Source organism: Rana temporaria, chromosome 4 (genome assembly GCF_905171775.1).
Source record: "Rana temporaria chromosome 4, aRanTem1.1, whole genome shotgun sequence".
Taxonomy (NCBI): Eukaryota; Metazoa; Chordata; class Amphibia; order Anura; family Ranidae; genus Rana; species Rana temporaria.
In genome coordinates this window covers 8,191,252-8,263,340 of record NC_053492.1, presented here as the reverse complement: position 1 = coordinate 8,263,340, position 72,089 = coordinate 8,191,252, and the positions used below count along the sequence as shown (strand labels likewise).

At 46.6% G+C, this 72,089-nt stretch overlaps 1 protein-coding gene across 1 annotated transcript; it reads left to right on the top strand.

The window, feature by feature from the left end:
* Window positions 1-20,559: 20,559 nt before the first annotated feature.
* On the top strand, window positions 20,560-37,735 carry LOC120935484 (zinc finger protein 84-like). Its single transcript, XM_040347535.1, has 3 exons — window positions 20,560-20,622; window positions 21,617-21,769; window positions 36,464-37,735. Exons 1-3 carry the CDS (start codon window positions 20,560-20,562, stop codon window positions 37,568-37,570), a joined length of 1,323 nt encoding a protein of 440 aa, XP_040203469.1. The 3' UTR covers window positions 37,571-37,735.
* Window positions 37,736-72,089: the final 34,354 nt, after the last annotated feature.

Below are 72,089 nucleotides of genomic sequence, written 5' to 3'. Positions count from 1 at the left end.
ATGAAAAAGTGTTGATTATAGTTCTAATTTAACCACTTAAGGACCGGACCAATATGCTGCCCAAAGACCCAAGGTGTTTTTACAGTTCGGGACTGCGTCGCTTTAACAGACAATTGCGCGGTCGTGCGACGTGGCTCCCAAACAAAATTGGCGTCCTTTTTTCCCCACAAATAGAGCTTTCTTTTGGTGGTATTTGATCACATCTGCGGTTTTTAGTTTTTGCGCTATAAACAAAAATAGAGCGTCAATTTTGAAAAAAATGCAATATTTTTTACTTTTTGCTATAATAAATATCCCCCAAAAACATATCTAAAACATTTTTTACCTCAGTTTAGGCCGATACGTATTCTTCTACCTATTTTTGGTAAAAAAAAATCGCAATAATCGTTTATCGGTTGGTTTGCGCAAAATTTATAGCGTTTACAAAATAGGGGATAGTTTTATTGCATTTTTATTTTTTTTATTTTGTTAACTACTAATGGCGGCGATCAGCGATTTTTTTCGTGACTGCGACATTATGGCGGACACTTTGGACAATTTTGACACATTTTTGGGACCATTTTCATTTTCACAGCAAAAAATGCATTTAAATTGCATTCTTTATTGTGAAAATGACAGTTGCAGTTTGGGAGTTAACCACAGGGGGCGCTGTAGGAGTTAGGGTTCACCTAGTGTGTGTTTACAACTGTAGGGGGTGTGGCTGTAGGACTGACATCATTGATCGAGTCTTCCTAATAAAAGGGATCACTCGATCGATGCGCCGCCACAGTGAAGCACGGGGAAGCCGTTCTTCAGCTCCGGGGAGCGATCGCGACGGGGCAGCTATAAACGAATAGCCGCGCCGTCGTCCCGGATCGCTCCCCGAGGGAACCCGACCGCCGCATGTACCGGGGGGGTCCCGATCGGACCCCCGACCCACGTCAAGCAGAGCACGTACAGGTACGTACATGTGCCTGTCCGTGCCATTCTGCTGACGTATATGTACATGAGGAGGTCGGCAAGTGGTTAAGCACAAATTTCTGATAATTTTATGGGGAGGACTAAGAAGATATAACCATGCCAATGGTGCAGCAGAAAACATATAGCACAGTGAGGAAGGTTTATGGTCCAGCATGATAGAACAGTCAAAATTAGAAGCAGCGCCCCCCACCCCCAACAGTTGTGGAATGCCGGCCTCCCACATACGGGAAGCAGTGCGGCCGCTTTATGGGGGCACTAGACTAATTTGCCTCTCAGCCCAGTCCGCCGCATTAGACTGGCACTACACAAACAGTGTAGCGCAAGCCGTCATGGACCCCGTGCTGCTCCCCTGCAAAGTGCTGCCCTAGGCCTGGGCCTTGTTGCCCAGGCCAGGATACAGCGTTGGAGGAATGTATTTAGTGTTAATGACCCACCTGTGCTGATCTCTGTAGGAGTGTCCTCCTCTATAAATGTCCCCGTTATTCCATCCTCCTCCATAGACTGCTGATCATCCCTCACATATCTCTCTTCTTCTTCTGCTTCAACCTCAAATTTTATATCTATCTGACCTTCATCCTAATCCAAGAAAAATAAATAAAACGTCATTAATAAAATATAAGCTCAGCATCCACACATTATTTCCATAAGTCCATGTCTAGATGCTCTGTCCCACCGACCTTGTAATGGTGAGGGATGGTGTGACCTTCCTGTGTGGAATCCCGGGAATACAGAGGACAGGGACATCTCTCTGGGGGGTTCCTGGTATTAGGTGGCTCCATCATGTCCTTGTGTCCTTCTGAAAACTCCTCCATCACTCCATACTCCTCATCCTCTTCTTTATACTCTTCTTTAACAACAATAATATAATCCCCAAGGTTTCCACTCTGAAAGATATGAAAAAAATTACATCAATTATAATAATGCAGATAATGTACAGATCCTAATAATACTATCAGTGATTGTTCCTCATCTACCTGATGATGGTGGGGGATGGTGTGACCTTCCTGTGTGGAATCCCGGGAATACAGAGGACGGGGACACCTCTCTGGTGGGTTTCTGTAGCTGGATGACTCCACCATGGTGTCCTGATACAGATCTTTGTGTTCTTTTAGAAACTCTGACTCCTCCATCACCCCATCCTCATCATTCTCCTCTTTTATCTCTTCTTTAACCTCAACTTTAGAATCTCTCAGGTTTCCACTCTGAATATAGAATAAAAATGACATCAATGGTAACAATGCAGATAATGTACAGATCCTAATGATACTATCGGTGATTATTCCTCATCTACCTGATGATGGTGGGGGATGGTGTGACCTTCCTGTGTGGAATCCCGGGAATACAGAGGACGGGGACATCTCTCTGGTGGGTTCCCATTACTGGATCCATCTGTAGGAAACACACACACTGACTGAATACATTGTTTCTATGTGTTTATCAGATGATGGGGGATCTAGGTGGATCCTCCGTACTGCTCTCTCCTTTACAATAAAGTCTCCTCTTACCCGGTGATGTGAGGGGCGGCTGATTGTCCATCATGACGTCCTTGTAGAGATCCTTGTGTCCTTCTAAATACTCCCACTCCTCCATGGAGAAATAGACAGTGACATCCTGACACCTTATAGGAACCTGACACACACAATGATACAGTCACCATCCAGACACACCCCTTGTCTGTTACTGGATAATGTCCCAGAATTCCCGGCACCGCTCACCTCTCCTCCATCATCTCTCTGGTGACTTCTATGATCTTCTTTGTATTTCTCTATTCTATCAGGGAGGGAGGTGGAGGAAATGTGATGGTCATATGATCTCCAGTAAATGTGTATATAGACTGCGCTGCCAAAAAATGAAAATTAAGATTATTAAACAGTTTGCCACACAAATGTAAAACAAAGAAATTAATGACAGCAGAAAATACAACGAATGTCCAATGTATCAAATATTAGTTGCTTGAAAAACAAGAGGTAGGTGAACAGGTTCTGGTGCCATTAGTAACAGATAAACACGTGACCACTTCCAGGTGACCCGACATGGATGACACTCACCACAATGGATGGATCTTCTATTACTAGATAGGTCTCACTGTGCATTTTTTGGTTGGAACCGCTGTGTATCTTGTCACCAACGTGACCATTCACATGTACCTGGCTGTAATATCTTCCAATGCCAAACGTAATATCTTCCAATGCCAAACACTGCCACACCCCCCGCTAATAAAAGTGGTATAATCTGTTTGTATAGACCAGCGGTCTCCAAACTGTGGCCCGGGGGCCGATGCGACCCTTTGTTTGCCTTTATCTGGCCCTTGGGGCACTATTCCATCCATTTACACTAACAATGGGGTATTATTTATCCCACTGACACCAACGATGGGGAATTATTCATCCCACTGACACCAACGATAGGACACCATACCTTTCAATGGGGCACTATTCATTTCATTCATACGAACTATGGGGCACAGTTAATTCCACTGACACCAATGATGGGGCACAGTTCCGCTTACTGACACCAACAATGGGGCATTGTTTACTTCCACTCAACATTTTCTACTCCCACTGGCCCGACTAAAGTCTAAACTGGCCCTTTGTTTAGAAAGATTGGAGACCCCTGATATAGACTGATGAGGTGAGAAGGTGATTGATGGGAAAAAAAATTTGGGCTGGAGCACCCCTCCCCCCTCCTCATTACCTCCTTATTAGTGGCCACCAGTGCATAGGAGGAATCCCTTCAGTTCTCCCACATAGAGGAATTTGGCTCGAGACGCAGGATCTTTGATTCTATTACTAGGGTAGGAACCACTACATTTGGAGTACTTTGTCGCAGTAAGCGGGCTTAGCACTATATGACCACATAGTGTGACCAAACTCCCTTTTTTTTTTTTTATATGTTCAGGTGTTTTTAACTAGCCTTGCAGGATAAATGTCATTCTTGAATGTGTGCGCTATAATCTGTTTTGTACTGGTGCGAAAGGTGACATCTCCAAAATGTTGAGCGTTCCGGCCACGTAAGTGGGGAAATGTTCTGGGTAGTGGCTAGATCCTATCCTGTAGATTGCTCTGTGATGTCACAGGAAACATGTGATCAGGAAGCAGGAAATAGAGGGCGGGAAAGTGAAATGAATGGGAGCTGCAAGCAGATCACATGTTATTATCCTGTAGAGATCTTTCCCGCCCTCTGTCCATCTTTTTTTATATTAAATCCTCTCTGTATATCTCCCTGTATACCTCTCCTCCTCTCTGTATATCTCCCTGTATACCTCTCTGTATACCTCTCCACCTCTCTGTATATCTCCCTGTTAAGGTTGTCCCGATACCACGTTTTTGAGACCGAGTACAAGTACTGATACTTTTTTTCAAGTACTCGCCGGTACCGATTACCGATTCTTTTTTTTAATGTCATGTGACAGTGGCAGTTTTTTTACAATTTTTTTTTTTTTTTTTTAAACTTTTACAGTGATTTTCTTTTTCTTTTTTAGGGGGGGGGGGGATTGTTAGTGTGTATTTGTTTTTTTGTTTACATTTAATTTTATTTATTGCAATTTTTTAAAAAAAATTTAATCAGCCCTGTTGGGGTCTTTGGAGAGATATCAGGGTTCTTAACAGACATCTCCCCTTTAAGACAGAGAAAGGGACTAAGGACACAAATTCCCCAGTCCCTTTCTTAGCAGCCTCAGCTAAAATGAATGGAGAGAAGCTTCTCTCCATTCATAAACTGAAGTATCGTAAACACAGTTTACGATGCTCAGTGATCACTGAGACTGTTCATTCGGAAAAGGTAGGAGCCGGGTTTAGCTCTCCATCCTGACAAATTAAGGGGGGAGAGCGGCACGGAGGAGAAGGCGGCAGGGAGCACGGGGGAGAAGGCGGCAGGGAGCACGGAGGAGAAGGCGGCAGGGAGCACGGGGGAGAAGGCGGCAGGGAGCACGGGGGAGAAGGCGGCAGGGAGCACGGGGGAGAAGGCGGCAGGGAGCACGGGGGAGAAGGCGGCAGGGAGCACGGGGGAGAAGGCGGCAGTATCCCTGTATATAAAAAACTAGCTCCCTCATAGTAAACCGTCTAGTTCCCATCCTTCTATATAACCTGTAAGGTGATAATGAATGGTGTTGAGCGGAATACGCCATATTTGATTTTGCGATATATCACGAATATATAGCCGAATATTCGTGAAATATTCGCTAAAATCGAATATTCGTGATATTTTATCTAAAAAAATTTTTGCGAAATTTCGCTAATGCGAATGCGAAACTGATTGCGAAATTTCGCTAATGCGAAATTGATTGCGAAATTTTGAAACATTCAATTTCACCTGCCCTTTGGAAAAAGTGTGTTTTTACGTAATGGACCCTGCAACTAACAAGGTATTAATAAAATAAATACATTAATATATAGATTTGAGGGTTTACTTTGACCAATTTGTATATTGATTAGTTTAATAAATATTGAATAACCATAGATTTGGAAAATACAAGTAAACCGTTTACGTTGACATCTCTTAAATGTCTTTATGTTAAACTCATTAAAGAGGTGAAATGCAAATGATGATGACACGGGACAAAAGATGGAAAATTCTTTGAAGATGTGATACACTGGAAAAACGCACAGAAACACTCCACTCTCTCCTATGACAACTGTGGTAGGAGAACTCTGATTGGCTCTGATGCAAAAGAAGGGCAGAGAAAGTATTCGCGAATATTCGGAAATCGAATATTCGCGATTGCGAATATTCGGCAACATAAAAGGATCGCCTCAGCTTAGCTACTCGGCCCAGGGTCTCTAATCATACCAGCAATGCTTTTAGACGTCGATGGAGATCACTAGGATGTGATCTGTTTTAAAAATAAAATTGAAAAAATACGAATATTCGGAATAGCGAATATTGGCCGCGAAATTCGAGTTATTCGCGAATATTCGAATATGCCATATTCGTAACGAATATTCGCAATGCGAATATTCGTGAGCAACACTAATAATGAAGAAAGGTCATTTAGCAGGATGGGATCTAGCCAGTTCATATTGAGCAAGCTAGATCCCATCCACAGAATTGACTAGGTGAATCTGCAGGATGTGATGTAGCCGCAACCGTTATTCTGCCCCTGAAGGGGTTAATCTAGGTTTCCACATTATGTAGCACTATCCCCGCAGGAGTTGCTGGTTATATTTTGGGTGGCACGTTACATCTATATTCTCACTGTCCAGGGTGAAAGGAGAGTCCAAAAAATGTCAATGTCCACACACAATGTACCTCTTTTTCTTTGGGTTTATTTTCTTGGAGAATTTTAGTAGAAAAGAGGGGTGAGGGGTGGACGGATAGGTAGGTTCAGATGCACAGTCACAAAGTAAGGAAACACTACTGTTTCCAGCAAACAGTTCTCATCGTCACTCTAGCCAGAGTGCGTATTGCTCACCCTGATAGGTCCCTCTCACTGGCCTAGCAGCCGGGATGGCGCACAAAATAGAGTACAGTTTCTGCCACAGACCTTCCTTTATTGATGAGATACTTTGGTCCGGAATCCTCTGCCACAGGAGTCAGCACCCCGCATAGTTTTTCTTAGTAGAACTTTTAGACCCAACAGGCGACACTGTGAGGCCTCTCGGTGTACGGTGCATCCTTAGATTAAGTTTCCAGGCCTTCTCCTAAGGTACCAGCCTCTTGCATGGTCCTCCCCTGGTCTCCTTCATCAAGTGGCTTCTTTCCGCAGGACAGACAGCACAGGATAATTTCTGCGGTACAGGCCCCAGTCAGACAACTGGTCCCACCTGACGAAGCCGCAGCCCCGGGCCAACGTGGTCCCGGAGCTAGGAATCACAACACGCACCTCCCTCCGGCCAGGAGACGCGAACGGACCCCGAAACCAATGGCGTCTGTCCGTTAAAGTGGAGGTTCACCCTAAAAAAAATTTCTAACAATACGTTCAGAAGACTGATTAGTGTAATCAGTCTTCTGAACGTATTGTTAGAAATTTTTTCTCCGGGTATGCTGGGTTTTTTTTTCCCGTACATACCTCGTTATCGCCGTTTTATCCCTCGGCTTCCGGGTATGATTCTTGCTGGACTGGGTGTTCCTAGTTGATTGACGTTCCTCCAACCGGCGCATACTGCGCGTCACAACTTTCCGACAGAAGCCGAATGTCATTGCAGCGACCGGTCGGAGCAACGTCAATCAACGAGGTATGTACGAAAAACAAAAAAACAGCATACCCGCAGTGTAATCAGTCTTCTCAATGTATTAGTAGAATTTTTTTTAGGGTGAACCTCCACTTTAAGTACCCCTCCCCAGCATGCACAGCGGGGTAACCACTCCCATTGATTTGTTGCTGAGAGGGACACTCAATGTACCATGACCCAACTGCTGCCACTCTTGGCCTGGGGTGGTAATAACACCCCCAGGCGATCAATGGTGGATCACTCCCAGTCCAGCCATGGCTAGAACAGAGGCTAAATTGCCTGTAATCACTCTGGTCTGAGCAAAATAACAGCTCAGACCCCCATTAAATTTTGAAGCAGCGCCTGTTCATCAGGAGCACGGCGCTACATAATATATGTGTGTATCATCATCTGCTGGAGATAAAAGACGTCACAGAGACTATGGAGGAAGAGGACGGACATGACGGGGTTACTGGGTGTAAATAGAAAATAAGATCTTATTACCTCCTCTGCTGCCACTTCAAGCAACGTCTTCTCTCTACTTCCTCCCGACTCACCTCTCACCCAGAACTTCCTGTCTGTACCTGATATAACTTCCTTTCTGTAGCTGACATCACTTCCTGTCTGTCTCCTTTCTGGGTAGAAGTGAGATCACCATCTTGTGGAGCTCAGTGGAACTGCAGCCCTGAAACACATCTCGTAGTGTGAACACGGCCTTGTGCTGTGTGTGTATGTACTGTATATCCTTATAGATGGGTCATCTCCACTCCTACCAAGAGGGATAGAAATATATTACTGCCTAGTCCAACATTTCTCAGCAAGGGTTCCTCCAAAGGATTCTAGGGGTTTCCCTCAGAATTGATAAATTTCTGTCTCTCAGTAACAACAATTTCATGATAATGTAAAAATGTCCTTCTTTCACTGATATAAGGGGATCCTTCTCCCATCAGTCACCAATAAGGGACCAATAAACAGATCACTTGTTTGGTTTTGTTTTGACTGAATTTCCCTTGTTTGGGGTGAGATAACGGCTGCACTGAATGGGTATTCAGCCAAGAAGAACCTTCAGTTGCAGTATGACTACCAATGCTAAATGTGGCAGCAGCGTGTATGAAGAGGCGGAGCTCCTGAGTGTGTATGAAGAGGCGGAGCCCTGAGTGTGTATGAAGAGGCGGAGCTCCTAAGTGTGTATGAAGAGGCGAGTCCTGAGTGTGTATGAAGAGGCGAAGTCCTGAGTGTGTATGAAGAGGCGAAGTCCTGAGTGTGTATGAAGAGGTGGAGCTCCTAAGTGTGTATGAAGAGGCGGAGCTCCTGAGTGTGTATGAAGAGACGGAGCTCCTGAGTGTATGAAGAGGCGGAGCTCCTGAGTGTGTATGACGAGGCGGAGCCCTGAGTGTGTATGAAGAGGCGGAGCCCTGAGTGTGTATGAAGAGGCGGAGCTCCTGAGTGTGTATGAAGAGGCGGAGCCCTGAGTGTGTATGAAGAGGCGGAGCTCCTAAGTGTGTATGAAGAGGCGAGTCCTGAGTGTGTATGAAGAGGCGAAGTCCTGAGTGTGTATGAAGAGGCGAAGTCCTGAGTGTGTATGAAGAGGTGGAGCTCCTAAGTGTGTATGAAGAGGCGGAGCTCCTGAGTGTGTATGAAGAGACGGAGCTCCTGAGTGTATGAAGAGGCGGAGCTCCTGAGTGTGTATGACGAGGCGGAGCCCTGAGTGTGTATGAAGAGGCGGAGCCCTGAGTGTGTATGAAGAGGCGGAGCTCCTGAGTGTGTATGAAGAAGTGGAGCTCCTGAGTGTGTATGAAGAGGCGGAGCCCTGAGTGTGTATGAAGAGACGGAGCTCCTGAGTGTGTATGAAGAGGCGGAGCTTCTGAGTGTGTATGAAGAGAAGGAGCTCCTGAGTGTATGAAGAGGCGGAGCTCCTGAGTGAGTATGAAGAGGCGGAGCTTCTGAGCATGTATGAAGAGATAGAGCACCTGAGTGTGTATGAAGAGGCAGAGCCCTGAGTGTGTATGAAGAGGCGGAGCTCTAAGTGTGTATGAAGAGGCGGAGCCCTGAGTGTGTATGAAGAGGCGGAGCCCTGAGTGTGTATGAAGAGGCGGAGCTCCTGAGTGTGTATGAAGAGGCGGCCCTCCTGTGTGTGTATGAAGAGGCGGAGCTCCTGTGTGTGTATGAAGAGGCGGAGCTCCTGAGTGTGTATGAAAAGGCGGAGCTCCTGAGTGAGTGAGTGAGTGAATAACTTGTATAGCACTACAAATGCAAACTAAATCGCCTCAAGGCGCTTATTTCCATCCTTCAGATAACGGCTGCACTGAATGGGTATTCAGCCAAGAAGAACCTTCAGTTGCAGTATGACTACCAATGCTAAATGTGGCAGCAGCGTGTATGAAGAGGCGGAGCTCCTGAGTGTGTTTGAAGAGGCGGAGCTCCTGAGTGTGTATGAAGAGGCGGAGCTTCTGAGCGTGTATGAAGAGATAGAGCACCTGAGTGTGTATGAATAGGCGGAGCCCTGAGTGTGTATGAAGAGACGGAGCCCTGAGTGTGTATGAAGAGGCGGAGCTCCTGTGTGTGTATGAAGAGGCGGAGCTCCTGTGTGTGTATATGAAGAGGCGGAGCTCTGAGTGTGTATGAAGAGGCGAAGCTCCTGAGTGTGTATGAAAAGGCGGAGCTCCTGAGTGAGTGAGTGAATAACTTGTATAGCGCTACAAATGCAAACCTAATCGCCTCAAGGCGCTTATTTCCATCCGGTGTCGTCCTTATCCTTCAGAAGAGGTGGGTCTTATGTTTTTTCCTGAAGGCCCGATGGTTTTCTTCCATGCGGATGTTTGTGGGAAGGGCGCTCCATAGCCGCGGTCTATGGAGTGCAAATTTTCGCTCTCCCTTAGATTTGTAGTGGGGTTTGGGGATGTGGAGAAGGTTTTGGTTAGTGACATGATTCTCTGTCTTCTGCTGCTTCGAGAGCGTCATCCCATATTTTGAGAAGTGCAGTTTCTGTCCCGTGGCCTGGGCTGAAGCCTGATTGTAGTGGGTCCAGTGGTTTTGAAAAGTTTACAATGTAGTTTCTTCTGTGATCTTGAGCAGTGCGTTGTTATTGAGTTTTTTGGTTTTGGTGTTATTTTAAATTTAATAGCGCGGTGGTCCGTCCATGGTAACGGCATGTTATCCAGTGTGTTGATGTCCAAATTTTGTTTGAAGAGAAGGTTGAGAATGTGCCCTGAAACATGCGTGGGAGTCTCTATTAGTTGCTGCAGACCAAGTTCTTTCAGTTGGTCAATGCAGGAGGTGGCAATGGGATCCTGGGTGGAGTTGTCCCAGAGGTTGAAGTCCCCGGGTAGCAGAAGATTTTTGATTTTTAAGGTGTATGTGGACGGTTTCCTCGGGTGTTGTTTGAAGTTGCAGTGTGAGAGTTTCCATGGAAGGCAGTTCGTTTTGTAGTGTTGGTTTGATGATAGAGAGGTGGGATTTGTAGATCACTACTAGGCCTCCTCCTCTTTGTCCTATTCTATGCTTGGTTAGGATGCAGTAGTTCTCAGGCACCAATTCTGTTAGGATGGTGTTACAGTCGGGTGTTAGCCAGCTTTCCGTGATAAAGAGACAGACTGTGTTGTTATGAATGATGAAGTCGTGGATTTCCTGTCTGTGCTTGACTGCAGATCTGGTGTTGATCAGGGCGCATGATAAGTGTTGTAGTTGAAGCAGTGCCTTCTTATTTTTGGTGGTCTATTGTCGATTGATTCTTAGAAGTTGTTCTTTCCATAGTATTTCTTGGGTGGAGGTTTGTAGTGTTGAGGCACCAATCCTTAGGCTGTGGAGGGTGTCCGCTGAATATTTAAAGTTGCACATGATTGAATAAAATACGCTGATGGTGCTGGGATTGATGCAATGATGATACCGATGAAAATGATGATGAAGATAATAAAGGTGGCGAGATGACGATGGTCCCAGAAATATGGCTGACGGTAGGATGGTGAGGCCAATTTGGTGGCCAATTTGCTACTGCAGGGAAAAAAATTCCTTCCTGATCCCCAGAGAGGCGATCTGTGAATCCCTCATCTGAACTTGCAACCAGTCTGTGGCAGAGACTGAGATTATTCTTGTCCATGCATCATCCCGGCTGCTAGGCCAGGTGAGAGGGGCCTAACCGGGTGATAGGGTGACCACATGTCCCGGATTGCCCGGGACAGTCCCGCATTTTGCAGGTCTGTCCCAGGTCCCAGGCACCTTCATTCCAGGACAATACATTGTCCCTGGTTGAAGCTGACACAGCCACTCCCCCTCCCCATTATCTTTTGCCCCCAAAAAAGGCCACTACATTGCCACTTTACTCACTGACAGCACTTGTCCTGGCCAGGAATGTCAGGAGAGGCACAATCCCCGCCCCCTGCTTGTGATTGGAGAAATCATAATTCCCACCTCTTGTGTCTAATTACAGCAGGGCAGTGTAAAGCCAGCATTGGAACACGGTAAAACAGGCTTGGACCATTCAGGACAAGTGCTGTCAGTGAGTAAAGTGGCAATGCCTCTTTTGGGGGTGTAATCAGTTCTTCTGGGTAGCGCCTGCATCCGCTGCCCCAGCTGTGCTGTGATTCATTACAGCACAAGCTGATTTTTGGGAAGGGGGTCCCTGAATGGTCGTTTGGAAATGTGGTCACCCTACCGGGTGAGCAATACCCACTCAGAGGAAAGTGGTGAGTGTGACTTTGAAGTTTAACAATTTTCCAGTGATCTGCTTTATGCGCCTGAACCTTCCCCTGATCCTTCATCCCTCTATCTCTACACGTTGTTTGGAAAATAAAAGCTAAAGAAAAAGGATCTATGACTTGTGTGGACATTGATCTTTCTGCAGACTCTCATCCCCTAGACAACGAAGAACGAGGTAACGTTCAAGGCCCAAAATTAAACCTGCAGCTCCTACGGGGGTAGTGCTACACATGAGGGCTTGAGTCCGGGATTTGCCATTTCCTCTCGCAACTGGACTGATGGATTTTTGTTTTATTTGAAAAGAGTCTACATTTAAGAGGGTGCTGGACTGTGTTTTTGAAAGGGGTTAAGTGTTCAGATCACCTCGGCAACTGCGTAGGCCGTGGGCGGAGCCAGGAAAAGCCAGCGAGCTATGCGCCAAAAAGAGACCAAGGGGAGGAGTTCCCGCCTGCTGCGTGAGACACTTGAGTGTGTCTGGCGCCAAAGACCAGAAGCTGATAGATCAAGCAAGAGGACATCGGAGAGCAGCCATGTCGCTATACTCGTGGGCACCATCCATGTCGGGGCCTAGAATGCCATCCATGCCCACCACTGTGGGTGCCACGCCTTCCGGAGCCCTGCTGACAGATACAGGGATCTGACTGAAGCCATGCGGATGCAACATAGACTGAGATTATTCTTGTCCTAACCGGGTGAGCAAAGTGGTGAGTGTGACTTTGAAGTTTAGCAATTCCCCAGTGATCTGCCTTATGCGCCTGAACCTTCCCCTGATCCTTCATCCCTTTACCTCTAAAAGTTGTTAGGAAAATAAAAGCAAAAGAAAAAGGATCTATAACTTGTGTGGACATTGAACTTTCTACAGACCCTCATCCCCTAGACAACGAAGTAATGTGCAAGGCCCAAAATCAAAGGAGTTGTAAAGACATTTTTTTTCCACCTTAATGCAATCTATGCATTAAGGTGAAAAAACATCTGATGCTACCGGCCCCCCCCCCCCCCTGAGCCTCCGTTATACTTACCTGACCCCTCGAAAGTCCCGCACGTGGTCCCGAGATCCTCTTCACCGCTCAGCCTGGCCGCTGATTGGCTAGAGCATGTTAGTTAGTAAAGGAAAAAAAATTCATTTAAAATAACACTTTAAACCAGCAGCTTCTACGTGGGTAGTGCTACACATGTAAGAGGTAGAAGAAGGCCGTGGCTACACTACAGCTGGCACAGTTTGGAGCGCAGAGAACTTTCACACCTTATCAACTTTTCATTGATTTGTGAATTTATTTTTTTATTTTTTTATTGTAGATGCAAAGTGGAAGCAGTGGACTTGCAGAGAACACTATATTGACCACTTAAGACCCGGACCAAAATGCTGCTAAAGGACCTTGCCCCTTTTTGCGATTCGGAACTGTGTCGCTTTAACAGACAATTGCGCGGTTGTGCGACGTGGCTCCCAAACAAAATTGGCGTCCTTTTTTTCCCACAAATAGAGCTTTCTTTCGGTGGTATTTGATCACCTCTGCGGTTTTTATTTTTTGCGCTATAAACAAAAATAGAGCGACAATTTTGAAAAAAATTCAATATTTTTTACTTTTTGCTATAATAAATATCCCCCAAAAATATATAAAAAAACGTTTTTTTCCCTCAGTTTAGGCCAATACGTATTCTTCTACCTATTTTTGGTAAAAAAAAAATCGCAATTAGCGTTTATCGGTTGGTTTGCGCAAAATTTATAGCGTTTACAAAATAGGGGATAGTTTTATTGCATTTTTATAATTTTTTTTTTTTTACTACTTATGGCGGCGATCAGCGATTTTTTTCATGACTGCGACATTGTGGCGGACACTTTGGACAATTTTTACACATTTTTGGGACCATTGTCATTTTCACAGCAAAAAATGCATTTAAAATGCATTGTTGTGAAAATGACAGTTGCAGTTTGGGAGTTAACCACAGGGGGCGCTGAAGGAGTTTCGTTTCACCTAGTGTGTGTTTACAACTGTAGGGGGGTGTGGCTGTAGGTCTGACGTCATCGATCGTGTCTCCCTATAAAAGCGATCACTCGATCGATAAGCCGCCACTGTGAAGAACGGGGAAGCCGTGTTTACTCACGGCTCTCCCCGTTCTTCAGCTCCGGGGAGCGATCGCCGGAGCTGTACGTACATGTGCCCAGCCATGCCATTCTGCCGACGTATATGTGCAGGAGGCGGTCCTTAAGTGGTTAAGCACAAAATATTGTATGATTACATGAATTTGCATAGATTTTTAGTTTATCTAATATAGCAGCAAATATTATAAGATTAAAGAAATAGGTGCAAAGTGGAAGCAGTGGATCTGCAGGGAACAGCATATTGAGTACCAAGCACTTTATGTTGTATATGAATCATAAGATCAATGAAGTAGGTGTAAAGTAGAAGCAGTAGATCTGCAGAGAATATTATTGGAGCCCCTAGCACTTTATATATGAATGTCTCCACATATTTTAGTGTATGTGTGATAATTGATGGGCGGCACACACAATAGGACAGCGCTGTGACACATAACGCTCTTCTAGGTGATAAAGGGAAGACTTACCTTTGTTACAGCAGCAGTCCGGTAGAAGTTATTTTTGTAGCTATTTGAGTTGTTACACATAGCGCAGGTTTTTATTCAATCTATATTGGTAAGGTGACCAGATTTTTTAAATGAAATCCGGGGACATATTTTTTTTTTTTACTAGTAATGCTAGTTGCAATCAGCGACTCTCTGCCCGTCGCCCACCTCACAGCCTGTCAAGTCTTAGTCTCCGGGCCCCAGCTACTACTGGATGGGGAGCGGAGGAAGATCACTCCGCCAGGGAAGGCAAGGAGATAAGCAGGCAGGCGGCTGGCCGGGACTTGAGCCAAGGCAGAAGAACATGCGAGCGGAGCTGAATGGGCATGCACCTGGAAACTGAAGAAATATTCCCTTCGCTCCGACCAGCACATGATCATCAGAAAGGGGCACAGATAATGGAAAAAAATACACCCCCTAAACTAGTAGGAGCGGCGCACCGGGAGTGTGTAATTCAGATTTGTTTTTTTTATTCTGCACTGACTGTCTTTGAAATTGCCCCAGCCCCTGTTCAAATCCAATCCGGGGACAAAACCGGGGACAGACTTGGTCCGGGGACAGTGTCCTGAATCTGGGGACTGTCCCCTGAAACTGGGGATGTCTGGTCACCCTATATATTGGTGTATATACAGTACATACACACTCAGCACAAGCCCGTGGTCACACTACGAGACGTTTCTTGGGGCTGCAGTTCCTCTGAGCTCCACAAGATGGTGATCTCACATCCACCCAGACTGGAGGTCTCTATGGAATACAGGCAGGAAGTGATGTCACGTACAGACAGGAAGTTGTGGGTGAGAGGTGAGTCGGGAGGAAGTAGTGAGGAGACATTGCTGGAAGTGGCAGCAGAGGAGGTAATAAGATCTTATTTTCTATTTACACCCAGTAACCCCGTCATGTCCGTCCTCTTCCTCCATAGTCACTGTGACGTCTTTTATCTCCAGCAGATGAGAATACACACATATATAGTGTGGAAACCTAAATTAACCCCTTCGGGATCACAACATTTCCCCATTTATGGGGCCAGAACATTCTCTTCATTTTGGAGATAAATTCTGGTAATAAACAGCACTGACAATAACCATATTTTGCCTACAATGGGCAATCATTACAATATGCAGCCAACACAATGATGGAGTGCAGGGGTCAGGAGTATGGAGCATAGAGACCCTTACATTGCTGGTCAGGAAGAAGAAAACATTCCCCAGCCTGCCACGAAGAATATTCCATCATTGGTGTCTGAGGGAGGAAAATACTAAAGGTTCTGGTGTACTAGAGGAGCTGAGGGGCTGTGAGGGTTTAATAATGATTTTAGGGGCCTCTGAAGGGTTAATGTAGTTGAATAGGGGCCTGGAGGGCTCGGGGGACTCGAGGGGAGTGGTCTCTGGGTCTGTAATGGCCCTTCCACCCCACCTCTACTTAGTGTAGTGGCCCTTCCACCCCACCTCTACAGACCTTACAGAACTGGCAACGTTAACCATCTTATTGTCTCAGTGATCACGTGATTTGTAGGTGTATTGCCCCCTTTACTTTCAGAAAGGGCACTACGCTAAAGTTTGTGGGAGAATGAGAGAGATAAGTTGCTCTCATTCTTAATTTTGTTAAATTTGTCTGTCGCCAAATCTGGATTGTTCTGTGGGTCAGTCTGCGTTGCAGGGATACAGTTTCATCCCTGGGCGGCAGGTGGCGCCAGAGAGGTCCAGGCAGAGCCGCTTCTTCCCAGCAGCCAATTGGAGGAGTTTTCCCTCGCGGGGCATGCTGGGGAGGAGTATTTCTGTGGCAGAGGCCGTTGTTCTGGGTTCTTCTCGGGTTCCAGGTGCGGCACCCACCTTTAGGGTGTGCGCACATCGCGGGCCCCACCACTATGGCCTACCTGGCCTGGGGTCACGCGCTGCGTGGAGTTCCTGACTCTGGGCCCTCCTGGCCTGGAGCAACTGATGCTACCAAGGGGCCCCAGTGACTTACTGGGTCCCCACTTCTAGTGAGAAGATCCCAAGCTGTGTGCTGTTCGATGGGGGATCGGCTTGAGGAGAACCCGGAGGCAGGTTATCCAAAAGGGCTTGAACGAACCATCGGGGATCTGGTGACCGGAACATTGACAGGTACACTTGCACTGTCATCCGGTGACCCTAGCTCAATTTACTGGGAGGATTCTTTCTGCTGCTCAACTTAAATCTTGCACTAGGCCTGTTGCAGAGGTCTCAACATTCAATCAGAGCCAAGTCTGTGGCAGAGACTTGTTCCTCCCAGCAACCTTAAAGGAGTTCTCCAAGCTAAAACTTTTAACCCGGGCTGTAAAACTATACAAAATAAACTTTCACTTACCTGCCTACGATCCCCCGTTGTTCCGATATCGCCATCCCGTTCTCCGGTCCCGGTCTCTTCCACTTCCTGCGGGTCGGTGACTCACAGTGCGCTCAGCCTATCAGCGGCCGCAGCAATGTCCCGCCGCGGCCGCTGATAGGCTGAGCGCAGTGTGAGTCACCGACCCGCAGGAAGTGGAAGAGACCGGGACCTGAGAACGGGACGGCGATATCGGAACAACGGGGGATCGTAGGCAGGTAAGTGAAAGTTTATTTTGTATAGTTTTACAGCCCGGGCACAGCGGGGGTTAAAAGTTTTAGCTTGGAGAACTCCTTTAAGTGGCACTCCGGCTGACAGGCCTGTGGCAGAGGTCTGTCCGGGGGCACTTCACCCACTCTGGCTGGAGTGGCGACGCATTGATACAACTACAGAATAGCAGGATTGCTATTCTTTATCCAAGCCTGATACTGCAAAGTTCCTTTATTTCATCAACTTTTCCTGTCTACCTCAAGTTGATGTTGGGCCAAGGAAATAAAGCATTCAGAAAACTTCATCTACCGACTGGACATTCAATTACTGCTCTACTCACTACCTTCACCCCTAGACATCACATAGGGGTAACTTAATACGCCGATCCTAAAACAAACAGCGGCTCTTGAGGGGGTAGCGCTACACAGGGAATTCCTTCTCCCGTTGGTGAGCACTTGTTCTTAGAGGAATTCTGTTTCAGCTGAAAGTCCGTTCAGAAAGAAAACAAGCCCAACAGGGAAAAGAGGATATCTGATCTGGCAGGCCAAGAGGGTCCCGGGTCCTTCAAGATGTAATAAACACTAAATAGCCTTTTCCCATGGGGGCAGAAATTCTTACATGTACAGCAACCCTCTTATTACCCCCTCACATCCACATCCCATTACTGTGTAATCAATACAATCCAAATATTTTTTAATTTCATTTCCCAAAGTTATCCGTCTACAAGGAGACCTGTATAGATCTAATGACGGCACCAATGAGGATGGAGGAGGACCGGAGTCACATGACTGAGAAGATACTAAACCTCACCCTGGAGATCATCTACCTGCTGACCAGAGAGGTGAGGAGGATTCTGGAAGGTCACATGACATCACTCTTATCTCTATTAACAAAACACAGACCAATGAGGTGAGGAGGATTCTGGGAATCTAACATGATATTCCTATTGGTTCCTCAATACAGAGAATACAGTCAGGTGATCATATGACCATCACAGTGCCTCCATGTGACTCCCTAAAACCTGAGAGACACAACATGGAGAAGATTCTAGAAGTCACCAAGAAGATGATGGAGCTGCTGACAGGAGAGGTGAGCGGTGCCGGGAATTCTGGGACATTATCCAGTAACAGACAAGGGATGTGTCTGGATGGTGACTGTATCATTGTGTGTGTCAGGTTCCTATAAGGTGTCAGGATGTCACTGTCTATTTCTCCATGGAGGAGTGGGAGTATTTAGAAGGACACAAGGATCTCTACAAGGACGTCATGATGGACAATCAGCCGCCCCTCACATCACCAGGTAAGAGGAGACTTTATTGTAAAGGAGAGAGCAGTACGGAGGCTCCACCTAGATCCCCCATCATCTGATAAACACATAGAAACAATGTATTCAGTCAGTGTGTGTGTTTCCTACAGATGGATCCGGTAATGGGAACCCACCAGAGAGATGTCCCCGTCCTCTGTATTCCCGGGATTCCACACAAGAAGGTCACACCATCCCTTTAATTTACAAGGTTGGTGGCATCTAGAACATGGACTCATCAAGGTGATGTGTCAATTTTTTTTAAATGTGATATCACAATATTGAAGGATATGTTTTACAGATTATCTCTTTTAATATTTTCCTGGTTTAGGGTGAAGATCTGATAGGTATAAAAATTAAGGTTAAAGCAGAAGAAGAAGAGACGTATGTGAGGGATGATGAGCAGTCTATGGAGGAGGATGGAATAACGGGGACATTTATAGAGGAGGACACTCCTACAGAGATCAGCACAGGTGGGTCATTAACACTAAATCCATTCCTCCACCCATACTGCTCACTGATTGGTCCAGAGTAGGGCGGGGACTGGGTGATATCAACCTGTAATCCCCTGGTCACTTTCCTGAGCTGTGTTCCCCGTCCTGTATTTCTCTGTAGTTCCTTCTCTTTGCTGCAGACACAATAAAAATATATATGTAGAGGTGTGGGACCTCTGCAACCTCTGAATACCAATATTATGACTCCTGACCCCTGCACTATATACTCTGTTGTACATTACATCATTCTGATACTATATAGTCCTATCTGTTGTATCTTATACAATATCTTGTACATGACCTAGTCCTTACTTTTGCTCTACCCACTGCTATATATACACATAATATGTATTCTCTTTTGTTACACCCATTTTCTACCAACTGGACATTTTATATCTGATGATGTGATTGGAGCACAGACTTTTACATGTTGATAACATCCTCAAACTTTGGAACCTTTTCCAGAAAGTGATAATGAGGGGGAGTAGTCAATAATCCAATGATGGTGGTCTTCAGGATCAGTCCAATCTTCATCTTGGTTGTTCTCCCCCCATCCTCACTCTCTGACCTCTGGTGAGGCTCAGCCCCGCTGTTATTCATGACTAAATCATGGACTAAATAAGGAAGTGCAGGACTGTTTGTGTTGGGAAGATGGCAATGAGTGATAGAGGGGGAGGGTACACTCATCCTATAATCCCCTCATCACTGTCACTCCTATAAAAGACCGTTCTCGTTGTTTCCTCACTCTCTAAACCTGTCAAGCCTCAATGCTCACTCCTCCTCACATCAAACAGTACAAAAATAGTTTATAATAGAAAGGGGAAAAGCATTCGTGGGACTTTAAATGAGGCGGGAATCACAGGGATAACCGCCTCCATCCCTATAATTCATTAAAAAGGAAGGAGCACATAGTGGAACTTTAATTGAAACACACAGCAGCAAAGGAGACATCAAGTGACCAAGATATAGTATTTATTCATATAAAAACTATTTATGGGCATATAACCTCCAAAATATTGTGGGCACTGTCATCGATTGTCCGGTCTGTCCGCAACTCTTTCTGACCCTGAAGCCGTGGTGTGTAGTGTGCCCATCCCCCCACTCCGCTGTCCCCCTGGTTTGCATGATGGGAGGACGTGCGTGCTGATGCTATGCCGCACGTCTGGGCGCTAAGCGTTCGTTTGGCATGCTGCCGCCAGTGGAGCCCTCCGCATCGGCTGACTAAGGGGAGAGCGGGTGTGGCGCTAATCGCCGGACGGCTGAGCCACCCAGGTAAAAGCGTTCCGCTTCTCCCGGATGTCTGCCCGTGTGATGAGGGGGGTGTGGCCGTGGCAATACTTTTATGGGCATCTCCCTGACCGTTCATCACACACATCACTTCCCCATTACATGGATCACTTCCACGCTCTTGGACTACTTTTCACCTCCAGTTATTGACTCACCTTTTTGTTTTTCAATCCCTCTATCCTTTTCTGGCCATCTTTTTTCCCTTCCTTGGTTTTCTTTGTTTCACGGCCCCTAAGTGGTCACTCTTTTTTGTATTCTCATCCACACTTTTCCTTTTATCCTTTTCTCCTTACTTAGTCCCTTTGCCTTCACCAAACTCCCACACCTCTCCTCATTATTCTACCATTACCTGCCCACTATTTCTTTGTCCAATCCCACACACACATACTCATAATCACCCCTTTAAACATTTTCCTTTTCTCACCCAGGTCCCCCGCTTTTGGGGGTCATTAACCTCACTTCCCATCAGGGTCATTATCTTACACCCACGATCCGGGATTTGCCTATATCTGCCTTCATCGCCCCTGCATGTCACCATGGCTTCTGACAATGATGTTTTGTGGTTTACCGGTGATGTTCGCTGCTGTGCTGGCGCAGAGGTAATCTGAACACAACATGTTGCCTAAATTATCCTTATACAACTATATATTTGTTTTCTTTAATTATTCTTTACAGTACTCTATTTCATTCTTATTTAATTTATTCTTAAATGTAATATTTTTCTCATTTTTTGTTCAGTTTTGCAATTTCTGCTTTGAACTTTTTAATCTTACCTCTGAGACTATCTGGAACTTATATTTTTGTTTGCAGATAAGTTACCTTAGGGGGGAATTGTAAGATCCTCAGAGACAAAGCTGCCTGATGTGGGCAGAGTCCTGGTTTAGGGGAACCAATCTACTCATGTCTAGTAATAATCTTTTTATTTATTTTTTAGTAGATGGACGGGAGATGGGGAAAACCTCAGAGGATTGTCTCACTTTGTCTCCAGACTGTAAAGTAGAAGAAGAGGACATCACACAGTATAGTCCAGGAAAAAACCAGACTACCTCAAATGTCCATCCGGCACCACACAGTGTAGATGGACCATCGTATTCCTCTTATCCTGAGGAACCTCAGACTGTGCGGGACGGTGCCGGACCATCGTATTCCTCTTATCCTGAGGAACCTCAGACTGTGAGGGACGGTGCCGGACCATCGTATTCCTATTATCCTGAGGAACCTCAGACTGTGAGGAATGGTGCCGGACCATCGTATTCCTCTTATCCTGAGGAACCTCAGACTGTGAGGGATGGTGCCGGACCATCGTATTCCTCTTATCCTCAGGAACCTCAGACTGTGAGGGACGGTGCCGGACCATCGTATTCCTCTTATCCTGAGGAACCTCAGACTGTGAGGGATGGTGCCATCCTTCCAACAGATGAGAGGTTTTACTGTATTGAGTGTGGGAAGTGTTTCCCTTTTAAATCCAATCTTAATGTGCATAAAAGATCCCACACAGGTGAGAAGCCGTATTCTTGTCCTGTGTGTGGGAAATGTTTTTCAATGAAGTCCAATCTTTACACACATCAGAGATTACACACGGGGGCGAAGCCGTATTCCTGTCCTGAGTGCAGGAGATGTTTTTCACAGAAGTCTAATCTTTACACACATCAGAGATCTCACACGGGGGAGAAGCCGTATTCCTGTCCTGAGTGCGGGAAATGTTTTTCACAGAAGTCCCATCTTTACACACATCAGAAATTGCACATGAGGGAAAAGCCCCTTTCATGTCCTGATTGAGGGAAGTGTTCCTCACTGAAGTCCTGTCTTCCTGTACATCAGGGATCTCACACAACCCTCGAGGTGTATAGTGTGTTGAGTGTGGGAAATGTCTTGTATATGAATGTTGCTGGACATCACAGCTCTCATGTGGGGAAGAAGCACACCCTGATATACACCTCAGATATACTCCATGGCTGATCTTCATCATGTAAGAAACCCTTCATAAGGAGATCAGAGATCACCAAAGACATGGATGAAGTGTTGTACCGTGTTGGCCATTGATAGCAGTATAAAAATAAAAATGGAGTCATTACCTTTCATTGGCTGAGTACATTTTGTGGTGCAAGTTTTCACAAACACTTAGAGGTCTATATTAAATTATTTCAACAATGAATGTTACCAGAATTTGCCCATCTGTGATGAATGTTGGTCGTATTAGTTTCATATAGTGATTCCCTATGATTATCAGCTCATCTAACATCCATAATGTGGTGTTCCACTTTTTTTGACTAATAGCGATATCTCAGGAAAAATACACAAATACCTGTGTTAATATGGGGCCATATTTTTGTAATGTCTGAAGAAATGCTTATTGCAGGGGAGGACTGACCATTTGGGCTCTCGGGCACTGCCCAAGGGCTCGGTGTAAGTAGGGGGCTCCATAAAAGGCTCCATACGTCATACAGGGGCAGTATATTTAGGTCCATCTAAATAATGTGTCTGCCTGACACATTTTCTAGAAAGTAATGTGACTCGTGTGGGGCCTGTTAGGAAGGTAAGTGGAGCCTGAGATGGGAGCGGATGAGGAGGCAGAATGAGCTGAGGAATGTCGAGGGGAGCAAAGGAGGACCTGAACTACTGCTGGAAGTAGCTCACTTGTAAAGTAGTGGCGAAGCGGGTCAGAGTCCCATTCTGTCGTGCCTTGCCATTGCAGCTGTTGATGAAGCCAGTGGGCAGCAGGACAGTAAGATGAGTCAGTGATATTAAATGATATGACAAGACATTGACTCTTTCACCACAGCTAATGTATTTATCAGGGAACCCTGTTAAAAGGATTTTATTACATTACAGGCATTCCTAAAGCTGCAGAACGTTGCACAGGTGTAATTTCTTTGTTGGAGGGAACAGTCTTCTGGTGTAGTATGGGACGATAGGGGAGTCCCCCTCTCTGTCTGACTCCTCTCTCACCCCATGTTTTTCTCACCCCTTCTCTCTCTCTCCCCCTTTCTCCTCTCTCTCTCCCCCTCTTACCCCCTCTCTCTCATTCCCCTCACTCTCTCACCCACCCCTCTCTTTTTCACTCGCCTCTCTCACCCTCTTTTTCTCTCTCTCACTCCCCTCTCTTCTCTTACCCCCTCTGTCTTTTATTTCCTCTCTCACTGCCCCTCTCTCTCTCTTCCTATCACCCCCTTCTCACTCCCTCCCTCTTTCTCACCCCTTTCTCTCTCTCACCCCCTTTCTTTTTTGCCCTCCTTCCTCACTCTCACTCACTCCCCTCTCTCGCAATTAACCTCTCAGTCATCGGGCACCTTTACTGGACTATGTAACCAGCAGGCGCTGCCTACTGCCCCCAAAAACCACACCCAATGTTTGACAAGGCACGCTTGGCGGCTTCATTAAACCTGGAAGTGCCCAGTGGCTTTTATGGAAAGAAGCTGGAACTTCCATGCAGGCTATGCTGCTTTAGACATTTAAATGCTCCCTCTATGCAGCTGAGCTGCAATTTGTTGGTGTGGGTGTGGATTGAGTGTGGACACAGGAGGCTTCATGATCTCCGATTGCCCAGGGGCCCCATGAGTTGTCAGTCTGTCCCTGGCTTGTGATGATAATGTGAACTGGGCATCCCAAAAACTCTGTGAAAAGAACCAGGGCAGCCACGTTTTTCAGAATTTAGAGGTGATGTGTGTGACAGACTCACCCAGGCTTTTGGAGAGGACTGGGAGCAAGGCTCTTGCCCACTGACTATGGGCCCTGGCATTTAAGGCAACACTACTCTTTGGAGGGTGTATGCCTGGGGGTCCGTGGAGTGGTCTTGTTTCTGATTCAAATTCATGTCTCTACCTAGAACACACAGACTCTAAGAGACTAGGCTGGGATCCATGTTAAAGGCCTAGATGGTACATTACCAGCCATGACTGCTCAACACTGCAAAACTCATCATCAGATCAAGCTACCAGTCTGTAAATTAAATTTGTAAATTTTGTATATAATTGTGTTCTATTTTGTATGTATTGTACACTGCACTTACTGTGCACACGGCACTAATAATTTTTTCATGTTTGCATTCTTTTGAGTCCTGATTAGAATTGGCCTGCCTATGTTACGTCCCTTGTTACCATAAATGTAAAATTGTAATATTAATGGGATACCTATGTAATTTTGTATAAAAACCTTTAATTGCATCAAAATAAAGCAGCACAGTTATATGGAAAGATGCTGAGTGTATCTTTTGTGTCTGTTCCCTACTGCAGTAGTTATTATTAATTTGGAACCACTAGTCAATATGAGGAGAGGAGTTGCCTATCCATAAAATATCCAGGACAGGAGGGCCCTATACCCCCCATGACTCCCTGACCGGCACTTCCTGGTTACGATGTGATTAGCTTTGATTGGACACAGCTGATCACATGGTAAAGAGCCTACATCATAGACTCAAGATTGGAGATGTGGGGTGTCAAAGCGACACACCGCACCACCGGTCACCATGTGCCCAAGCGGGTTATTCTTCTGGATGTCATATGACATCCATTGCGTAAAGGAGCTGAGAGCTTTTCTCTGATATGTTGAGACCATGTGCATTCAAGGAGATGAGTTTTAAGAAGAGCTTGTTATCTCTAGATCAAGGTGGTGCCATTTTACAGAAAAAGCGGTCTGCTTATCTAAACGCCAGAAAGTTTATTAGTTGTGCACTTTAGGGAAGACAGAGGATAAGGGGAAGGGGAGAAGGAATGAGAGAGCGGAAAAGATTGGGAGAGAAGAAAAAACAAAGGGGTGGTTATGTGAAAACCTTGTGGGTGCAGTTTTTCAGAGCAGAGGAGGATGTCCGGAGACTCACGAGATCCTGCTCACTTGTCTCAATGACCGATAAGCCTATTGTAAGGCGTAGCCGGGGTGGGTCAGTGGTGTTAGTGAAGGATCAGGGTATGAGAGGAGAGTGGACACCACTGTGTGGGGGACGTTCAGCTAGAGTTGAGAGGAGAGAATACTGATTCGGTGGTCCCACCTGACAGAGGCTTAATTAGGTTAGATTGTGGAGGTAAGTGGTTGTAAATGGGGGATCTATGTGTAGTGAGGGTCTATGAAGCCTAAACATTAGCAGAGGAGTATGGCAAAAAGTTCCTATAGAGAAGTAAGGGCGGTTATGTTACATTGCCCTGTAACAAAACATGGTAAACTGTCAAGATTATTGAAAGAAGCGAACGATCAACTGGGCCGTAAAGCGAATGTGTGGACATCATCTTAGCGCGATAGAGATGTCTAGAATAGAAGTTATGCCGCGTACACATGGTCGGAATTTCCGACAACAAATGTTTGAGAGCTGGTTCTCAATTTTTCTGACAACAAAAGTTTTTTTCGGAAATTCTGACCGCGCACAAAAATCCTATGCATGCTCGGAATCATTGAACTTCATTTTTCTCGGCTTGTCGTACGTGTTGTACGTCAACGTGTTCTTGACGTTTGGAATTTCCAACAACATTTGTGTGACGGTGTGTATGCAAGACAAGTTTGAGCGAACATCCGTCGGAAAAAAAAAATCCACGGTTTTGTTGTCAGAATGTCCAATCGTGTGTATGCGGCATTAGTGTTTGTGCCGTTTAGGTCGGTTAGCTTTCTGGGTATAATGAGCAGGCGAGAGGCAGGTCAAGGAGGGGAGTGAAATGAAATCTAGACATCAGCTCGCCCGTGAACTGGCTAAGGGGCTTTCAAAATTAATTTTAAGAGTGTAGGTGTTCTTTGAGTGACATAAAGCAGTGATTTTACAAGAAACTTCTTCTCCTCACCTCAGCTTCTCCCCTAGAAGACCAGGGGTCTACCCATGAGTCTTTAAGTGTATATAGGCTCTGATATCATACTCAGGCAGTGTGCATCCTGTTTGGGTATGCACAACACCGAGGGTTGGGGCATCAAACTCGTAAGGCATGGAGGTAGGAGTGAAATTAGGAGTGGGAGCGGTACAATAAAAATCTAGCAGGGATCTTCATTTCCGAAATGATTCCCTGTTCCAGGGTGTATATCAAGCTCAGACCAGCGAGTAGAGGAGTTACTGTAGGACTGTTGCATGTGCGTCAGATTCCTAGAGCATTTATATTGTCAGGATTTTGCAGTCATTTGATTTTTGAGCCATGTAGTGTAAGGTGACCAGATTTTTAAAATGAAATCCGGGGACATATTTTTTCTTTACTAGTAATGGCAACAATCAGCGACCCTCTGCCCATCATCGCCCACCTCACAGCCTCTCAAGTCTTACTCTCCGGGCCCCCGGCTACTACTGGATGGGGAGCGGAGGAAGATCACTCCACCAGGGAAGGCAAGGAGATAGGCAGGTGGCTGGCCAGGATTTGAGCCAAGGCAGAAGAACATGCGAGCGGAGCTGAATGGGCATGCGCCCGAAACTGAAGAGGTGCAGGGTGCTGTGTGATGTAAAGGGGACCAGAGGTGCAGGGTGCTGTGTAATGTAAAGGGGTCCAGAGGTGCAGGGTGCTGTGTAATGTAAAGAGGTGCAGGGTGCTGTGTGATGTAAAGAGGTACAGGGTGCTGTGTGATGTAAAGAGGTGCAGGGTGCTGTGTGATGTAAAGAGGTACAGGGTGCTGTGTGATGTAAAGAGGTGCAGGGTGCTGTGTGATGTAAAGGGGAGCAGAGGTGCAGGGTGCTGTATAATGTAATGTAAAGGGCGCCGGCGCCCCCCCCCCCCCCTGCTCAGTCTAAAATGCCCCCGGGCCTATTTTTTTGGCCCAGTCCGGGCCTGTACCTATCTATAAGGATATACAGTACATACATATTTGTGGGTAACTGCTAATGTGAAATGGAGCTGCTAACACGGTTCATTGGAAAAAAAGCAAATAAATATAAATTGGCGTAAGTGTAGCGCTTAGATGTATGAAGTGTATAAAAAAACATACATAAATAAAGTGATATAAACTTATATATATATATATATATATATATATATATATATATATATATATATATATATATATATATATCATACAATATTTCAAGTAAAGAATCACAAAGATCATAACGATTCTTTACTTGAAATATTGTATGATATATATATATATATATATATATATATATATATGAGTTTATATCACTTTATTTATGTATGTTTTTTTATACACTTCATACATCTAAGAGCTACACTTACGCCAATTTATACAGTACATACACACACGGGACAAGTCCTTGTTCACACTATGAGACGTTTCCCAGGGCTGCAGTTCCTCTGAGCTCCACAAGGTGGAAATCTCACTTCTGCACAGGAAGTCTCTATGGAAGTGATGTCAGGTACAGATAGGAAGTTCTGGGTGAGAGGTGAGTCGGGAGGAAGTAGAGAGAAGACGTTGCTGGACGTGGCAGCACATGAGGTAATAAGATCTTATTTTCTATTTACACCCAGTAACCCCGTCATGTCCGTCCTCTTCCTCCATAGTCACTGTGACGTCTTTTATCTCCAGCAGATGATGATACACATATATAGTGTGGAAACCTAGATTAACCCCTTCAGGGTCAGAACATTCGCTTCAATTTGGAGATGTGTCACCTTCACACCTCCTCACCTCATCAGTCTATACTAACAGTTATATGATTTTTATGGGTGATTGGGGGGGGGGGGGGGTTATTTAGGGAGGATTGGAATATGTATGTCATTATTTGATAAGATTCAAATAGGAAGAAGGAGGGAAAAATATAATTTGTAGTGGAGTACACGGAGATCACAGGAATATGACACAACGTTCATCTTTTATTTAGGAGATGTGTGACGCACCCGGAAGCAATGACTCTGTGTGTACAGATACCTCACAGAGAGCCTCTCACAGCTTCTTCTACCTATGTCCCTCCAATCCAAGTCAGAGAATCCTATCCTATGGCCTCACAGCTCTTTCTCACAATGTCCCTCCACCCAGAGTCAGAGAATCCTATGACATCACAGTGACCTCACAGCTCCTCCTCCCAATGTCCCTCCATCCAGAGTCAGAGAATCCTATGACATCACACTGACCTCACAGCTCTTTCTCCCAATGTCCCTCCACCCAGAGTCAGAGAATCCTATGACATCACACTGACCTCACAGCTCTTTCTCCCAATGTCCCTCCACCCAGAGTCAGAGAATCCTATGACATCACACTGACCTCACAGCTCTTTCTCCCAATGTCCCTCCACCCAGAGTCAGAGAATCCTATGACATCACACTGACCTCACAGCTCTTTCTCCCAATGTCCCTCCACCCAGAGTCAGAGAATCCTATGACATCATACTGACCTCACAGCTCTTTCTCCCAATGTCCCTCCACCCAGAGTCAGAGAATCCTATGACATCACATTGACCTCACAGCTGCTCTCAATGTTCCTCCACCCAGAGTCAGAGAATTCCATGACATCACACTGACCTCACAGCTCCTCCTCCCAATGTCCCTCTCACAAGAAAAGCAAGAATGTTGGTCCCAGAATTCCTTGCAACAAGCTTTTAACCTACAGAGGGGGGGGGGGGGCCTGTCTGGGTAAATTATATCCCAGTGGGGTTTTGATAAAAATGGAGACCCGATTGGTGAGGTGAGGAGGATTCTGGGAATGTCATTTGATTTTACTATATGTGTTCAAATCTAGAGTTTTCCTCCTGTGAAGTCTGGAGATCCTATGATAATCACATTGTCTCCACCTCCCTCCCTGATAGAATAGAGAAATAAGAACATATGAGGTGTCACCAGAGAGATCATCGAGCTGCTGACAGAAGACGTGAGCAGTGCTGGAAAGGACGTCATGATGGACAATCAGCCGCCCCTCACATCACCGGGTAAGAGGAGACTTTATTGTAAAGGAGAGAGCAGTACGGAGGATCCACCTAGATCCCCCATCATCTGATAAACACATAGAAACAATGTATTCAGTCAGTGTGTGTGTTTCCTACAGATGGATCCAGTAATGGGAACCCACCAGAGAGATGTCCCCGTCCTCTGTATTCCCGGGTATCTACACAGGAAGGTCACACCATCCCTCACCACCATCAGGTAGATGAGTGACAATCACTGATAGTATCATTAGGATCTGTACGTTCTCTGCATTATTACTATTTTTATTATATATTCAGCAAGGAAACCTGAAAGATTCTAAAGTTAAAGAAGAGATAAAAGAGGAGGATGATGAGGATGGGGTGATGGAGGAGTCAGAGTTTCTAAAAGAACACAAAGATCTGTACCAGGACACCATGGTGGAGTCATCCCGCTACAGAAACCCACCAGAGAGATGTCCCCGTCCTTTGTATTCCCGGGATTCCACACAGGAAGGTCACACCATCCCCCACCATCATCAGGTAGATGATTGACAATTATTGGTAGTTATGATTTATACACAGCATGTTTGTTGCAATTAATGTTTTATTATATATTCAGAGTGGAAATCTCGGGGATTATAATATTGTTGTTAAAGAAGAGTATAAAGAGGAGGAGTATGGAGTGATGGAGGGGTTTTCAGAAGGACACAAGGATATGATGGAGCCACCTAATACCAGGAACCCACCAGAGAGATGTCCCCGTCCTCTGTATTCCCGGGATTCCACACAGGAAGATCACACCATCCCCCACTGTTACAAGGTTGGTGGGACAGAGGTTCCATTTCTTTTTATAGAGACAATGGCCCGGATTCAGATACATTGGCGCATTTTTAGGCAGGCGTAGCATATCTCATTTACGCTACGCCGACGCAAGTCAGAGAGGCAAGCATGGTATTCAGTAGGGTTGTCTTGATACCGATTCCGAGTTTTTTCGGCGGTACTCAGACGCCGATACCCCGCCCCGATACACAAATAGAATACTTGCCGCCGACCGCCGCCACCGAAGCCGCGATCCGCCGCCATTCGCCGCATCCCCGCTGCCGCCGACTGTGTAATACGGGCGGGAACATTACAGCTTTGAATAGCTGTAATGATTCGCACCACGCATAGACACTCCCCCTCGCTCGGGTGAACTGTCCAATCCCGAGCGAGGGGGAGTGTCTATACGCAGCGCGGCGCCAATCATTACAGCGATTCAAAGTTGTAATGTTCCCGCCCGTATTACACAGTCGGCGGCAGCAGGGATGCAGGTAAGCGTGACATGGCTGGATGGGGGGTGACGCTGGCTGGATGGGGGGTGACGCTGGCTGGATGGGGGGGTGACGCTGGCTGGATGGGGGGTGACGCTGGCTGGATGGGGGGAGACGCTGGCTGGATGGGGGGAGACGCTGGCTGGATGGGGGGAGACGCTGGCTGTATGGGGAGACGCTGGCTGGATGGGGGGTGACGCTGGCTGGATGGGGGGTGACGCTGGCTGCATGGGGGGTGACAATGGCTGCATGGGGGGTGACAATGGCTGGGGGAATACATTGCTGGATGGGGGGTGACAATGGCTGCATGGGGGGAGACAATGGCTGGTTGGGGGGAGACGCTGGCTGGATGGGGGGTGACGCTGGCTGGATGGGGGGTGACAATGGCTGGATGGGGGGTGACAATGGCTGCATGGGGGGTGACAATGGCTGCATGGGGGGAGACAATGGCTGCATGGGGGGAGACAATGGCTGCATGGGGGGAGACAATGGCTGGATGGGGGGATACATGGCTGCATCTGTGGGGGGACATCGCTGCATTTGGGGACACATTTAAAAAAAAGTATCGGTATTCGGTATCGGCGACTACTTGAAAAAAAGTATCGGTACTTGTACTCAGTCCTAAAAAAGTGGTATCGGGACAACCCTAGTATTCAGAAAGCAAATGCTCCCAACGATGCGCCGGCGTAACGTAAATCCATCGGCGTAAGCCGGCCTAAATCAAAGTAGGAAGGCGTGATCCATTTAAATGAAGCGTGACCCCATGCAAATAAAGGGCTGAATTAACGGCGCATGCGCCGTGACGTCAACGTATGTCCCGCGTCCCTCTGCGCATGCTCACAACTATGCACGGCATAACCCCTAAGATACGCCGGCCCACTGCCTACGCCCAGTGCATAAATACTCCCAGACATTTGCCCGTCAAGTGCAAAAGTACACAAGCATTTTTTTTACTGTTTTGTCTCTTGAGGTATGTCTGCACCAGGGACTACTACGGACCGCAGAATGAAAAACTTCAGCCCTCAGGAGAAGGCTATAATTATTGATGGCCTCTCCAAATACGGCGCGTGCCTCTATGGGGCACAAAGTGGCACGACCAGCAAGGTCGAAAAAGATCAAATCTTGTTGGAGATCACCACGCAGGTGAATGCCCTCGGCGTGGCGGCTAGGAAACCCAAGCATATCTCCAAAAAAATCAACGATCTGCAGCGTCTGGTAAAAGAGAAGCTGGCGGCGATCAGGAGGCATGCCAGTGGCACAGGAGGTGGACCAGCCGCAAAGATCACGCTGACTCCTGATGATCGGGTCATTGCCAAGTGCCTAGAGAGGGAGATGGTTGAGAGCCTGGAGGGCTTTGATTCAGTTGATCAGCCCTTGAGGACAGGTAAGTGTGTTTTATCTTCTTTCCGGTGTGTAGCATGTGTGGGGGGGCAAGGGAACATGTGACAAGTGTGTGGGTCCACCAACATGTGAATGTTTTGTGTCATCCACAGATGTGCAGGAGGGAGCTGGGCCGTCGTCGGCTGATGTGCGACCCACGCCATCCGTGGTGGAGAGTGCCCCTACCTCACCGCTTGAGGTAGTAGAGGAGGAACACGTTGGAATTGAGGATGCTGTATACCTTGTGGAGGAGACCCCCATACATGGACCCTCCCAAACATCCTCCCCCATCAGGGATAGCCCCTCAAGGGCCACCACCCCCAACAGGGATACCCCCTCAAGCTCCACCCCCTTCAAGCCGGCCCCAAGCCTCTCCTGCCCCCAGGAAGGCTACAAGAAAAAACAGGGGTGATCCGGAGGACTTGGAAGATAATCTGGCGAGGGAGCAGGCCAGGTAGACCCGCCATATGGGTTCCCTTGTGGGTGATCTGCACCGTGTGGCAGAGAGCCTGGCCTCCTCGGCCAAGAGCCAGGCTGCCTGTACCGTAGCTGCGGTGGCTCAACGCGATTGGCACTGCGCTGACAAGCCATTCGCCTCTGCAGCTAGGGGTTCGGATCCCGGTCTCGGCTACATGTGAATTGAGTTTGGTGGTCTCAGACCGGCTCCCGGTGGGTGTGCTATCCGAGGTAAGCCTGCGCTTAGTACGCCCTCCCACAAAAACCACTACACTTACACGCACTCGAAATTGGGTTAACATGCACTCCCTTTGACCACACGGTCTCTAAAAAGAGAGGCGAAGGACTAACAGGGCTGGTTGAGCAGGTTAGATCCTCTCACTCCCTTATAGGGAGTCCCTCTGCCCCGTTGGGCTTCAAAGCGGAACAGGTAGGGCGGGCTATGTGGGAGGACCCCCTCACACACCCGCCATTGCCATCCGGGGCATGGAGAAAGGTGGCAGATTGCCTCTGGGGGAGGCCTGCCTACTCCCAACTCCTGCAGTCCGGCTCCTCTCTCGAGTACACGCACAAAATACACACAAAAAAAACAAAACACTGCACGGGTACGTATGTGTGCATCATTGTAGTTTCTCTCTCCTCTGGTTTGGGGATTCCGAAATGGAGTCATGAGATGGGGCCCAAGTGCATATGCACCTGGAAGGGAAAAGACAGGAGGATGTTAGCTGTGCATGTGCCCCCCGTGATGTCTGCATCATGGGGTCGGACAGTCATGCCTGACTCCCATGTCACTCACCAACCAGCCAGCTGTCCCTGTACACGTTCTGTTCAAATTCTGTGGGGATGGTGCTTTGATGGTATATGTAGCTGTCGTGGCTGGCCCCTGGGTGTTTGGCACGGACGTGCCATATGAGACATTGGGCATCGGCTATCACCTGTACGTTGATGGAATACCACTGCTTACGATTGCAGTATATGTGCTCTGTGGCACGGGGGGGCCGTAGTGCCACATGTGTGCAATCAATGGCCCCCACGGTGCGTGGGAATCCGGCAATTCTGAAGAAATCTGCCATTGCCTTCTGCCGGTGGGTTTGATGAAGTGGTGGGACATGCATCTGAGGATTGCGGGGACAACCTGGTGCACGCATCTGCAGGATTGTGACATGCAATCATGCTGGATTGTGACATCCCAGCCACAATTCCACTTGTTCTTTGAAAAGATCCACTTGCAAGGAAATGCAGTGTTGCCAGTACCTTGACCAGTGGCTGCACTGCATGTACGCGGTGTGTCTTGCTGGTGATATCAGGGCTGAATCTGAAGATGCGATAAACCTCTGATTCACCCATGCCAAAGACGTCAATGCGTGTGCGGAATATCCTCTCCCGTGCCCCCCTACGTGCCCGTAGACGCAGTAGTGCTATAACCACGGCTGCCCCTGGCATGTTGGCACACAGATGTGTTGTCCTGCAAGTGTTGTTGCTCAGCTCGTCTGTAACGGTACTGCTGTAGCTGCTCTCCAGCTGACCTGTGCAAGTCTGGTGCAAAGTTACCCCTGCTTTATGAAGGGTAATTTTACGCCGGACATTCCACTTACACGCACCGCGCGTAGCCTGCGCCGGCCAAACGTACGTTTCTGAATCAGCGTATCTCACTCATTTGCATATTTGAATAGGAAATCAATGGGAGCGGCAGATGCGTCCAGCGTAAATATGCGCCTATGATACGCCGGCGTAAGACATTTTACGTCGGTCGGAAGAAGCCTATTTTCCGGCGTATCTAGATTTGTGGGTACGGCGCACAGATACGATAGCGCAAGTTTACACTTACGCGGCTTATATCGAGATACGTCAGCGTAAGTGCTTTCTGAATCCGGGCCAATGTGTTGATTTTATATGTAATATCACATTATTAAAGCTTTTATTTTATAGATGATATTCACTCTCATTTTCTTGATTTAGAGTGGAGATCCAATCGATTTAGAATTTGAGGTTAAAGCAGAAGAAGAAGAGAGATATGTGAGGGGTGATCAGCAGTCTATGGAGGAGGATGGAATAACGGGGACATTTATAGAGGAGGACACTCCTACAGAGATCAGCACAGGTGGGTCATCAACACAAAATACATTCCTCCACCCATACTGCTCACTGATTGGTCCAGAGTAGGGCGGGGACTGGGTGATATCAGCCTGTAATCCCCTGGTCACTTTCCTGAGCTGTGTTCCCCGTCCTGTATTCCTGTATTTCTCTCGGATAATCTTCCTTCTCTGTGCTGCAGACACAATTTATGTATCTAGACTGGATTTATGGAGATTCTGGGGTTCAGCTGGCAGAAAATTTTTATTTTTCACCATAGGTGTTACTAGATCTAGGCACCTGAGTGTGTGTTTTGAGTCTTCTGCCCCATACCTAGGTGTGGCAAGATTTTTGACAGACAATTCTCCCAGGATTATTTGCTCTGTTGTCTGCTGGGTGGAGGGATATGTCTGTATAGTCTCAGACCCAAGTCACTGAGTGCAGTCTCAGGAGATGGGAGGCAGCGGTGTGGGATCTCTGCAACTTGTCTCTTGTAAACATTTAAGCTTCCACTGATTACTGAATACCAATATTATGAGTCCTGACCATTACACTGTATAATTTATATTGTACATTTCATACTCCTGACCCCTGCGCTATATACTCTATGTTGTACATTACATCATTCTGATACTAAAAAATCCTATCTGTTGTATCCTGTATAATACGTTGTACGTTGTGAGAATTTGTTAGAGAAAAGTTTTCTGTTCTGCTACTTCAAATTTTCCTGTCACTGTGGTGGAAAGTGAATGCTGATTTGACCCCATTAATGGTTAGAAAATTGGATGAATGTTTTTTTTTAACCACTTCAATAACAGGCATTTTCACCCCCTTCCTGCCCAGGCCAATTTTCAGCTTTCAGCACTGTGACGCTTTGAATGACAATTGCGCATTGTGGCTCCCAAACAAAATTTATGTCTTTTTTTTCCCCACAAATAGAGCTTTCATTTGGTGGTATTTGATCATCTCTGCGGTTTTTATTTTTTGCGCTATAAACGAAGAAAAGACTAACAAATTTGAAAAAAAAAATTAGCTATAATGAATTTCCCATTTAAAAAAAAAAGAAAGCTATTTATTTTCTCAGTTTAGGCCGATACGTATTCTTCTACATATTTTTGGTAAAAAAAATCGCAATAAGCGTATATTGATTGGTTTGCGCAAAAGTTATAGCGCCTACAAAATTGGAGATAGTTTTATGACATTTTTTTATTTCATTTTTTTTTACTAGTAATGGCGGTTATCTGCAATTTTTATCAAGAATGCGATATTGCGGCGAACAGATCGGACACTTTTGACACTATTTTGGACCATTCACATTTACCAGCGAACAGTGCTATGAATATGCACCGATTACTGTATAAATGTGACTGGCAGAGAAGGGGTTAACACTAGGGGCCGATCATGGGGTTAAATGTGTTCCCTAGGGAGTGATTCTAACTGTAGAGGGAGGGGACTGACTGGGGGAGGTGACCGATCGGTGTCCCTATGTACAAGGGACACACTATCGGTCTCCTCTATCTGACAGGATGTGGATCTCTGTGTTTACACACAGAGATCCATGTCCCTGGCTCTGTGACCAGCAATCTCGGGTGTCGGCGGGAGTTTGTGTACGGCCAGAATTAGTGACATCAGGTGCAGGGAGCTTGTACCCACCTACCTGTCTATTACAAGGGAGTCTGTCATCCATCATATTATATTACACTCCTGTCTGATAATCTGCAAGACAGCGTTTTACCTCTTTTTTATATTTTATTAATGTAGATCTCTGATTGTGATATGTAGGAGATTCACCCTCTAATAATACATCTATCTGTCTGTTATTCTCAGAGTGGATTAAATATCCAACTATATATCTGGATATTTATATTTACTGCTGTATATAGATATTCAAGAATAGTAAATAAATTATCCACCAATTTTTTTTTTAGGTTTTTATCCAATTAGTCAATTAATCGGTCTAACTAAATCAATTATGAAAATAATTATTAGAGGAGCCATTTTCTAGTTACCTTGAGGGTGGAATTGTAAGATCCTCAGAGACAAAGCTGCCTGATGTGGGCGGAGTCCTGGTTTAGGGGAACCAATCTGCTCATGTCTAGTAATAATCTTTTTATTTTTATTTTAGTAGATGGATGGGAGATGAGGAAAACCTCAGAGGATTGTCTCACTTTGTCTCCAGACTGTAAAGTAGAAGATGAGGACATCACACAGTATAGTCCAGGAGAAAACCCGACTACCTCAAATGTCCATCCGGCACCACACAGTGTAGATGGACCATCGTATTCCTCTTATCCTGAGGAACCTCAGACTGTGCGGGACGGTGCCGGACCATCGTATTCCTCTTATCCTGAGGAACCTCAGACTGTGAGGGTCGGTGCCATCCTTCCAACAGATAAGAGCTTTTCCTGTAGTGAGTGTGGGAAGTGTTTCAGTTCTAACTACCATCTTAATGTGCATATAAGATCTCACACAGGAGAGAAGCCGTATTCCTGTCCTGAGTGCGGAAAATGTTTTTCACAGAAGTCCAGTCTTTACAAACATCAGAGATCTCATACAGGAGAGAAGCCGTATTCCTGTCCTGAGTGCGGGAAATGTTTTTCACAGAAGTCCAGTCTTGAAAAACATCAGAGATCTCATACAGGAGAGAAGCCGTATTCCTGTCCTGAGTGTGGGAAATGTTTTTCACAGAAGTCCAGTCTTTACAAACATCAGAGATCTCACACAGGAGAGAAGCCGTATTCCTGTCCTGAGTGTGGGAAATATTTTTCACAGATGTCTGATCTTTACACACATCGGAGATCTCACACGGGGGAGAAGCTGACTTACTGTCCTGAGTGTGGAAAATGTTTTTCGTTGAAGTCCAATCTTTACAAACATCAGAGATCTCACACAGGAGAGAAACCGTATTCCTGTCCTGAGTGCGGGAAATGTTTTTCACAGAAGTCTGATCTTTACACACATCAGAGATCTCACACGGGAGAGAAGCCGTATTTCTGTCCTGAGTGCCAGAAATGTTTTTCACAGAAGTCCAGTCTTTACAGACATCAGAGATCTCACACAGGGGAAAAGCTGTATTCCTGTCCTGAGTGTGGGAAATGTTTCTCAGAGAAGTCCAGTCTTTACAAACATAAAAGATCTCACACGGGGGAGAAGCCGCATTCCTGTCCTGAGTGCGGGAAATGTTTTTCACAGAAGTCCGATCTTTACACACATCAGAGATCTCACAGGGGGGAGAAGCCGTATTCCTGTCCTGAGTGTGGGAAATGTTTTTCAGTGAAGTCCCATCTTTACAGACATCAGAGATCTCACACAGGGGAGAAGCCGTATTCCTGTGCGGAGTGTGGGAAATTTTTTTCACAGAAGTCCGATCTTTACACACATCAGAGATCTCACACGGGGCAGAAACCATATTCCTGTCCTGAGTGCGGGAAATGTTTTTCACAGAAGTCCAATCTTAACAAACATCAGAGATCTCACACAGGGGAGAAGCCGTATTCCTGTACTGAGTGTGGGAAATGTTTTTCACAGAAGTCCAATCTTAACAAACATCAGAGATCTCACACAGGGGAGAAGTAAATTTCCTGTCCTGAGTGAGGGAATTGTTCCTCACTGAAGTTCTGTCTTCCTGTACTTCAGGGATCCCACAGAACCCTCGAGGTGTATTGAATCCAATGACAATGTACAATATAAACGCATGTGCTAAATAAAGTCCAATATAAATAATAAAGGTAAGAATAATAATAGTAAGTAATCTTCTTCATATAAAGTGTGCTTCAATTTTCACTGTGTAGAAAATGTGCTTCTCAGCCGAGACGGCAATCTGTGACTAGTGCTCCCTTCACCAAGTGCAATGGCCGCTCACCTCCTTCCTAGACCCTGAATAGGGTCAAACAAGCTCAGAACTTAAATTGATTCTCATCAGAAAATGGCTCTGCATTGGTCTCAAATGGTTCCCATACAGATCCTGCAGATATCATACACACTTTGCACCTTGTGTACTTCTCCTTTAACAGTTGCCTCCATGGTAATCACCAGCAACTCCAAACCAACATGTAAAAATAAAGTGCCTCTGATAGTGGAGTACCAGGTGTTAAATGGAATGAAACCTCACCATCCCAGCTACATAAATTACACTCACATTAATTTAAATATAAAACAGCATGTAACATGATAAAAATCCAACAGGTCCCACATATGTCACCACCAGGATCTACCTTTTTTTGCCCTCCAGATGAAGACACAAGGTAGGTGGCGTAATGCATAGAGGTAGAACTTGGCGATGACATACGTGAGACCTGTTGGATTTTTTCATGTTACATGCTGTTTTATAAATGTGAATGTAATTTCTGAAGAACCTACATCATCGGCTCTTTACTGAGATTGGAGATGAGGTGTGTCAGAGTAGTGATACACCACACCACCGATCACCGCGTGCCAAATTCCACTGGATGTCATATGACATCCAGTCAGGATAATGGAAACCCCGCCTGGCCATCATTCTGCTATTGGCAGGGCGGGAAGGCGTTAAAAAATCATTTTAGGCCTGAACATTATTATAAAAAAAAATGATATATTTTCAAATATTTTATTTCTTAACCATCAAATGCGAGTCTAGGTTCTCACAACAGTCATATATACACAGTGGCCCGGAATCACAGACAGCGGCGCTAATTTATGCCACCGTAGCGTATCTCCTGTACGCTACGCCGATGCAGCGCAGAGGCAAGCACTGCATTCAGCAAGCTATTGCTCCCAACGCTGTGTCGGCGTGGCGTAGATTTCGAAGGCGCAGGCTGGTGTAGGTGGAAGTGGGTGTGACCCCATGCAAATGATGGTCCGAGCATGGAGCAGTGTTTTACACCCGGCGTATCTTGAACGGCGCATGCACCGTGACACAAACGCATGCACCGCACCCCTATGCGCATGCTCACAACCACGCCAGCGCAACTTCCTTAGTTACGTTGAGCACATGAATACGCCCGTACAGCGCAAAAGTACACCAGCTTGCTTGTCTTCCCCCTGGAGCAGAGTACTTTTGTGGTCTGAGCCATGTCCGATACTGAGGTGGACAGGGATCTGCAGATGAGAGGGCGATACTGACCTCAGCCATCTCTAAGTACGACACGTACCTCCATGAGGCACAGAGCACCAGGACCAGCAGGGCCAGGAAGCTGGAGATCCTCCAGAAGGTCACCCTGGAGATCAATGCCATTGGGCATGAATCCAGGACCTGTAAGGACATCGCCAAGAAGATTAATGATATGCGTTGGCGTGTCCGGGATAAGCTGGCCAGCATCAAAAGGCACCTCAGGGGCACGGGGGGCGGACAAGCTTCTTCTCTCAAGTTGACAGCTGAGGAGGAGGTCATTGCCATGTGCCAGGAGCAGGTGGAGGGCTTTGACTCCAGTGAACAGGACTTGAGGAGAGGTAAGTGTGTTTTATCCCCCATCCGGTTTGTAGCATGTGAGGGGGTGCAAGGGAATATGTGACAAGTGTGTGGGTCCACCAACATGTGAATGCTTTGTGTCATCCACAGATGTGCTGGAGGGAGCTGGGCCATTGGCTGCCTGTGTCCGACCCACGCCAACCCCGGAACATCAGCCTCAGCCTGACCCCCTGGGAAGCCATGTAAGATTGGTGGAGGTGAGTGCCCACACCTCTGCTCTAGAGGTGGTTGAGGAGGAGCCGGTGGATCTCCATCTTGAGGAATGCCTCTATCTTGAGGAGGTTTCCATCTTCCCCGGACCCTCAGAGAGCTCCACACCCATCAGGGGGACCCCCTCCCTGGGCTACCCCATCCAGGGGAACCCCCTCCAGGGCTACGCTATCCAGGGGAACCCCCTCCCGGGCTACCCTATCCAGGGGAATGCCCTCAAGGGCCACGACGGACAGAAGCCTCTCCATCCCCCAGGAAGGCTTTGAGGAAGACCAGGGGTGTAGCTGTATCCCTCCAAGAAGGACTGGAGAGGGAGCAGGCACGGCAGACATGCCACATGGGAGATCTAGCCTGTGACCTGCACCGTGTGGCTGACAGCCTGGCCTCATTTGTTGGGTCCTCAGCAAAGACCCAGGCTGAGTGCACAGTGGCTGTGCAGGGCACTGCAGCCGCTATGCAGCAGTACCTCACCCAGCAGGCTGAGCATATTAGCTCCATCTCGGACTGCCTGCAGGAGGTGAGCGCAAACTGCGCTGCCATGGTCACATGCCTGGGTAACCAATCCGAGACCCTTGAGGCCATGCGTCACCACATGGTAGCAAGGGGGTCCCTCACCATCTGGGGACCAGGGCTCGGATGTGCAGGCCAGCCTGGATCGTAATACCATGGCGATTGGGGAGCTGCAGGCCACAGCAGCAGGCATCATGGCGGAGGTGAAGAGTTTGGGAGTGGTCGTACAGGCCAACACTGCCGCTATCCAGGCGGAGGGTCGGCAGAACAGGCGCCTACAGCGCCAGGCAGCTGCGGGTGCAGGCTGAGGCCAAGAGCGTGCTAGAACGTATTGCTGTAGCGTTGGAGGGCATGCAGGTAACATCTGCCAGGAACGACAGCCTAGGGGATGCACCTCCTCCTGATGCCCCACCCCAGTCATCGCCACGACTATTGAGGAGCCGAACCCTGGGCACGAGGCCTGGCCCACGAGAGGGCAAATGACTCTCCTCTAGATGTATGCTGCTCAGACTATGAGCTTTATTTTTGTTTTGAGAGACGTGCACAGATGGATGTGCCGTCCTCCTGTAAGTGCATGCCATGTCGGACAATGGCATGATCCCTATTTTATTTTTTTTAGTCACTGCACACGGTCAGGAGTGCAGGCTACAGTGTGACTGGTGTGTGAATGTGTGTGTGACATTCCTGCCAGCAAGGCGTGTCACCTTGGATCGTCGGGGAGAGGTTATCCCCACTACCTTCCAATGACATTAAGAAATGAAGTAAAACAGCATAACAAAACCAAAAGTCATAACTGGTAAAAGGAGGGAAGAGAGAAGGTCTTTCACTAGCCATGGTGTTCAGCTCTGTGGAAGGGACTCCAGCCAGAGGCATCTTCAGGGGAAGTGAAGAACCTGTGAGACTCTCCTTCTTGGACTAATAAGCCGGCTGGGAAAAGCATGCTGTACTTCAGGCTCCTTTGTCTCAGGGAGAGCTTCACATGGCCAAAAGATTTGCTTTTGGGTTTCCACAGAGAAATCCGGAAAGGTCATAATGCCTCGGATCTCAGAGCTTCTAGCTTTCTGCTCCTCCTCAGCACTAGATCCCTGTCTCTAAAGTTTAAGACCCGGAGGATGAGCATGCGTGGAGGGGTTTCAGGGGCTCTGTGAGCTGCCGGCATTCTGTGGGCTTGTTCGACCGCAAAGAACAGGGAAAATGCCGTCTGTGGAAGAAGCTGACAGAGGAGGTGCTCGGTGAAGGAAGCAGGGTTGTGGTCCTCTGAGCCCTCCCGAGAGCCCAATGATACAGAGATTGTTTCTCCGGTTATGGTTTTCCGCATCCTCGGCTTGATATTCAAATGCCCGGACCTTAGTAGTAAGGGAGGTGGAATGGTCCCGGAGTAAGTCCTCAGTGTCCCCCATGCGGTGCTCAACTGCTGTCAACCAAGTCCGGAAATTGTCCATGTCCTTACGGATCAGCCCCATCTCTAGCTGTTTGGTGTCAATCTTCCCCATCAGGGTGGTTTGGCAGGTGTTGATAGTCTGCATTAGGGCAGTGAAATCACATCCCGTCGGATGTGAGTAAATCTTAGATATCCACTGCAGCATATGTTTCCCCAGGCCTATGTGACATAAGACCGCAATCATAAAATTCCAGTTAACACGTTCAAATGATTTTTCAGCATCTGTGCCTATTATAACGCATGGATTACGAGTCTCCTGTGCAGTGTGGATAAGGTTTAACACTTTAATTGTATTATGCCAAGCTTCTCTAGTTGGGATAAATCTCACTTGGTTAAGATTTATCAGCGGTTGTAAATGTTGCGCAATTTGAGTGGCAATAATCTTCGTAAATAATTTGAGATCGCAATTTAGGAGTGATATCGGCCTATAGCTACCGCAGCAAGTGGGATCTTTTCCTTCTTTAAGGATTACTGTGACGTGTGCTTTTTAAGGTATCGCTAGTGAAAGGTGTTTTAAGGCCACTTCCTACCAGACGGACGTCCCTGGACGTCCTTGACTTTGAGCTGGGATATCTGAAAGATGCCTGCAGCTACAGGCATCATTCAGATATTGTTTTTTAGAGCTGGTGCACAGTAAGAACAATCATAGCGGTTGTTTAGGAAAAGGAGAGAGAACATACCATAAACAACACTTTTATCTAGTTGCCCTGTTATGTTCTGCCATAAAAATACTGGGGGGAAAAGTGTGAGGTTGATTCTGTCAATAATACAGTGTACTGTCTGACAGCGGACAAATATTATGTCTGTTGCGGATCTCATATAATCAGGGACCTCCATCCCAGTCCCAGTATATCTCTTCTGGTTGATCCACCGGCTTCTCGATCTTTGGAATAATTTCTCCCTAACGGGATGAACACCTGTTCCTTATAAATGTCTGTCTGAAACTTGCATGAGGCTGGGTTCACACTACTACACTACTTTCATCCTACTTTGCTCTGTGTTCAATGTTTCCCTATGAGAGCGTCTTGTAGCGTCCTACACAAGTCGGTCCGACTTTGAAAATGCTCCCTGTACTACTTTTGGTCCTACATTGATCCTACTTCAGGCCCATTGAATATCATTGAAGTCGGACCAAAGTAGTATCCTGTTCATGAAAGTAGGATGGATGTAGGACCAATGTAGGATAAATGTAGGACCAATGTAGCAGAGCAAAGTAGGATGAAAGTAGTGTAGTAGTGTGAACCCAGCCTAACATGAACTAATTGTCCTTCTCTGCACACCCCTGAAGAAAGTTACCCCCCCCCCCCCCAAACGCGTCGGGTGTAAAGAAGGTTTTTCATCTATTTACTTATATGGTGACAATCAGTAGAACTGTATATTTTAATTCAATATTTCATTTTTTTTGATAAATACCATATTTATCTGCCTATAGCGCGCACCGGTATATAGCACGCACCCCTAATGTAGAAGGGAAATTCCTGGAATAAAAAAATGAATTACTTACAGTTTTGGTGTCTTGCCCGCAATCCATCGGCAGCCTTGTCCCGTCCGGCGTCCATCTGCCGCCTTGGTGGTGTTCTCCCCACTTCTCCCACGCTGTTCTTGAGCCGATCCCCGCTTCCCGCGCTGTGTTTGAACGCCGCCGCCGACATATACCGAGCGCAGTACACTCGGTCATGCTCGGCTCCTCTCGCATAGAGGCTAGGAGGCGGCACAGGGCGTGAGCGCGAGCGGAGCCGAGCCTGGCCGAGTGTACCCGGTCATTTTTAGTCTTGTAAGAAAACGTTTTTTGTCATTAAAAAAAAAGGTTTTTCAAACTTCATTTTAAAAAACGACGTTGCCTACACACCATCGTTTTTTCAAAATGCTCTAGCAAAGCGCGGTTACGTTCAACACGTACGACGGCACTCTGTTCCATTCAAGCTTGCGTCATAACTTGCTTCTGAGCATGCACGGGTTTAAAAACGTTGTTTTAGCCCACACACGATCATTTTTTATGACACAAAAAAAACACATAAAAAAATGAAGCATGTTCGAATTTTTTTTGGTCGTTTTTTAGACAAAAAACAACGTAAAGCCCACACACGATCATTTTAAATGACGTTTTTTAAAACGTCGTTTTATTTCATCACAAAAAACGACCGTGTGTACGCGGCATAAGAGTAATGTCCAAACCATATAATGTAACCCTTACATCGTCTAATATCATATCTCGATTTCCATAGCAGTCTCGAGAAAGAGAAAAAAAAACACAGGGGGCAAACACAAAAAAAAAAAAAACGCATAGGGGCAAACACAAAAAAAAACAAAAAAAATTAAAAAACAAAAATCCCACAAGGGGCAGACAAAAAAAAAAAACGGGGAAAACACAAATAAAACCCACAGGGGCAAACACAAAAATAACCCCCACAGGGGGCAAACACAAAAAAAAACACGGGGGAGAAACACGAAAAGAAAAAAAACCCACAGGGGGCAAAAACAAAAAATAAATAAATAAAAACCCCATGGAGGGCTAACACAGAAAAAAATATATATTTTGCTGGCTTTTATAATTTAGACATTATCTTAATGGAGACACATCTCCTGATCTGTAATGCTTCGGAGCAAAGTATAGTCTTCAGAGTCCTTGTAGCCTAAAAAAATTATTCTTTCCTCTTTTCTCCTAAAGTATATTGGTCTATCTAATCTAGGAAGACCTCGCTGTGAAATTTCAGTTCTGCTTGAATGCTATTCTCTTTCGGCTATCTGTCTGTGGGAATATCTGCCGCCAATCCGGTACAGGAAAAGGTTCTATCTCCAGAAAAATAAAAAGTCCCGGTAGATCCGCCTGTGATGTCAGTATGAAAAAGGCTGAGTTTTTTCGTATTGCGACCGCAAATGGGAACCTCCAGCAGTATGTACAGCCGTTGTAGAGTAGCCTTTGACAAGTCAGGTAATATTTTGACCCCTGCGCTGTCCAGCTCTATTATGCCAGGCTTCCACGCTGTTCTAAGTATAGTCTCTTTCTGTGAGAAATAATGGAGGCAGCAGATCACATCTCTTGAGCGTTTGGGATCTGTAGGTTTAGGGCCCAGTGCTCTATGGACCCTATCAAGTTCAATATTAGCTGGAGCATCTTCACCTAATAGCTTGTGGAAAATTTGACCTTGTCGCTAAGGTTCCCTTGATCTACACTTTCTGAGATGACCCGGAGTCGCACATTGTTCCTGCGACTCCGGTCTTCCAAACCTTCCAGTTGTAGCTGGAATAATTTTGCTGTTTTTGTATGGGAGATCTTATTCTTCTCTAATGCGGTCACACGCTGCTCTAAGGCTTGTGTCACACTTTCGTCTACTGCTAGACGCTCTGAGAGTGTCTGTAGCTCTCCATGTATAACCTGTAATTCTTTACCATGTGCTTCTTCCACTTTAGAGCCTCTATGTCCGCAGGCACGCGCATTAGACGCATACCTGGTGCCCCCACAGCCTATAAAGGACTGCTAGGAATGCTGCCCCTTGCGGTTTGATCTGCATCTGTATCCTGAGTTCCTGTTTGATTGATGTCTTCTGTTCCTGTGTATGACCCGGCTTCCTGACCTCACTTCCTTCTCCAGTCCCGACCTTGGCTTGTTGACCCTGCTCTGCTCTCCGTTGTTTACCCGTTGCCAAGACCCAGCCTGGACTTTGACTACTCTTCTGCCTGCTGTTTGCTATTGCTTCACGTATATGACCCGGCCTGTCTGACCCTGCTGACCTGCATCCACGGCTCTGCCTGACCTGCATCCACGGCTCTGCCTGACCTGCATCATCTGCCTCCATCCAGCGGTTCCCGTCTCACCAGCAACAACAGGCACCCTTACCTCACCGTGCTCCTACCACCACTGTTCCCATTCCAGTGGTCTCCGAGCCGGGGTCATACGGGAGGTCTCCCTCCACGCACCAGGCTCACACTCGGGTACATAACACGTAGCTTCCAGTTCAGGAATAGGGTTGGGCAAACACTTCGGCCCGAGCATGAGTTATTGAGTCGTTTGAACCATTTGTTGGGCCCGCCAAACGACCACAATGCACTGCGCCGCCGCACAGTGCATTGAAAGCCCTGATTGGCTGAAGCAATGAAAGCTTCCCCCAATCAGGGCACCGAGCACTGTCGGGGCCATGATTGGACACTGTCATGATGAATAGTGGCCATTTTCAATGTGATATGGAGTGGAGAGAAATAGAACAGGGCTCTGTTCAGTGCTATAATTCCTTGTACACACAAATTTCTGATGAAAAAAGTTACATGCAATTTTTTCATCGGATATTCCGACTGTGTGTGTGCCCCATCAGACTTTTTTCTGGAGTTTAGAAATAGAACATGTTTCCTTTTTTTCCGATGTCTGTGTGGAACTCCGATGGAGAAAAAAACACGCATGCTCAGAATCAAGTCGACGCATGCTCGGAAGCATTAAACTTAATTTTTTTGGGCTTGTCGTAGTGTTTTACGTCACCGCGTTTTGGACGGTCGGATTTTGGTCTGACAGTGTGTATGCAAGCTTGAACGGAATTCAGATGAAAAATTCCATGGGATTTTATCCCATTGGAAATTCCGATCATGTGTACAGGGCATTAGACAGTTAGTGTGCTATTCTGATTCTATTGTCAGTGTAGAATATTGGCTTAGTGTGAATCTAGGTAGGAATAGTTCGGTGTGAGTGTAGTGCGACCATTCATCTTTACATTTGTGTGAATCTAGGGATATTGTAGTTCAGTTAGTGTGAGTGTATCGATCGTTTAACACCTTATATTTCATTGTGTTACTGCAAATTTAACTTCATATAGTTCTGTGCTTTAATGCAAGTTTAACGGCGTATATTTAATTGCGTTACTGCCAGTTTAATGCCATATAGTTCTGTGCGTTACTGCAAGTTTAACGGCGTATATTTCATAGCGTTACTGCAAGTTTAACACCATATATTTCTGTGTGTTACTGCAAGTTTAATACTATATATTTCTGTGTGTTACTGCAAGTTTAACACCATATAGTTCTGTGCATTACTGCAAGTTTAACGCTATATAGTTCTGTGCTTTAGTGCAAGTGTAACGCCATATATTTAATTGAATTAGTGCACTTTTAACGTAGTATATTTCTGTGCGTTGCACGTTTGATGCAGTATATTATAGTGTATCCGTGCAGAGTGTCTGTGTAACTATCCATTGATTAAAGTGCATCCACTTACAAATTTACCCATCTTTATTAAATTGTATTAATAAGCACCACTCCCCCCCATCATGTCTGGGAGGACAACAAGAAGAGGCAGATGTTCCCATGGCACTGTAAGGGGGCCAGCAGCGTATGTGTCCACAGGCAAAGGTGGACATGGTCAGTCCTCAGGCAGGGCATAATTTCCTCTATTTAGTGATGTTGCCTGTGCTATCCAGCCACAGCATGCAGCGGAGGTGGTGAACTGGCTTACTAAACCATCCTCATCATCGGTCACCCAAGCAGAGACTAGTGCACAGTCCACTGCAGCTGCTAGAGTCGCTAAACCTGCCTCCTTGTCCACAGCTATTCCTGCCATAGCCCCAGCAGCAGCCATGGAGGAGTTGGCTGAGTTATTTGAAAACAGTGTCAACAACTTGCTCCTTGATGATGTACAGCCATTACATGATTCAGATGTAGGTTCTAAAGTTGAGGAAGGCAGGAACATGAGCCTACAGAGAGGGGAGAACACTGGTACACAAATTGGCATTCATGTTCCCCCAGCCTCAGTGTATTGCCAAGTTGTCTCCAGTGGTAATGAGGATAGAGGAGATGATGATGATCATAACGTGACTTGGGTGCCAGATAGAGCAGAGGAGGAAAGTGAGTGAGAAAGTGAGTGTGAGGCAGACATCATGTTAGAGTAGAAGAGCACACACCTTAACCAATCACATTGTGGAGCTGTTATCTCCCGGCCCACTTCCCAAAGCTCAGCTGTCTTGGCCTTTTTTAGTACATGTGCAACTGATCGCACTGTTGCTATTTGAAAACTTTGGCTCAAGCACATCAAAAACACCAATCATTTGGGTACCACATGCTTGACAAGGCATTTAGCCTGCCACCCATTGGCAAGATCACCTAAAAGCCCCACAAAAGGGGCACACATCTGTCCCTCCTCCTTACTGATCTCAATCTGCCCCTGCTATACCCCATGACCTCTCAGCATTCTCCACTGGCAGGGATAATGGTATAGCACAGGGTGTCCCAGGTCCTTACAGCACACCACCAGCTGTAGACTATAGTCTGAAAATTCCTCTGCCCCATCTGCTGCAGCAGAAAAAATACAGTCCCTGCTACTCACAAGCCCAGAGTCTAAATGCAAGCTTGTCAAAGCTGCTGGCTCTACAACTTCTGCTTTCCGCCTGGTGGATTCTGCCCCTACAGTACATTTTCAGAATGTGCTGTACCACAATGGCAGGTTCCCAGTCGCTATTTCTTTTCATGTAAGGCCATTCCAGCTCTGTATCATCACATGAAAGGCAATGATGTGGCATCATGGGGCAAGGCAGTCAGCAGCAAAGTGCACATTACTGCTGATACGTGGTCTAGCAAGCATGGTCAGGGATGATATATTTTGTTCCCAGCACACTGGGTAACTCTGCTTGCAACTCGGAAGAATGCAAAGTTGACACATGGGTCATGCCTGGCACATGTCCTAAATTTGATGGTGCAGCATTTCCTAACTAGGTACCCAGGGTTGGAAGATCTGCTAAAGCAGGCCAGAAGATTCTGTAGCAATTTCAGGCAGTCATACACAGCCAGTGCTTGGTTGGCTGAAATTCTGATTTGTGAAATTGAGTTTAGCAATGCTGCAGTGGCTGCACGTGCAGCAGAGGGCCGTCAACGAGTACCTTTGCGAGTATGACACAACGACAGGCTCGGGCTGGCTTGGCTTTTTCCCCACACCAATGGCTACTCATAAAGCTCACTCACTGTACTATCACCATTTGAGGAGGCCACAAGGATGGTGAGATAGGGATAAAACTTGTGCGCTACTATGTGTAATTTTTAAACAACTATAAACCATCAAACTCCAGTGAATATAGTGAAAATCAAAAAGAAAACATATATAGTACTTGTATAATAACTGTGAAATAGCTGCAACCACTTAGTAGTGTACTCAAAAAACACTGAGTAATCTGGTGCAAACAGAAAGAGATGGGAATAGTGCGCTTATTCAATAACATGCCATAAAGTAATATATCCAAAAAATAAAGTACCCAGACATAAAAAAATTAAGAAATATAAAGAAATATAAACAAAAGTCCAACTAAAGTCCAATGGTAGGAATCAGTTCATATAGAGATACATATCTCATAAGAATAACTTGATAGGAGAACAAACAAAGAATCAATCCAACATAGACTATTACATTTACTGTATGAATTGGCCGCTCACCTTCAACAATAACCAAAAGGTCAAACAAGGCTCATCTGACAGCAAATGAGGAATCCTGCTGGTGGATCTGTAAAGACATTCAGGTCCCAAGCAAGGATGAAAAACTGTGTCCAATCTTGGCATCAACACATCCTGGATAATTCTATATGTGGAGGAAAAGCTTGCTCCAAAGGATAAAACTTCTTGTATAAATGGCGCGGTTTTCACAGCATCTCCCAGCGATCACAAGGTCATTGTTGGAGGTGAGTGGCCAATTCATAAATTTAACAGTTGATGTTGGATTGATGCTTTTTTTGTTTTTTTCTCCTATGAAGTTATCCCTATGAGATATTTGTCTCTGTATGAAATGATTACCAGTGGCGTAGCGTGGGTTGTCAGTGCCTGGGGCGAGGCAAGTAATTTGCACCTTCCTGACCCATGGACTTACCTATTTTCAGCTAGCTCCAATCTGGTCACATGATCCACTGTGTGAGACAGCGGTGGCTGTAGGGAAGAGGAGAGTGTGCTTGATAATGACTGGTAAAGCCTGGAGTGATGACATTATGCATATGTTCCTATGTTCGAGAAAAAAAAGCGAAAAAATTATGTGGTCCAAGGCACCATAGGTAAATGGCCTCCATCCCAAATTTGAACAGAAAAAAGAGAGTTTGGTCAGCGGGACTTTAAATGAGGCCAATCACCATGCGGAGTAAGCATATAAGGTATACAGTATTGCTTAATTAGGTTCCAACACAAAAGGGGGGAGTTAGTTGAGGACTTGCAATGAGAGGTGTATGACAAAGAGCAGTCTTAGCAAAGAGAATTTTATTATGCCTTGTGATATAATATAAAGCATACTGAATGACAAAAATTGCATCCACAAAATCGCATAAACATCGCATAAACATGCTACAAATTACATATGCATAATAACACCATGGTACTTGGCATATCGTGGAGTAAGGACAAGTCCTGCACAACATGAACCACTGGAGGGGCTTGATAGTATAATGAGAATCTAGGAGTAAAACAGTATAAAAAACATAAAATCATCTGTATGAACATCATGCATCTACAGTTGTGTTCAAAATTATTCAACCCCCCAATGCTGTAAAGGGTTTTAGGGAATTTAGTGTACATTTGTAATTGTATTCAAAATGAAATCCTACAAGGACTTCTTAAAGAACCATATGCAACTAAAATGACATCAATTGGTTTTGTAATACAGTAGTAAATGTTTCTTTTGTGAATTCTTCATTTACACAATTATTCAACCCCTTAAAGACTACCACTCTGAAGAACAGAGGTTAATTGAAGTGTTTTCAATCAGGTATTGAAAACACCTGTGGATGTCAGGGAGCAGCAATAAAGCCTAATAAGCACCAATCAGGCAGCTTTAAAATGACTGTGATACTCAGCTCCTTCTAGACATTTACTGGTGTGGTTATAAACATGGTGAAGTCAAGAGAATGATCCGGGAAGACAAGAGAAGAGGTGATTACTCTTCACAGGAAGGGCAATGGCTATAGGAAGATTGCAAAGATGTTAAACATACCAAGAGACACCATAGGAAGCATCATTCGCAAATTCAAGGCAAAGGGCACTGTTGAAACGCTACCTGGTCGTGGCAGAAAGAAGATGCTGACTTCGACTGCTGTGCGCTACCTGAAGCGTAGAGTGGAGAAAAGTCCCCGTGTGACTGCTGAGGAACTGAGAAAAGATTTGTCAGATGTGGGTACTGAAGTTTCTGCTCAGACAATACGGCGCACACTGCGTAATGAAGGCCTCCATGCCAGAACTCCCAGGCGCACCCCCTTGCTGTCTCCAAAGAATAAGAAGAGTCGACTGCAGTATGCCAAAAGTCATGTGGACAAACCACAGAAGTTTTGGGATTGTGTTCTGTGGACTGATGAAACAAAATTAGAACTGTTTGGGCCCATGGATCAACGCTATGTTTGGAGGAGGAAGAACAAGGCCTATGATGAAAAGAACACCTTGCCTACTGTGAAGCATGGCGGGGGGTCAATCATGCTTTGGGGCTGTTTTGCTTCTGCAGGTACAGGGAAGCTTCAGCGTGTGCAAGGTACCATGAATTCTCTTCAGTAACAGGAGATATTGGATGACAATGTGATGCAGTCCGTCACAAACCTGAGGCTTGGGAGACGTTGGACCTTTCAACAGGACAATGATCCCAAGCATACCTCCAAGTCCACTAGAGCATGGTTGCAGATTAAAGGCTGGAACATTTTGGAGTGGCCATCGCAGTCACCAGACTTAAATCCGATTGAGAACCTCTGGTGGGACTTAAAGAAAGCAGTTGCAGTGCGCAAGCCTAAGAATGTGACTGAACTGGAGGCTTTTGCCCATGACGAATGGGCGAAGATACCCGTAAATCGCTGCAAGACACTTGTGTCAAGCTATGCTTCAAGTTTAAAAGCTGTTATAACTGTAAAAGGATGTTGTACTAAGTACTAAGATTGAATGTCAACTGGGGGTTGAATAAAACTGATAATGATGTGAGCACAGAAAAGACATTTGTGGTTATTTCATTATAAATGTTATGTTATATTTGTCTGACCTACACGTGCCTCTTTGATTTAATTGTAAGCAGGATGACTGAATGATCAAAATCAATGTCAAACTGGCCAAAACAATCAATTTCAGTGGGGGTTGAATAATTTTGAATACAACTGTATGTATGCCCGACGTGTTTTGTTGGGATATACCAACTCTTCAGGGGCGAATGCAATGGTGATGTCAACTGTATAGATGTGAGCACAGGACTAGAGCTGTTAAAATTGTCTGGCATGGGAGCTGAGGTAGGGACATGTGGACAAACAGGGAGCACAGTGGGCCGACACTTCTTGTTGAATCACATGGAATTAAGGAGCCAAGCATAAGTGAGAGCTTGCATATGAAGGTGTTGCCAGAGAGGTGTTCCTATGTTCCATCTGTTGTTGGTGCTCCCTCCTTTCCACACTTGTGACAGCGCCCCTCTAAATTTTGCGCCCGGGGCAGTGGCACCCCCCACGCTACGCCACTGATGATTAATACCATTGGGCTTTAGTTGGACTTTTGTTTATATTTCTTTTTATGTCTGGGTACTTTATTTTTTGGACATATTACTTTATGGCACATTATTGAATAAGCGCACCACTCCCATCTCTTTCTTTTTGCACAAGAATGGTGAGCCGTGACAATGCATGCATCAGTGACACAATCCCTGTCGTGTTCCTGCTGGAGCAGACTCTGGACAGTATGCAATTGAGCTGCTGGGATGCCCTGCACGTGCTTTCCAAAGGGTATTCAGTGCTGCTGGAAATTTTGTTACTGATATTAGAACACGTCTGTCCACAGACTCCGTGGACCGGCTGACATTTATCAAAATTAATCAGTCCTGGATTAGCAGCAGCTATGAAGCCCCTGATTCTGATGTCACGGATTAAGTGTTTTTGGGATGTAGAATCTCTGCAGGACTTCTAGGCTGCCTAGCATTGTGGATGTTGATTTAATCTCGAATACATTTTTCAGTGTAGATTTCATGGTTACAATTAACACCCAAAGACCAATTTTTTTCATCCCTGTTTGACAGGTGCATATCATTAAAATTTTTGACAGCAAGGCCAAGGCTTCCTTTAATAATAGTGCCTCTATAGGGTTACAATGTGAAGGTGCCACCGACATCCAAAGACCAATTTTTCCGCACCTTTTACTTCTATTCAAAGTCTGTGGAAGAGACACCAGAATTCATCCAAAAAAAAAACAATCTTGTTCCCAGTGCACTACATCATACAGACTGGCTCCTCAAGCCATTGCTTACAAAAATAAAGAAAGCTTGCTGGGAAAGTATACATCATTTTGCACAAGGATGGTGAGCCGTGACAATGCATGCATCAGTGACACAATCCCTGTCGTGTTCCTGCTGGAGCAGACTCTGCATGGCATTATGGACAGGGCATTTGAGGCAGAGCAGCAGGAGGACTTCCTTTGCTCTCAAGGCCCACTTTATGCAGACACCATTGTTCCTATGCCACACAACACACAAGAGGAGAGGGAGGAGGAGGATTCTGGCAGTTTTGGAGGCATTGAAGTAGAAAAAAACATACGTCAAACAGTAAGAAATGGTTTTCCATTCCCAAAACCCTTGGGAGTAGTACGTGGCTGGGAGGAGGCATACTATAATCCTCAGTGGCCCCGAAGAGTCTGCTTCTCATGCCTCCGCAAATTTGCGGTGCATTGGCTCTCTCTTGCTTCAAAGCCTGCAAAACGACCCAAGAATATGTGGCGTTAAGAAGGATCACTATTGGTTGGCAATGGCGTTAAGAAGGATCACTATTGATTGGCAACCCTCCTTGACCACTGTTACAAGGGGAAAGTCTCAGAACTCATCCTGTCCCCAAAGAGTGCAGAAGATGAAATCTCTTGAGAACACCTTAAAGAGAAGTTTATCTAATGCCTTTCCTGACTCTGGTAGGATACAGTGTCATTGAAAACGTAGTTTTGAGGCTTCTGTTGGTCAAGAGAGGAGCGGTGGAGAAGGCAGCCGCCTAAGTGATGCATTTCACATTTTTTTTGTCCTCGCTGCCCAGGGCTGTCAGCTTCCACATCCCATTGGCAGCATCTGCATCACACAGTGGACAATTATCTAGGGGCAAAAACAGAGATGGAGAGCTTTCCTGTCGACGATCCACTGGCTTACTGGGTCATGAGAATAGACCACAGGCCAGAACTTGCCCAGTATGCAATTGAGCTGCTGGGATGCCCTGCACATGCTTTCCAAATGGGTATTCAGTGCTTCTGGAGATTTTGTTACTGATATTAGAACACGTCTGTCCACAGACTCTGTGGACCGGCTGACATTTATCAAAATTAATCAGTCCTGGATTAGCAGCAGCTATGAAGCCCCTGATCCTGATGTCACGGATTAAATGTTTTTGGGATGTAGAATCTCTGCAGGACTTCTAGGTTGCCTAGCATTGTGGATGTTGATTTAATCTCGAATAATTATTTCGGTGTAGGTTTCATGGTTACAATTAACACCCAAAGACCAATTTTTTCGCACCTGTTTGACAGGTGCATATCATTAAAATTTTTGACAGCAAGGCCAAGGCTTACTTTCAATAATAGTGCCTCTATAGGGTTACGATGTGAAGGTGCCACTGACACCCAAAGACCAATTTTTCCACACCTTTTACTTCTATTCAAAGTCTGTGGAAGAAACACCAGAATTCATCCAAAAAAAACAAACAATCTTGTTCCCAGTGCACTACGTCATACAGACTTGCTCCGCAAGCCATTGCTTACAAAATAAAGAAAGCTTGCTGGGAAAATATACACTTTTGAGCCTTATAAATTCAATTTTTGCGGCAGCAGCTTCTATACACAGTGCAGATGTGCCACTTTTCAGGTAGACTAAAGCTGTGTACACGTGATCCGTTTGTTCGATGAAAACAGACCGATGGACTGTTTTCATCGGACAAATCGATCGTGTGTTGGCCCCATCTGTGTTTTTCCATCGGTGTTAAAAAATAGAACATGTTTAAAAATTTTCCTATGGATAAAAAAACTATAGAAAAATCTGATCGTCTGTGTGGAACTCCATCGGAGAAAAATCCATGCATGCTCAGAATCAAGTCGACACATGCTCGGAAGCATTAAACTTAATTTTTTTCGGCTGGTTGTAGTGTTTTACGTCACTGCGTTTTGGAACGGTTGAAATTTAGTCTGATACCGTGTATGCAAGATTGATAAAAGTCAGCTTCATCGGATATCCGACGAAAAAATCCATCGGAATAGATTCCATCAGATATCCGATCGTGTGTACAGGGCTTTAGGGGACCCCCGGACACTATATTGAAGGACATTTTTCATTTTTATGCTTCCACTTTAAAGCCCCATACACACTATCAGTTTTTCTGCAGGTTTTTGTCTTCAGGTTTACCCAAACCATCTAATATGAGGTCAAACCTTAAGAGTTTCAATTCGTATGCAATCAGGCAGACCCTTGCACTACATGGTTTTGGTAAACCTGAAGACAAAAACCTGCAGGAAAACTGATAGTGTGTATGGGGCTTTAGTATCAATAAATCACTGCTCATTTAAAAGTAGTGTTTTTTACAAACTTTTTTTTCATTGATAAATGTTTCCCAGGGCAGTACCCGTACCCCCATAACTACGGTATGCCCAATTACTTGCATATAAGGCTTTAAACTGGACACTTTCGAAAGTTCTGGTTCAAACCAAACAGGGGTGGTTCAGCCCCTCCCTACTGCTGACCACCAGTGGAGGGAAACTCTCCCACATTTATCTGGCTGGACACACACAGGCAGATACAAATCTTTCATACAATCTGATACAATCTAAAGAGTGTGGAACAGACAAGTGATCCCCACACAATTCAGGAGAATCCCCCAAGTTATCCTACAATCTAGAATCCTGTTGTGATGACTTCTTCCACTGCCCCTCCACCCCGCACACATGATTTAGGGCAGATTGGCTGAAGTGTGTGATGTGAGTGGCATGTCAGGCTGTTATATACACACACACATACACTCAGCCATCCCGCTGACAGTGGCTGCTTACCACGTGATCGCTCCGTCAAATGACGGAGCGATCACATGTAAACAAACCGGCGTGATGTCCGGTTCCTCTCTCTGTACAGTGTGAGCGGAGAGGGGAGAGATCGGATGCAGCAGTGCTGTGGGCTGGATGTGTAGTGCCCACAGCGCTGCTAAGTGACAACTTCAGACTAATCCATCCACACTCATCCTTACCCAGCCATCCCTCTGTCATACTTATCCACCCATCTATGCTCAGCCATCCATACTCCGCAATTGTCAGTGACAACTGCAGCCTAATCCATCCATCCACACTTAGCCATCCCGCCAACCATACTCATCGATCCATGCTCAGCCATCCCTCTGTCATACTTATACACCCATCCATATTCAGCAATACCCATCCATCCATGCTCAGCCATCCCATCCACCCCCTGCCATACTTAGCCGTACACAGCCATACCCGGTGATACCCAGCCATGCTCTGCAGTACCCAGCCATACTCGGCAATACCCAGCCATGCTCAACCATAGTCAGCTATGCTCAGCCATACTCGGCCTCTGTATGTGGCCAGGCTGTGGAATTTTCACACATGTGGTATCACCGTACTCAGGAGGAGTAGGAGAATCTATTTTGGGGTGTCATTTTTGGAATGTACATGCTATGTGTTAGAAATATTGTATAAATGGACAACTTTGTGTTAAAAAAAATGCGTTTTCGTTTTCTTTCCACATTTGTAGAAAAAAATGACATGTTCAAAAGACACATTATGCCTCATAGATTATACATTGGGGTGTTTTCTTTCCAAAATGGGATCATTGTTGGGGAGTTTCCATTGTCCTGGTGCTCCAGGGCCTTCAAAAGTGTAAGAGGTAGCCAGGAAATTAGATATGTAATTTATGCTCAAGGAACGCCTGAAGGTGCTCCCTGCATGTTGGGCCTCTCTATGTGGCCACGCTGTGTAAAAGTCTCACACATGTGGTATTTCCATACTCGGGAGTAATAGCAGAATGTGTTTTGGGGTGTAATTTGTGGTATGCATATGCTGTGTGTGAGAAATAACCTGCTAATATGAAAATGTTGTGAAAAAAAAAAAAAAGAATCTTGATTTTGCAAAGAATTGTGGGAACAAATGACAACTGTAAAAAATTCACCATGCCTCTTTCTGGAATGTCTACTTTCCAAAAGGGGGTCATTTGGGGGGTATTTATACTTTCCTGGCATGTTAGGGTCTCAAGAAATGAGGTAGGCCATCAGTACTTCAGGTGTGATCAATTTTCAGAGATTGGCACCATAGCTTGTGGACTCTATAAATTTCACAAAGACCAAATAATATACACCCGTTTGGGTTATTTTTTACCAAAGATATATAGCAGTATAAATTTTGGCCAAAATTTATGAAGAAAAATTACTTATTTGCAAAATTTTATAACAGAAACAAAGAAAATGCATGGTTTTACAGAATTTTCAGTTTTTTTTTCTTTTACAGCGCAAAAAAAAACCCAGCAGTGATTAAATACCATTAAAAGAAAGCGCTATTTGTGAATGTTGATTCATACAACATTTTCTACTTATAGAAAATGTATTCAATGTGACAAGTATAAATTCAACCATTACAAATTCTGGCATTATTGCAGCACAGTAATTTCCTATGATCATCAGCTCCATGTAGTGGACCATAATGGGATATTTGTCTTGACATACCTCCATTAATAAAAGTAGCACATTTCAGCATTATGGCCACTAGATGGAGCCAAGGAAATCAGTGCATGAAATAAAATACATCCAATATTCATCACGGCTGGGTGAATGCTGGTAATATGCGTTCAACCAATTTAAAAATGAAAATAAACCTCTAATGCCTCGTACACACGGTCGGACTTCTGAGAAAAAAAGTCAGGCAGGCTCCATGTGTAGCCTCCATTAGACTTTTTTTGGTCAAAAAAGTCTGATGGACCTTAGATAGAGAACCTGTTCTCTATCTTTCTGTCGGACTTCAGATGGACTCACGGAGGACTTTTGCATGGTCAAAAGTCCGACCGTGTGTACGAGGCATAAGCGTTTGTAAAAGCTTACGCCACAAAATGTATTCAGCCAATGAGAGGTAATGACTAAATTTTTTTTTTCTGCTGCTATCAATGGCCAACACGGTACAACACTTCATCCATGTCTTTGGTGATCTCTGATCTCCTTATGAACTGTTTCTTACATGATGAAGATCATCCATGGAGTATATCTGAGGTGTATATCAGGGTGTGCTTCTTCCCCACATGAGAGCTGTGATGTCCAGCAACATTCATATAGAAGACATTTCCCGCACTCAAGGCACTAATACACCTCCAGGGTTGTGTGGGATCCCTGATCTACAGGAAGACAGGACTTCAGTGAGGAACAATTCCCTCACTCAGCACAGGGAAGTGGCTTCTCCCCCCTGTGAGATCTCTGATGTCTGTAAAGATGGGTCTTCTGTATAAAACATTTCCCGCAATCAGGACAGGAATACGGCTTCTCCCCTGTGTGACATCTCTGATGTCTGGAAAGACTGGACAACCGTGAAAAACATTTCCCACACTCAGGACAGGAATGCGGCTTCTCCCCCGTGTGAGATCTCCGATGTATGGAAAGACTGGACATCCGTGAAAAACATTTCCCGCAATCAGGACAGGAATGCGGCTTCTCCCCCGTGTGAGATTTCTGATGTATGGAAAGACTGGACATCCGTGAAAAACATTTCCCACACTCAGGACAACAATGTGGCTTCTCCCCCGTGTGAGATGTCTGATGATTGTAAAGACTGGACTTATGTGTAAAACATTTCCCGCACTCATTACAGGAATATGGTTTCTCCCCTGTGTGAGATATCTGATGTTTGTAAAGAGCAGACATCCATGAAAAACATTTCCCGCACTCAGGACAGGTATACATCTTCTCTCCTGTGTGGGATCTTTTATGCACATCAAGACTTGATTTAAAAGGGAAACACTCCCCGCACTCAGTACAGGAAAAGCTCTGATCTGTTGGAAGGACGGCACCGTCCCGCACAGTCTGAGGTTCCTCAGGATAAGAGGAATACGATGGTCCATCTACACTGTCTGGTGCCGAATGGACATTTGAGGTAGTCGGGTTTTCTCCTGGACTATACTGTGTGATGTCATCTTCTACTTTACAGTCTGGAGACAAAGTGAGACAATCCTCTGAGGTTTTCCTCATCTCCCGTCCATCTACTAAAATAGAAAAAAGATTATTACTAGACATGAGCTGATTGGTTCCCCTAAACCAGGACTCCGCCCACATCAGGCAGCTTTGTCTCTGAGGATCTTACAATTCCCCCCTCAAGGTAACTAGTAAATGGCTCCTCTGATCTCCTACCAGATCATTTCTTTATTCATGGACCTTAGTCAGAGAGTGAAGGAACAACGAGAACTGTCTTTAATATAAGTGACAGTGATGAGGGGATTATAGGACGAGTGTCCCCACCACCTCTATCACTCATTGCCATCTTCCCAACTCAAGAAGTCCTGCACTTCCTTATTTAGTCCATGATTTAGTCATGAATAACAGCGGGGCTGAGACCCACCAGCGGTCAGAGAGTGAGGATGGGGAGAACAACCAAGATGAAGGCTGGACTGATCCTGAAGACCTCCATCAATCACATCATCAGATATAAAATGTCTAGCTGGTAGAAAATGGGTGTAACAAAAGAGAATATATATCATTTTTATATATAGTAGAGGGGAGAGAGCAGAATTCAGGACTATGTAATGTACAACATATTGTATAAGATAGGACTATATAGTATCAGAATGATGTAATGTACAACATAGGGTATATAGTGCAGGGGTCAGGAGTATGTAATGTACAATATAAATAATATAGTGTAAGGGTCAGGACTCATAAAATTGGTATTCAGTGGAAGTTTTAATGTTTACATAAGACAAATTGCAGAGATCCCACACCGCTGCCTCCCATCTCCTGAGACTGCACTCAGCGACTTGGGTCTGAGACTATACAGACATATCCCTACACCCGGCACAGCCAGCAAACAGAAGAAATCCTAGGAGAATTGTTCTATATATATATATATATAAATAAAGAGACTATCACTTTAAGAATTGATAATGCACCTTTGTTTCAATTCTTGGGAATCGAAACTGTTGGATATGTGAACACAGACTATTGATAAGGCCTGCTCAGAAATGGCTTTCATATCAAACCAGTCTGAACTGACCAGATACTGTTGAAATCTGTTTTTTTTGCCAGTCACATGATGTAACCACCCATCTAACTGTTTCCTTGCTACTCAGAATACATGGACATTGATTGGACTAAACTATACAATCACTCCTATAACACGCCCAGTGCTTATGAATATTCATAGAGTATATATGGTTGAGCTTGATGTTTTTTAAGCCAGAGACACTTCCTCCTTCATTCCGCCTGGTAGAGATGGAAGTCGTTCTGTGTTGTGTCTCTCCATTGCAATGATTGTATATAATAAAGCACCTACTTATTTTATCATTTGGATCTACTATCTCATCTGAATGTCTTGACTAAGACCCCCAAATTGGATTTAACAACCCAAATCACATACCCCAGGTGCCTAGGTCTAGTAACACCTATGGTTAAAAATCCACATTTTGCTGTGAGCTGAACCCCAGAATCTCCATAAATCCAGTCTAGATACATAAATTGTGTCTGCAGAACAGAGAAGGAAGATTATCCGAGAGAAATACAGGAATACAGGACGGGGGAACACAGCTCAGGAAAGAGACCAGGGTATTACAGGCTGATATCACCCAGTCCCCGCCCTACTCTGTGTAATGATATCACGTACTGGACACACAAAGAGCTGTAGCTAGAGGCCATGTTGTTTGAAAACCGTACGGCAGCCATGACAGCTTAGCTAACAGTGTAAATTCGCAGTACAACTGAACGAACTCACTCCTCCCCTATTCTCAGGAATTCATAGGCTTAATACTTCAAATAAGCTGTTATCTCAACAGAGAAAGCAGAACCAAGCTAGGCCTGAAAAAACACAGCTAACAGCTACAGGCCTATCGTAAAACTGTCACCCCCTCAATTTAGAGAACCAACAGACCCTGGTCGTAAATACCTTTAGTGCACATAAAGTTTAAACCTTGGAATAAGTATGAAAATTCAACATGTTTCATAACTTCCAAAAAATAATAGCAACGCCATAATATGGACATATTTAGTTTCCTCAGATAATTTGTAACATTTCAAGTCCAGACACCAATATGTTTGGTCATATGGAAAGCCCCCGGAACCCTTTATTCCTCCTAGGTAAACTAGAAATTGGAGACTTGTCATGTCTGTACTTGTTTTAAAGCAAATATCACGCTGAACAATAAAATGGATATTGTTAGTCTGTAAACATTAGAGATGCAGAGATATGAATATGTATCACAATGAAGGCCTCTTGAGCCCCCCTAGGGAAAGAGAGCCTTGACTGATGGGGGCATGGCCAGGTACTGGACAAGGCGGTGGTCATGGCAGGATTGGCTACTAGGGGGGTGGGGTCGGGCCGGAGTTCAAATAAAAGGGACCCCCCCAGGGAATTCTGGGTCTTTTGGAAGCCCGCTGGGAAGAGCTGAGGGAAGTGCTGACCTGACTGACCTTACTGACCAGATTAACCTAGTCCTAGCTTAGCCTTAGTCCCTCAGCCATGGACACCGAGCTGCTTTTGGCCAGGGTCCGTGAACTTGCCCTCCAGGGTCAGGCTGACTGGCTTTTTGCCCTTCTCTCCCCTGCGGTGGCCCCCCCTCCCCCCCACTACCGACTGGGGCCCCCAGGGCCAGGAGGAGAGTTCGCCCTTCTTCGCGCTGGAGCCCCAGTTCTTCCAGTGCCCCCAGCATTAACCCCCCCCTCCCTCAACCTGATGCTGTCGCTCCCACAGGCCCCGTCCTCTCCCCTCAGGGGAGGCCTGGTAGTGCGGCCTGTCGCCGCCGGGGCCTCGCTCGGCGGGCATCCCCATCCCCTGATGCGGCGGTTGTCCGTGGTTCCCCCCGCCCCGCCCGTTCGCGGAGCCCCCGGGCACCTCCGGCCTCATTGCACAGCTCCTTACCTGTGCCCCTCGTCGATGCGGCGTCGCTGTTGGTCCCCCCCCCCCGCACTCGCGGGTGTCCAGGCGTGGTTCCGCTCCCGCGGCTCGTGGGGGGATGTCGGCTGGCGCCGCTCTGGCCGGGCGTCCCCTCCTGGGCCCCGGCGTAGTGGTCGTGGTCGGGGAGTCCCTCCTGGGTCCCCGCTGGGTGCCTGCTCCCAGCCTTCGGTCGGCGGTTCCGCGGCTCACGCTGTGGGCGCGCTGCTGCCCCCAGTGGCTCCTGCTCTCCCTGCGCCCTGCAGGGCGGGAGATTTGAATTTGGCACTGTCCTCTGCCAGTCATGAGGTGACTGGACACGCTCTCCCTGCGCCCTGCAGGGCGGGGGGGTTGGCCATGCCCAGGCCCTCTACCCTGGCTATGGATAATACACAGGATCTCCCCGCGCCCGGCTGGGCGGGAGATTTGTGCATGCCCCTGTCCTCTGCACTGCCTCTGGTGGCCGGACAAGATCTCCCTGCGCCCTACTGGGCGGGAGATTTAAAGGAGTCCCATTCAGCTGCCCTGACAGTGCTGCCAGCCTCGGATCTCCCCGCGCCCGGCCGGGTGGGAGCTCACGTCACCTACCCCGCTGCCGCCTCCCACACCTTGCATCTGCCAGCTTCACGCCAGCATCCCTCGGCGCCCGGCTGGGCGGGGGATGTACGACCTGCTTCTGCCTCCCTCTCCTCACCGCTGGCTCACGGGGACCCGCACCTCCCTGCGCCCGGCTGGGCGGGAGGTTACCGTGTCCTGCCTGCCACCTCCGCCCGACCTCGTCTCCCTGCGCCCGGAAGGGCGGGAGACTCCTCCACCGGTCCCGGTCTGTCTGCTGCTCCTGCCGCGGGTTCGGGGGTCCACGGTTGCTCCTGTTGCTGCTCGGCCGCTGTCCTTGGCCAACCGGGCCCCTCAGGGTCGGTGGTCAGATCCCCGCCCCTGGACCTTTCCTGCCGTTCAGCTCCCGCTGTGGTTGATCCTGCTCCGGACGTCCAGCCTGGACCTGCTGCCGGTTGCCCTCCATCGTCTCTGCCGCCGCGTATCAGTGAGTATGACTGCGATTTTATTTGGGGTACACCTAATGACGCTCCCGTATCGGGCCCACCAGATGATCGCATCGCCACGGTCGTGAAGTCGGTCTTGTCCCAGATGGGGGTCTCGGGTTCCGCGGCTAGTTCGGGCTCCGTCTCGGGCGGTGCTTTGTGGGCGGGTTCTCCTACTGGCGCGCACTTGACGGATGAGGTTAAAGGTAAAATCTGGCGTCGCGAGTTTTTTGATTTTATCGCGCTCGTCCCTCCGGACAGGGAGTCGATCGACAAATCGCGTCGGGTGGACGTCACATTGCAAGGCGAGAAATCCAAGCAGCTTCCTCGAACGTTTGGGAACTGGCTGCAGGGGTTTTGCGCTTACGCGGGTGTGCTTTGCGAGCGGTTCCCGGAGTTGGCCGCACCCCTTTTTTGTTATTTGGACCTTATTTGGGGTGCGTACAAAGTTTATGGGGGGCAGTGTTGGTTCAATTATGACACGCAGTTTCGCCAAAAATGGCGGCGCGGAAGGAATTCCGTTTCGATTGTCAGGACGGTAGCCTGTGGTTGCTGCTTATGTGTCCCCACAGGCCTTCGTCCTTTCAGTCCCCGGCCGGCGCTCCTCCCGGAGCGTCGGCTGCTCCCAAGAAGGGTATCTGCTGGCTCTTCAACGAGAGCCACTGCAAATGGTACACCGCGTGCCGCTTTAAGCACGAGTGCGCCAGTTGCGGCGGCGCTCACCCCGCCAGCCGGTGCTTCCGGAAGGGTAAGCAACCCCTCGTCCGGCCGGGAGCCAAGCCTGACCTACCTAAACCAGAGGTCACCGGTGAACGTGCCAGGGATTCTTCCCTGGCTAGACCGGTACCCCCTTCATAGGGAGGCTTTGATCTTGAGGGACGGCTTGGACCGCGGTTTTTGGATTCCCTTCACTCCTTCGGACGTGCCTACCATGTCACCAAATTTAAAATCCGCAATTGAGTTCGAATCCGTCGTAGCTGAGAAGCTTCAGAAGGAACTGGAGCTTGGGCGGATGGCGGGCCCATTTGATTTCCCCCCTTTCCACAACCTGAGGGTGTCCCCCCTCGGTGTGGTTCCCAAAAAGTCAGAGGGGAAATTTCGCCTCATCCACCACCTGTCCTACCCTTCTGGATCCTCGGTCAACGACGGCATCGATAAGGAGGAATCTCGGGTCCACTACGCCTCCTTTGACAGGGCTCTTCAGCTAGTTAGGGCTGCCGGCCAGTCGGCGTTGTTGGCAAAGGCGGACATCGAGTCCGCCTTTCGCCTCCTCCCGGTTCACCCGGACTGTTTCCACCTCCTGGGCTGCTACTTTCGGGACAGCTACTTTTTCGACATGTGCCTGCCCATGGGCTGCGCCATCTCTTGTTATTTCTTTGAGTTGTTCAGTAGCTTTCTCGAATGGGTGGTTGCCCAGGAGGCTGGTTGCCAGTCCACGCTGCATTATTTGGATGACTTCCTCTTCGTGGGCCCAGCGCACAGCGATCGGTGCCAGCGTCTCCTCTCTGTTTTTCAGAACACCTGCAGACGGTTTGCCGTTCCGCTGTCCGCTGACAAGACCGAGGGTCCCGTGACTGTTCTGGCCTTTTTGGGCATAGAAATAGACACGGTTGCTATGGTCTTTCGATTGCCCAGTGACAAGCTGGCCAGGCTCCTTTCCCTGGTCCGCTTGGCAAGAGGGGCCAAAAAACTGCAATTAAAGCAGCTGCAGTCTTTGCTGGGTCATTTGGTTTTTGCCTGTAGGGTCATCCGCATGGGAAGGGCTTTCTGCAGACGCCTAGCTTGGGCCATGAAAGGGGTGGCTGCCCCCCACCACTATGTCCGTATCACTAAGCCCATGCGGGACGACTTGGGGGTGTGGTTGTCTTTTCTCCAGGCCTACAACGGCCAGTCCTGTTGGCTTAGGGAGGAGGTGCCGAACTCGCAGCTGGAGCTGTACACGGACGCGGCTGGCTCCTGTGGTTTCGGTGCCTTCTTCCAGGGGGAGTGGTCTGCCGAGTGTTGGCCGGCCTCATGGGCCCGCATGGATTTGTTGCGCAATCTCACCCTGCTGGAGCTTTTCCCGATCGTTGTCGCCGTGGAGCTGTGGGGTGACCGGTTGCGCAACCACCAGGTCGTTTTCTGGACTGACAACATGAGCGTGGTTCAGGTGGTCAACCGACAGTCAGCCAGCTCCCCTCCCGTCGTGTCGCTGCTGCGTTTTTTGGTTTTAAAATGTTTGCAATTTAACATTTGTTTTAGGGCCAAGCATGTCCCCGGGGTGGATAATGATATCGCTGATGCTCTCTCCCGTTCGCAGGTCGATCGGTTTCGCTCACTGGCTCTGTCGGCTTCCCTGGAGGGCCTCCCCTGTCCGGCCTACTTGTGGAACCTCGTTTCCGAGGTTTGCTAGATCTCCTCCGGGCGTCGTTGTCCCCGCAAACATGGTCGTCGTACTGTCGGGTGTGGGACGAATGGGTCCAAGCGTCGGGCGGTGAGTTTTCATTTTCTTCCCCTTTCGACAGACGCATGGCTTTGTTTACATACCTGGTTCACTTACAGCAAAAAGGTGCTTCAGGTTCCTCGGTTTCATCCAACATGTCGGCGCTATCTTTCTGGTTTCAACTCCTCGGTTGGGAAGACCTCACAAAATCTTTTTCGGTCCGACGGGTTCTTCGGGGCTGGAGGCGAGTCACCCATCTCCCCGATTCCCGGCGGCCGGTTTCCATTCAGATCCTCTCCAGTATTCTTTCTCTGCTGCCATCCGTGTGCTCCTCGTCGTTTGAGACGCTTCTTTTTCGCGTGGCCTTTTCTTGGGCGTTCTTTGGGGCCTTTCGCATTGGCGAACTGGTGTCAAAATCCACGTCCTCGGCGGGCGGCGTCCTAGCGGAGGACGTCTCGGTCTCCGAGCGCTGTGTATCGGTGCTATTGCGCACCTCGAAGACTGACAGCCTCGGCAAGGGCAAGAGGATCGTTCTGTACCCTTGCGGCGGCCCATTTTGCCCTGTGGCATTAGCCTCCCCTTTCGTGGCTGCACGCCCCCCGTCCCCCACTTTTTTCGTCCATGAGGATTCATCGTCCCTGAGCAGGTTCCAATTTTTACAGGTTTTCCGGCGTTGCCCCGATTTGTTGGGCCTTCCGTCGCGCGAATTTGCCACCCACTCGTTTCGCATCGGTGCTGCCACCGCTGCTTCTGGTATGGGTTTTTTTCCGATACGGAGCTTCAGCGTCTGGGTAGGTGGGAATCGTCTCGTTTTTCTCTGTACGTCCGCCCACACTTGTTATTTTGATTTCAGATCGCCGCCCGGCACAAGTATGGATACTGGGGGACTCCTTTATCTACTGGGCTGCTCGGAGGTCGGCATGCCGGAACGGCGACAGGAATTTGGGTTTCGACGATGGTCTTGCCAGGATCCGTTGGCTCGGGCTCCGTGGTTTACGCTGGTATCAGGTCCTTCCGGAATGCTTGCGTCTCCGGGCTCACGTTTCTGGCCCCATCGTCTTAGTTCTACACGCCGGCGGGAACGACGTCGGTTACACCCGTTCCGTGGATCTGATATCCGCGATCAAAAGCGACATCGCCCAGTGTTTCGCAACGTTTACTAATTTGGTCCTGGTATGGTCGGAAATCGTGCCTCGTTTGCTTTGGGCTCGGGAAATACCTGGCCCACAACTGGAGCGCTTTCAGCGAAAGGTCAATGCCCAGGTCTCCAAGTTCATTCGCCAGATAGGGGGGTTTGTGATCCGACACAGGGATTTGGAAGGTGCCAATGGAGATCTGCTGAGATCGGACGGTGTCCACCTGAATGACATTGGCCTGGATATATTTAACCTGGGCCTTCAGCGTGGGGTGGAACAGGCGCTGGCTGCGGTGGGGCGCCCCGTCAGTTAGCCACTGACGGGCGGTGGCGGTTTTTCTTGACCTTGCCAGCGGAAAATGGCCGTAGTGGGCCATGCCCCTTTATGGACACCGGAAGTAGGCGGCCTGTCCAGCACTTATGGTAAGGACAGGCCCCTCCCCTTCCCTTCTGGAATGGTGCTCACAGTAGAACTGTGACTGGCACGGGTTACAAATGGTTAAAATTGTTATGTTGCTTTAATAAAGCTGTGGCCTTGCCCTTTCCAACTTAATGGTTGTAAGAGTGTTTATTTATTGGATGAAGGGGCAAGGGGGAAGGTTTATGTGCTAAGTTTGTATTAAGGGGTACCTGGGCGTATTGCGCCTCAGCAGTCAAGTGTACCTGGGACATGGGCATGAATGTAGACCCCTCCCAGCAACCAACCCCTAAATAAGATGACCAGACGATTGGTCACTGGTCGCTGTCGACACCCCTTTGATCTGACAGAAAAGAGCAGATGCTAAGAGAGTGGGCAGTTCTCCTTTGACCATCCAAGCAGGAACATCTGCCAAGTTTGAGAACCGATTACCCAGCTCATCAATCAAACTCTGATCAACCCTTGGACATTAATTGTAAGTATTCTTCTTCCCCAATTCTACCTTATTTCTTTGTGGCTGTATGTTGTCATTATCTCTTAAAAACATATTTTTCTGTAAATGTTTTATTTGCACCAACTTGCCCTTTTCATAATAAACCCTTATGTTTCAAAGTGTTACCCTTGTCTCTAAAATTTGAATGCCGCGTACATACAATCGGTTCATCCGATGAAAACTGACCGATGGATTTTTTCATCAGATATCCGGTGAAGCTGACTTTCATCAGTCTTGCCTACACACCATCAGTTAAAAATCCTATCGTGTCCAACGCGGTGACATAAAACACAACGACGTGTCTGATGAAAACAGTCCATTGGACCGATTTCACCAGACAAACCGTTCGTGTGTACAGGGCATTAGTGCAAGCTATAAATGAACCTACCTCTTGAAGAGCGCTACTGTTGTAGAGTAAGGCCTCTGAGCAGACCTGTCTGTGGTGGCAGTGTGTGTTGCAGACGCTTATTCTAAAATCATAATTGGTATTGCTAATTAATGGGAGTACTGACCCTCCCTCATCAAACGTCAGTTGTGGCAGTTAAAGCGGTGGTTCACCCTCCATAACAACATTTTAGCATAAAATTAGGCATAGTAGCGCGAGCTACAGTATGCCTGTATTTATTTTTTTATCCTTGTACTCACTGTGCAATCGTATATTGAAGATTCCGACTCCCCGCGGGGAATGGGCGTTCCTATCCAGAGGGAAGGTGATTGACGGCCGGCTCTGGCACGTCACGCTCCCCGACAGCCGGAGTAGGTCTCGGCTCTTCACGGCGCTATACGGCGCCTGCGCACAGACTATGCGCAGGCGCCGTGAAGAGCCAAGTCCTATTTCGGCTATTTCCGGAGAAGCGTGACGTGCCAGAGCCGGCCGTCAATCACCTTCCCTCTGGATAGGAACGTCCATTCCCCGCGGGGAATCGGAATCTTCAATATACGATTGCACAGTGAGTACGGGGCTAAAAAAATAAATACAGGCATACTGTAGCTCGCGCTACTATGCCTAATTTTATGCTAGAGGAAATTTTTTTTTTTTTTATAGGGTGAACCCCCGCTTTAAAGGGTTAATTGTGTAATTAGCCCAGTGACAATCGCTCTCAGGCTGTTGGCACCTAGATTGTGGTCCCGCAAGCTGGAAAATCTTTGTGCTGGGCGCAGCTGAGAATGGCATTGTTACGCAAGTGACAGCATGGTGTGAGGTTGGCCGGTCCTTTGTCACGATTTAGCGAGAAAGGCGGGGATCTGACACTCGTGTTCGTCACACTCTGGACCAATCAGTCATCAGTATGGGTGGAGGAATGTATTTAGTGTTAATGACCCACCTGTGCTGATCTCTGCAAGAGTGTCCTCCTCTATAATTATCCTCATTATTCCATCCTTCTCCATAGACTGCTGATCATACCTCTCTTCTTCTTCTGCTTTAACCTCAAATTCTATATCGATTGGATCTCCACTCTAAATCAAGAAAATTCGAGAAAATATCATCTGTAAAATATAAGCTTCATTATTGTGACATCACACAAAAATCCACACATTGTCTTCATGAGTCTGTGTTTTATAACCTCCATCCCACCAACCTTGTAACAATGAGGGATGGTGTGACCTTCCTGTGTGGAATCCTGGGAATACAGAGGACGGGGACATCTCTCTGGTGGGTTCCTGGTATTAGGTGGCTCCATCATATCCCTGTGTCCTTCTGAAAACTCCTCCATCACTCCATACTCCTCATCCTCCTCTTTATACTCTTCTTTAACAACAATATTATAATCCCTGAGGTTTCCACTCTGCAATGTATAATAAAACATTCATTGTAACAAACATGCTGTGTATAAATCAGAACTACCAATAATTGTCACTCATCTACCTGATGATGGTAGGGGATGGTGTGACCTTCCTGTGTGGAATCCCGGGAATACAGAGGATGGGGACATCTCTCTGGTGGGTTTCTGTTGCTGGATGACTCCACCATGGTGTTCTTGTACAGATCTTTGTGTTCTTTAAGATACTCTGACTCCTCCATCACCCCATCCTCATCTTTTATCTCGTCTTTAACCTCAACTTTAGAATCTCTCAGGTTTCCACTCTGAATATATAATACAAATTACAAAGTTAGCAATGTAGATAATGTACAAATCCCAATGATACTATCAGTGATTGTTCCTCATCTACCTGACGATGGTGAGGGATGATGTGACCTTCCTGTGTGGAATCCCAGAGAGGACAGGGACATCTCTCTGGTGGGTTCCCATTACTGGATCCATCTGTAGGAAACACACACACTGACTGAATACATTGTTTCTATGTGTTTATCAGATGATGGGGGATCTAGGTGGAGCCTCCGTACTGCTCTCTCCTTTACAATAAAGTCTCCTCTTACCCGGTGATGTGAGGGGCGGCTGATTGTCCATCATGACGTCCTTGTAGAGATCCTTGTGTCCTTCTAAATACTCCCACTCCTCCATGGAGAAATAGACAGTGACATCCTGACACCTTATAGGAACCTGACACACACAATGATACAGTCACCATCCAGACACACCCCTTGTCTGTTACTGGATAATGTCCCAGAATTCCCGGCACCGCTCACCTCTCCTGTCAGCAGCTCCATCATCTTCTTGGTGACTTCTTGAATCTTCTCCATGTTGTGTCTCTCAGGTTTTAGGGAGTCACATGGAGGCACTGTGATGGTCATATGATCACCTGACTTCACAAGAGGAAATCTCTGTATTGAGGAACCAATAGGAACAGCATGTTAGAGTCCCAGAATCCTCCTCACCTCCCCGATCAGGTCTGTGTTTTATTAAGAGATAAGAGTGATGTCATGTGACCTCCCAGAATCCTCCTCACCTCTCCAGTCAGGTTTATGTTTTATTAATAGAGATAAGAGTGATGTCATGTGACCTCCCAGAATCCTCCTCACCTCTCTGGTCAGGTCTGTGTTTTATTAATAGAGATCAGAGTGATGTCATATGACCTCCCATAATCCTCCTCACTTCACCTGTCTGGTCAGGTTTGTGTTTTATTAATAGAGATAAGAGTGATGTCATGTAACCTCCCAGAATCCCCCTCACCTCTCCGGTCAGCAGGTAGATGATCTCCAGGGTGAGGTTTAGTATCTTCTTACTCATGTGACTCTGATACTTCTCCATCCTCATTGGTGCCATCATTTGATCTATACAGGTCTCCTTGTAGATGGATATCTTTGGGAAATGAAAATAAGAATTATTTGGATCGTATTGGTCACACAATATAGGAGAATTGTTGTACATTTTATGGAGATTAGGATAGTAAACAAGTGGCTGATGAGCTGGTGTAGTAAGGAGGGCTTGTTTAAACCTGTTGCACGTCTTTGTGTTTCACTCTTTATGTGTGTGCACTTTTTTTGCCACTGGTTAAATTTTATTAGTGTATTTCATACGCCATGGGCTTTCAAAGAAAAAAAAAAGGAGGGGAATGAAGATGGCCAAAAAGTTAGAGGGGGTTTTTAAACTAGGCGATGGGGACGGGGTCCAGAGGTAAAGATAGTCAGCGCGGAACATATTCCAGAGTATAGTATTGGGGCATTAGTGGTAGGTTGACTAAAGCAAATAAACCCAAGGTAAGTATAGTAACAAGTCCTAGTTGCAATCTTGGAACACCCAATAAGAGGATAGTATGCAACCAGTCTAAACTACGTGGCATGTTCACTAATGCCAGGAGCCTGGCAGACAAGATGGGTGAACTAGAGATACTGTTGTACGAGGAGGATTTGGATTTTGTGGGAATTTCAGAGACCTGGTTCAACAGCTCTCATGATCGGCTGGCATCCATTCAAGGGTATACCCTTTATCGCAGGGATAGAGAGGGTACAAAAGTGGTAGGAGTATGCCTGTATATCAAGAATAAATGTACACGTGAATGTGAGAGAGGACATCACTAAGGGAGCTAGGGAGGAGGTGGGCATTGGTAATAATATTGGAAAAATGATTTTTTTTGGGCAATAAAGATTTCTTTATGGTATTTTTTGGTTATTATCTTATACATGTTGTGGTTTTCCTCTGAAGAGCTTCTTTTCCATGCTGCTTCTGCTCTTCTACGCTCTTGCTTTAGCAATGACAGCTGGTCGTTAAACCAGCTGGAGTTGTTTTTCCAGATGCACGTTGTGTGTTTTGGCGCTACTAAGTTGGCTGACTGTAGCAGAGCCTTGTTTATAGCATCAAGAGTTTCTGTGGCTGTTTGATGTAGTTGGATTGTTTTTATTTTGTTCCCTAATGTAGTTTTGAAGAGTTCCGAGTGGAGCTTCTTCTGAGATCTAATCCAGTGTGTTTTCACCGGTTTATATATTTTTTTTTTTTTAGGGGATATTTATGTTGATTGTGAATTTAATGGCATGGTGATCAGTCCATGGTTGCGGCTCATTTTCCAGAATATTGATTTCCAGATCTTGCCTGAAAATGAGATCGAGCGTGTGACCTAAAGCATGTGTGGGCCCACATACTAGTTGCTGCAGACCTAATCCTTCCAAGTGGTCAATGCAGGCGACGGGGTCCAGTGAGGAGTTGGCCCAGAGGTTAAAATCCCCGAGCAGCAGAAGATGTTTGGTGTTTAGGGTATAGGTGAAGATAAACTCTGTCAATGACATGCGCAGGTGCGTTTTTGGACCCGGTGGTCTATAGCACAGGAGTATGTGAACGGTGTCCTGGGGATTTGTTTGCAGTTGCAGAGTGAGGGTTTCCATAAATGAAAGGGAGTACTGAGGGCCTGGTTTAATGACCGAGAGGCGAGTCTTGTGGATCACCGCCAGGCCTCCTCCTCTTTGCCCCAATCTGTTTTCTGTTAGAATGCGATAATTCTCTGGCACCAATTCTCCCAGAATGGTGTTACAGTCGGCTGTGAGCCAGCTCTCTGTAATAAAGAGGCAGTCTAAATCGTTTTGTAGGATGAAATCATGGATTTCTTGTCTG

Coding starts and splice junctions, on each gene's coding strand:
- LOC120935484 (XM_040347535.1), top strand. CDS start 20,560: ATGGCTTCTGACAATGATGTTTTGTGGTTTACCGGTGATGTTCGCTGC. Junction 20,623..21,616: donor GCTGCTGTGCTGGCGCAGAG/GTAATCTGAACA, acceptor GGGGCGAAGCCG/TATTCCTGTCCTGAGTGCAG. Junction 21,770..36,463: donor ACACACATCAGAAATTGCAC/ATGAGGGAAAAG, acceptor ATAAGATCTCAC/ACAGGAGAGAAGCCGTATTC.